This window comes from Nicotiana sylvestris, chromosome 9, assembly GCF_000393655.2.
Source record: "Nicotiana sylvestris chromosome 9, ASM39365v2, whole genome shotgun sequence".
Lineage (NCBI taxonomy): Eukaryota > Viridiplantae > Streptophyta > Magnoliopsida > Solanales > Solanaceae > Nicotiana > Nicotiana sylvestris.
The window spans coordinates 131,755,857-131,827,945 of NC_091065.1; the positions used below are offsets into that span (position 1 = coordinate 131,755,857).

General features: G+C 40.5%; 2 protein-coding genes and 1 long non-coding RNA gene across 4 annotated transcripts; 2 read left to right on the forward strand and 1 right to left on the reverse strand.

The window, feature by feature from the left end:
* Window positions 1-17,064: 17,064 nt before the first annotated feature.
* LOC104246302 (sodium/pyruvate cotransporter BASS2, chloroplastic) lies at window positions 17,065-39,377 on the forward strand. Its single transcript, XM_009802099.2, has 13 exons — window positions 17,065-17,578; window positions 17,718-17,832; window positions 17,907-18,030; window positions 18,159-18,200; window positions 18,281-18,394; window positions 18,476-18,538; window positions 34,616-34,743; window positions 36,973-37,054; window positions 37,361-37,412; window positions 37,549-37,646; window positions 37,752-37,910; window positions 38,775-38,864; window positions 38,981-39,377. Exons 1-13 carry the CDS (start codon window positions 17,488-17,490, stop codon window positions 39,056-39,058), a joined length of 1,236 nt encoding a protein of 411 aa, XP_009800401.1. The 5' UTR covers window positions 17,065-17,487; the 3' UTR covers window positions 39,059-39,377.
* LOC138876975 (uncharacterized mitochondrial protein AtMg00820-like) lies at window positions 18,546-34,607 on the forward strand. The gene is made up of 2 exons (XM_070156282.1): window positions 18,546-32,049; window positions 32,239-34,607. Exons 1-2 carry the CDS (start codon window positions 31,779-31,781, stop codon window positions 32,517-32,519), a joined length of 552 nt encoding a protein of 183 aa, XP_070012383.1. The 5' UTR covers window positions 18,546-31,778; the 3' UTR covers window positions 32,520-34,607.
* Window positions 38,569-41,684, reverse strand: LOC104246303 (uncharacterized). 2 transcript variants are annotated; one of them, XR_715933.2, is made up of 3 exons: window positions 41,474-41,684; window positions 41,220-41,294; window positions 38,569-38,653 (listed from the first exon to the last, which is right to left on the reverse strand). It is a non-coding gene; the product is annotated as an uncharacterized lncRNA (long non-coding RNA). The 2 variants fall into 2 exon arrangements; XR_715932.2 differs by lacking the exon at window positions 38,569-38,653 and adding an exon at window positions 40,503-40,898.
* Between the last annotated feature and the right edge of the window lie 30,405 nt (window positions 41,685-72,089).

A 72,089-nucleotide genomic window follows, 5' to 3' on the forward strand; every position in this document is an offset into this window, starting at 1 on the left:
TGCGTCTGAGGATTTGACGGAAATGGAACAACCACCGTGGGAGATATTGTACTCGAATTGACCATCGGTCCAGTCCAGTTTACCATGGAGTTCCAGGTATTAGATGTCGCGGTATCTTATAACCTTCTGTTGGGACGACCATGGATCCACGCAGCCAAAGCAGTGCCTTCCACCTTGCACCAAATGGTCAAGTTCGAGTGGGATAGACAAGAGGTCGTACTGCATGGCGAGGACATTGCGTGCACCATGGGTGGCGCCATTGTGCCTTTCATAGAGACCAATGGTGACAAGGGTCCCTGGGTTTACCAGATTTTCGATGCGATATCGGCAAACAAGGTTTCTGAGGGTGAGATCATTCAGCACCCTAAGGTAGCTTCCGCAATGGTCATGATGGTTTCAGAAATGTTGGGTAATGGGTTTGTGCCGGGAAAAGGCCTGGGGGCTGAGCTTCAGGGGATTGTCCAACCTGTCTCCCTGCCCAAGAATTTTGAAACCTTCGGGTTGGGGTTCAAACCAACTGCGGCAGATGTAAAGCGAGCGCAGAAAATGAAGAAGAAAGTCTGGTTTCTTCCCAAACCTGTGCCACGTCTCTCAAGATCTTTTGTGAGAGCAAGCGCCAAGAGGTCACCGGTCCCAAAGATTCTCGGACCATCGATTGGGATGGACGGGGACTTGAATCAGAGTTTCGAGAGGCTATTCATTGATGTCAATATGGTAGAAGTCGGAGAGAGTTCCAGCGGAGCGGACATACAGTTTGTAGGGCCTGAGGCCAAAACCAACAATTGGACGGTTACTCCTCTTCCTATCCGGGGGGAGTCCTGGTAGTGGGCTTTGATTTTTGCTTTTTTGTTTCGGATTATTCCAGCGTGTAATCCAATTCTTATTTTGTGTTGTAAAAGTGTGAACCCTGTTATCCCGCAATTTCAATAAAATTCTTTTCTTTTGTCTCGTTTTAATTTTGTTTTGTTCTTTTTCTTTCTGAACAGTTCTCTTTTTACTAGTTCTAATGACATGGCATGCACAGCGGATCTTCGACCTAGTCTAATAAATCAATCTGACTCCGACTTAAGGATACAAGAGGACGAGTATGACGATGAGTCTGAATATGACGGGGATGAAGCCTTCGAAGAAATAAACCGAGAACTGTGCCAGTTTGAAGAGAAACCCAAGCCTAATCTGAATGACACGGAGGCTGTGAATCTAGGAGACGCGGATAATGTCAGGGAAACCAAAATTAGCATCCACATTGAGCCAAACGTCAGGGAAGAATTGATCAAAACCCTCGTGTAATTCAAAGATATTTTTGCATGGTCATATGATGATATGCCGGGATTAAGCACCAATCTAGTGGTTCACAAATTGCCCACTGACCCGGCATACCCTCCGGTCAAGCAAAAGCTAAGGAAATTTAAAACAGAGATGAGTGTAAAGATCAAAGAAGAGGTAATTAAGCAGCTGCAGGCGAAGGTCATTCGGGTCACTCGATATCCCGAGTAGTTGGCCAATGTGGTACCAGTGCCGAAGAAGGACAGGAAAATCAGGGTGTGCGTCGACTACCGCAATCTCAACAAAGCAAGTCCTAAGGATAACTTTCCGTTGCCCAACATCCATATCCTGATCGATAATTGCGCTGGGCGCGAGATCGGATCCTTTGTGGACTGCTATGCAGGATATCATCAGATCTTAATGGACGAAGAAGATGCGGAAAAGACAGCTTTCATTACACTATGGGGAACTTACTGCTACCGGGTCATGCCATTCGGACTGAAGAATGCTGGGGCAACGTACATGCGAGCAATGACTACTGTGTTTCACGATATGATACACAAAGAAATTGAGGTGTACGTAGATGATGTGATAATAAAGTCTCGGCAACAGGGAGACCATGTAGCAGACCTAAGGAGATTTTTTCAAAGACTCTGAAGGTATGATATCAAGCTCAACCCGGCCAAATGCGCCTTTGGGGTTCCATCAGGAAAGCTGTTAGGATTCATCGTCAGTCGACGGGGTATTGAATTAGATCCATCCAAGATCAAATCCATCCAAGACTTACCACCGCCAAAGAACAAAACAGAGGTGATGAGTTTGTTGGGGAGACTCAATTACATCAGCAGGTTCATCGCTCAACTCACGGCGACTTGTGAACCCATATTTCGGCTGCTAAAGAAAGACGCTGCGGTAGACTGGACGGCGGAGTGTCAAGAGGCTTTCGACCAAATTAAAAAGTATCTGTCCAATCCACCTATGTTGATTCGACCTGAGCCAGGGAGGCCATTAATTCTTTATCTGACGGTCCTGGAGAATTTGTTTGGTTGCGTACTGGGGCAACACGATGTCACAGGAAGGAAGGAGTAGGCCATTTATTATCTTAGCAAGAAGTTCACAGTGTATGAGGTCAAGTACACTCAACTCGAGAGGACATGTTGCGCCCTAACTTGGGTGGCTCAGAAGTTGAAGCACTACTTGTCCTCGTATACTACTTATCTCATCTCCCGTTTGGACCCTTTAAAGTACATTTTCCAGAAACCCATGCCTACAAGGAGGTTAGCAAAATGGCAAATCTTGCTCACAGAGTTTGATATCGTCTACGTAACAAGGACGGCCATGAAAGCCCAAGCACTGGCCGACCACTTGGCTGAGAATCCCGTTGATGAAGAATACGAGCCATTGAGGACATATTTCACAGACGAGGAAGTAATGTACACAGGCGAGCTGGAATTACCCGAGGAACCAAGCTGGAAGCTTTTCTTTGATGGAGTCGCAAACGCGAAAGGGGTTGGAATAGGATCAGTACTCATTTCTGAAACAGGACGTCACTATCATGTTACAGCTCAACTACGCTTCTATTGCACCAATAATATGGCCGAGTACGAAGCCTGCATTTTGGGTCTACGATTAGCTGCGGACATGAATGTCCAGGACGTTCTGGTCTTGGGAGACTCGGACCTCTTGGTACATCAGATTCAGGGTGAGTGGGAAACATGGGATTTGAAACTCATACCATATCGACAATGCTTGCAAGATCTGAGCAAGCGATTTCGATTAGTGGAATTCAGACACATCCCGAGAGTTCATAACAAGGTTGCTGATGATTGGCCACCTTAGCATCAATGTTGCACCATCCCGACAAAATGTATGTTGACCCGTTACACATTCAGGTTCGTGATCAGCATGCTTATTGCAACGCGGTAGAAGAGGAAGTAGATGGCGAGCCTTGGTTTCATGATATAAAGGAGTACCTCAAAATGGGGATATATCCGGAACAAGCCACTGGAGACCAAAAAAGAGCCCTTCGGCGTTTGTCGAATGGTTTCTTCCTCAGTGGAGGAGTGTTGTACAGAAGAACCTCGGACTTGGGATTGTTAAGATATATAGACGCCGGTCAAGCCACGACGGTTATGGCAGAGGTGCATGCTGGAGTTTGCGGGCCACATATGAGCGGATATGTGTTGGCAAAGAAGATCCTTCGAGCAGGGTACTATTGGCTCACTATGGAACATGACTGTATCACTTTCGTGAGGAAATGCCATCAGTGTCAGATGCATGGAGATCTGATTCATTCTCCGCCAACAGAGTTGCATACGATGTCAGCACCCTGGCCATTTGTCGCATGGGGCATGGATGTCATTGGGCCTATCGAGCATGCAGCGGCCAACGACCACAGGTTCATTCTGGTGACCATCGACTACTTCACCAAATGGGTTGAGGCTAAAACCTTCAAGTCGGTAACTAAAAAGGCAGTGGTCGATTTTGTTCACTCCCATATCATCTGCAGATTTGGGGTCCCGAAAGTGATCATCACGGATAATTGTGCAAATCGTAACAGCAACCTGATGAGTGAGGTATGCCAATAATTCAAGATTACACACCGCAATTCCACCCCATATCGTCCCAAGGCGAATGCACCGGTCGAAGCAGCCAATAAGAACATCAAGAAGATACTACGGAAGATGGTGGAAGGATCTAGACAATGGCACAAGAAATTACCCTTCGCTTTGTTGGGTTATCGCACTACAGTTTGGACTTCCATAGGTGCAACTCCTTATTTGTTGGTATACGGAACCGAGGCAGTAATACCAGCGGAGGTCGAAATTCCGTCCCTCCGGATTGTCGCTGAAGCCGAGATTGATGATGATGAATGGGTCAAAGCTCGACTAGAACAGTTGAGCTTGATAGACGAAAAAAGATTGGCAGCAGTGTGTCATGGTCAGCTGTATCAGAAAAGAATGGCAAGAGCATACAATAAGAAGGTGCGCCCCAGAAAATTTGAAGTAGGGCAGCAAGTATTGAAACGGATCCTCCCGCATCAGGTCGAAGCAAAAGGCAAGTTCGCCCCAAATTGGCAAGGGCCTTACATCGTGACCAGAGTGTTGTCCCACGGTGCTTTGTGTCTAACAGATATCGAGGGAAGGTGTGTCGACATGGCTATCAATTCTGATGCAGTCAAAAGATATTATGCATTATTTCTTTGATTATGGTAGGTATTAGTTTGGTCGTGTGTATTTGGTACTTATTGGATAATGAAATGACGGAGGCAATTCTTTCTTCTATCCAAACACTTTTAACCTTTGCTTCCCCCTTTTTGAGCCTTAAATTATTCTTTCATACCCCTCTTTTGGAATCACTAATATGAAAAAAAAACAAAAGAACAAAAGCGGTAGGAACTACGTTTGACCTGATTCCTCAAGGAGGATACGTAGGCGCCTCACGGATCGGTCATAGTGTGCATAATGCGCATAGCTCAACATAGTGTAAATAATAAAATTCCCCAAGCAAGAGAACTGGGGCAGGAGTTCTGTTTTTGAATCTCCGAAAAGGGTTTGATTCCAAGAGTTGTAACATTTCACTCGTCAAAGTTACGTTTTTGACACACAAAACTGACATCGATATCCCAAAAGACCTCCCGATCAGTATCCAAGAAGAGCCAAGTTAGGTCAATGGGAGCCGAGAATAATACGCTGACCCCCAGCAAAGAAGGGGATCATAAATGAGAAATGAATTGATAGCCAGAAAGAATCTCCAAAAGAAAGAGTCATATCAGCGGCACCCCAATTCCCCGTTGAAGGGCAAAATGAGAGAGTCTTATAGGTGAAAACCTTCGCAGGCACCATAAGGCGACGAAAGATAAGAGAGATAAAATGAGAGAGTCTTATCGGTGAAAACCTTCACAGGCACCGTAAGGCGGCGGGAGCTGAGAGAAAAGAGAGAGTCTTATTAGTGAAAACCCCTCGAAGGGCACTGTAAGGTGACAAGACATATTGGCAAAAGGATCCGCGTTTGCGAAGAGGTGGGTACCTATTCATCCCCAGCAAGTAAGACCGCCGGGTAGGTTGATTGATACAAATAGACTGGGTCGGGAATCCATGGCGCACGCCATGATCACAAGGACCAGTCATACCGTCCAGATAAGTTCTTTCCTTTTCTTCTGTCCCCCCAGCATTTGTTCAGAAAGATTTTTCTCTCCTTTCTATCTTTTTCATTTCTTTCCATAAATTTGTTTGAAAAGGATTTTTCAGAGTTTACTACCAGGGGCCAAAATGGTACAAAGCAAAATGCGAAGGGCACAGGCCAAAGCCAGGGCAACAGGACGGAAGGCATTCGTTGCAAAACCAAATGACAAACTAGCTTAGAAAGATAAGGGGAACATGAAGGAAACGACGGTTGAAGGACCTGTGGACCAAGTTCCAAAAGATCCCCCAGCATGAACGACCATAACTCATGGACCAAGGTCCAAGGTGGTCAAACACCACGAAAGGGGAAAAGGAAGAAAAGGAAATCAACCCACAGCAAAATAACCCTAACCATCCCGTCCTCAACAACGTTATCCCCAGGTGATAACATGTTACGTCCTGCAGGGCTGTGAGAAAATAAACAAGGGAGTAGTTTTGAAGTTGAAAGAGAAGCCCACATCATGTTGTGAAACAAAAGAGCGGGGAAGGGATAAATGGAAAACCATCCCCAGCAGAAATTCATCCCCAGCACACATATCATCCCCAGCAAGCAACTTTATCCCTCAACCAGTTTTTGGGAGCGCAGAGCAAGGAAAAGGGAAAGGAACAATCATACCCCAGCAGGAGCGACACGATCACTCACCATGTTAAAACTAACAAGATTCTCTTTGATTTTCTATAGGAAAATAAAGGCCGATGATGGCGGAAAAACACGCCATAAGAAAGGTCACCAAAACCGGGGCGGAAAATTTCTGCCATTGTTCAAATTTTCTCGAAAGAACGAGGAAACAAATTCATATACAATACATTCATGTTCTAGGTCGCCCACCGGTATAATGCGGGAATACATTCATGTTCTAGGTCGCCTACCAGTATAATGCGGGAATACATTCATGTTCTAGGTCGCCCACCAGTATAATGCGGGAATACATTCATGTTCTAGGTCGCCTACCAGTATAATGCGGGAATACATTTCTATCTTTTCATTTCTGTTCTAGGTCGCCCACCAGTATAATGCGGGAATACATTTCTATCTTTTCATTTCTGTTCTAGGTCGCCCACCAGTATAATGCGGGAATATATTTCTGTCTTTTCATTTTGTTCTAGGTCGCCCACCAGTATAATGTGGGAATACATTCATGTTCTAGGTCGCCCACCAGTATAATGCATGAATTCATCCATGTTCTAGGTCGTCTACCAGTATAATACGGGAATACATTTCTGTCTTTTCATTTCTGTTCTAGGTCGCCCACCAGTATAATACGGGAATACATTCATGTTCTAGGTCGCCCACCAGTATAATGCGGGAATTCATCCATGTTCTAGGTCGCCCACCAGTATAATGCGGGAATACATTTCTGTCTTTTCATTTCTGTTCTAGGTCGCCCACCAGTATAATGCGGGAATACATTTCTGTCTTTTCATTTCTGTTCTAGGTCGCCCACCAGTATAATGCGGGAATACATTTCTGTCTTTTCATTTCTGTTCTAGGTCGCCCACCAGTATAATGCGGGAATACATTTCTGTCTTTTCATTTCTGTTCTAGGTCGCCCACCAGTATAATGCGGGAATACATTTCTGTCTTTTCATTTCTGTTCTAGGTCGCCCACCAGTATAATGCGGGAATACATTTCTGTCTTTTCATTTCTGTTCTAGGTCGCCCACCAGTATAATGCGGGAATACATTTCTGTCTTTTCATTTCTGTTCTAGGTCGCCCACCAGTATAATGCGGGAATACATTTCTGTCTTTTCATTTCTGTTCTAGGTCGCCCACCAGTATAATGCGGGAATACATTTCTGTCTTTTCATTTCTGTTCTAGGTCGCCCACCAGTATAATGCGGGAATACATTTCTGTCTTTTCATTTCTGTTCTAGGTCGCCCACCAGTATAATGCGGGAATACATTTCTGTCTTTTCATTTCTGTTCTAGGTCGCCCACCAGTATAATGCGGGAATACATTTCTGTCTTTTCATTTCTGTTCTAGGTCGCCCACCAGTATAATGCGGGAATACATTTCTGTCTTTTCATTTCTGTTCTAGGTCGCCCACCAGTATAATGCGGGAATACATTTCTGTCTTTTCATTTCTGAATTCACGGAAGAAAAGCACCGGAGGAGGCACAAGCCGACAAGAAAGCAAGGCAACAAGAACAAGTTAAAGATAGATGAAATCTTATGATCTGTAGTGTAGCCTAGCTTCTTGTTTTCTTTTAAGCACGGTGTAACAAGGAGATCGGTAAGCAGTGGCAATAGCATGCAACAGCAGCAACATTGCAGTCCCACGGTAGTCCCAGCTACCAAAATTTCCCGAACTACATTAACCTGATTCCCTTTTAGCCAGGGATATGTAGGAAACCTTTGAGGCAAGGGTTCGGTTAAATATTTTTCCAAAAATGCTTCACACGGAGTACTCCAACGGGCAAAAATCGCTCGTACCCGCTCACTTTATCTTTGCACGAAAACTCTCTATGTTTTCGGACAAAGAGGGGCAGCTGTGAGCACATGATTTTTGATTCACGGAAACTACTCCAAAAGAAATCGAAAATAAAGCAAGTTACTTTCGGGTACAATTTTGAGAATTTGGGTGACATTTTGATAATTGTTCTGTCCATAGATGATCACTTTACTGTAGTTGAAAACACAAAAATACATGGGGGCATGATTTTAGGAATTAATGGCACATTTAGGAAATAATTAACCATAATTTGGTTAAAAGAAAATCACAAAAATATGCATGTGTGTTTCTTGTCATTGTGTGATTTTATTTAATGATAAATTGTGTGGTAATTATTATGGGTGTCAAATAATATGTACGTAATTTTATTGTTGATTCTACAATTTTTTTTAGGATTTTTGTTTAATTTTGGTAATCCTAAATGGGTAAAATATCAAGGAAACCTGGTTTGGGCCAGGTGGAACCAAACTTTCAGGCCCAAACCAACCACATTGATCCAGTCCAAACCCAGGCTGCCCAGGCATGGCCCCAAACGACGCCGTATCAGCGTCCCCATCTTGAGCCATTGATTCGATTCAAATGAACGGTCCCGATCAGGCCACTCATTAAACCTCAACGACGCTGTTTCAGGCATGTTGATCTGAGCCGTCCAACCCCATTGATCCAACGGATCCAAGCCCTCCCCTAGACCCGTTAACCTGACCCGATCCATTCCCACACCCGGTCTCACCCACCACTACGCCCAAACGACGTTGTCCCCCTTCTGTGAATAGATACTGGCCATCAATCTCACCTGATCCAACGGCCAGGATCTAAACCCCTAATTCGTATATAAGCCTAACCCTTTTACCCCGCCCCCTATCCAAGCACCCCACCCTGTTCCTTCGTCTCTCTCAGAAAAGATCCCAAACACCCCCGAAACCCTAGTAGCTACCCTGGTTCCCTTTCAACGTAAACCCGGTGGCAAGGACGCCGGTGATTACCATAGCTACACCACTGGACCTACAAGCCACACTAAACACAAATCCTTGGTCACTTAACTTCGAATCACCTCCAGGGTGCTCGAATCTTCGATCAAAGATTCGAGCCAAAACCCTAAGTCACTTGACGAGTCCCAAATTCACCCCAGTCACTCCCTTGACATCCCTTATATCCTAATCAACTTTGGTTTCGTTCGAATCTAGGTAGAACTCTTCGAACCACAAATCTAAGCTCAAGAACCCTAAAAATCAAATCCATGGGGGTCCGCCCAAATCAATAGCAGGTTGGGGTCTAATAGACCTTAATCGAGGTGTTCTCAGTCGAGAACACTTCGATTAAAGTCCGTTCGACCTCAAAAAGGGTCGAGTCCAGTTCGAGCATGGGTCATTTTGTTTTTAAGTTTCAGAGGTAAATTTCCCTTTCTTTCCTTCTGTTTGTGTGCTATTTGTGTTTGTTTACATGCTAGTTTAATTTGTTTGATTTTTCTGTCATTTTTCCTTTAATTCTGTTCCGTCCTCATAAGACCTTTCATTTGGTCGATTGTTATTTTGTTTGTGTTTGAATACGTTTTGTGATATACATGCTCGAGTTAATTAATGTCGTCAGTCATATAGATTCCCGATGTCGTGCAAAATTGTTGAAGGAAGTTAATGCCCCGTTCATGTCATTTGTTTGATCGACTGATTATTCTACGTCATGATTAGTATAGTCGATTAGATAAACGTCGTCTATTAGCTTTATAGGATTGAATGTTCAAATATTCTGAGTCGTATAGCTTCATAGGATGGATTGAGTCATTGTCGTTCATTGGATGTTTGACATTGTGTGAAAATGGTTTGTAACTGCAATGCAAATAATTAGAACTCAGTCTAGGGCAGCTTTGGATTTGAACTTTCAGAAGTTCAAAATGTCCTACTGTTGCAGTAGGATAATACAGTAATAATCAAGGTTTAACAGGGGTAATTTGGGGGTTTGAAAAGAGCAGAAATGACTAGTTTAAGTGAGCTGACGATAGGGTACTGAAACAGGATTTAAACTAATGTAATAGTGGGGAACCAAACTTGGTAGCATGGGGGTGATTAAATATTAAAGGCTGCCCATACCTTTGGGCAGAAAACACATGCTAGGGGGCTGTCAAGAGGATGGGCATTGGGGAGTTTTGATTAGTTTAAAGGAGTTATGGACAGAGTTGAAGACAAAAGGAATCAAGGCAGCCTGGGGGCCTGCGATTTCTGCCTATAAATAGGTTTATTTAGAACAAAAAGGGGCTGGTCTTCGAATTTGGAGAGGTCAGTTTAGTATGGAGAGCATAGGTTGGTTTTTCTAATCCTAAGATAACAAAGAGAGATTGAAAGAAGAGAAATCTGCTTTACTTTTACTGTTTGAAATCAATATTCACACTATTACTGTTGCATTGAGAGTTGTGGAAATTTGCTGAAAGTCTGTTGGCCCCTCTTCTGTTGCAAACTCAAGTTTGATCATATTGTGGTGGTTTATATTACTGTTGGGGTATTTGGGTTGTATTCCGGGATTTTCTGGTGCATTTGGTGTTGCTGCGTGGCATTTTCTGAAGCTACTGTTGGGTTTTAATCTACTGTTGGGTTATTTTTGGCTGCTCCTGTGTTGCTGAATTTGCTGTTGTGCCATTGCTGCTTGCTGCTGATATTCTTTTCTTCTTCTGGATCTTGTTGTCTAAATCCAGGTACACATACTAAGCTGATGTAATTCCATGTTGAAGTTGACATTTGAAGCATGAATATACACATGAAGAAGTTGAAGTTATAAACTGAATTTAGTTTTCTTTACTGATTGCACTAAAGCCATTTTATGTATCACTGATATGTAGACTCCTGCCAAGGAGCTGTATAACTGGACAGTTTTCAAATACGCAGTCATTTAGTTTATGAGCTCCCTATGTAGGCCCTTAGTTAAAAGAAGGATAGGATGCTAAAGAGCACCCTGCTTATCTCAGTTTGTTTGTAAAGATGCATGTCAAACTAGAATTAGGCCAATATACTTCTAATTGTCATGACAGTCTAATTCCAGTACGCAAATGGTTTGAATTAGGATTAAAACTAGATTTTTAAGTTCTTTCATGCCAACAGATCGCTTACTTTAAAATTTGCTACAAACTGTTAAATGAAATAGTACCAGTTTATCTTTTAGCTTTGCAAATTCACGAATAGGTGTAGAAACAGTTAATTAGGCCCACATCGGAATGAAGGTGGCCCAGGTCCAGTGTAATACCATATGCATTGGACCCAGGCCCATGATTTGGCAAACGGATGACCTATATGCGTCCTCGCATTCGGATTTTATAAATTTTGTTCGGAGATAGACTATAACAATGTCAAGTATGTAATGGGATTAGGATCATTTTTCCTCTTTCATTTTAGAGACGAAAAATAGAAGAATGTAGTCGCTTTAGGATATCCTTTTAAAATAAAAATGAGCCGAGCCTCGCCAAATAAAACGCACAAGCTGCGGGGTCCTCGTTAAATGTATATATTAAAATACTTAGTTTTCGGGACGGACCGTTTAGCAAATTTCACGGCCTTCCCAAAATAATAACGTGATAGTCTCTTTAGGCGCGTGTTTAATAGTTTACTTTCTTAAGCTTGGGTGTGCATTTCATGCGACCTAGATCCAAATCCCAAAACATCAAATAAAATGCGTTCCAGATTGTGGGTGCATTTCATGCGACGCAGTCCAAAGACGTGTTTTAAGCGATGTTCACATTCTTGTAAAAAATAATAATAATAATTATGAAAGCGGTTAAAAGTTAAAACTTGCACAATGAGCCCATAATTGTATAAAATCATATAAACAAGCCGAATATGACAGTTGAGCAACCGTGCTAGAACCACGGAACTCGGGAATGCCTAACACCTTCTCCCGGGTTAACAGAGTTCCTTATCCGGATTTCTAGTACGCAGACTATAATATGGAGTCATTCTTTTCCTCGATTCGGGATTAAATTGGTGACTTGGGACACCCTAAAATCTCCCAAGTGGCGACTCTGAAATAAATAAATAAATCCCGTTTCGATTGTCCTTTAATTGGAAAAAACTCCTTGTACCCTCGAGGGGGCGGAAAAAGCAGGTGTGACATTTACTATTTGTGAAAGAATAATTTATTCACTGCTTGTTATTGAGTTATTATTATTATTTACATAACCCATGCTTATCTAGAATTTATGTATTAATATTGTTAGCCCATAATGAATATCAATGTCGACCCCTCATCACTACTTCTTCGAGGTTAGACTAGATACTTACTGGGTACATGTTGTTTATGTACTCATGCTACACTTCTACACTAACCGTGAAGGATATGAGGAAGGTACATCTGGCAGTCATACCGGCACGCACCCCTCCCGAGGCCTAGTGGTGAGTTGCTTCCTGACCGTTCTGCAGCACCTAGAGTCTCTCTTTTGTATTTATTTTCTGTCCACTTTATCTCATATAGTACTTAGAGTTTTGTATTTTCTACTAGTTGCTCATACACTTATGATACCAGGTCTTGGTACACTCACTAGTAGACTTTATGGTTTTAGAGTAATTATTTCACTACATTTGCTCACTTAGTGGCCTTTATTTTATTTTATTAATTTTTTTACTATGTATTTTCTTAACAAAATGGAATTTGGACAACTTAGCAATCTATTAAAAAAGGAAAATTTCATGCTTAATTCATTGTTGGCTTACCTAGCGGTAATGCTGGGCGCCATCACGGCCTATAGGAGAAATTGGGTCGTGACATCTACAATAAGAGCTGTGACGGTCTCGGTTTACCAGGGACCCCAATCAAACATGCGTAAGAGTTAAAAACCATCATACAAACCTACCGAAATTATTAAAATACCGATCCGAGGTTGTTTACCAAGAATATTGACCATGGTCTTAAGTTCTATAATCAAGATTTCTTTATAAAAATACATCTAAACTTTTTGGAAATCAAAACGAACCATGCAAACAAGTCATAAATAATAAATTTAATTTATTCAAGGTCTCAAAGCAAGAAACGGAAAGCTGGAACTCAAAACAACCAATCGGGTCATTACATTTTTGATTCTTCGACAATAGAGTCATAGTTTAAGACCAGCTTTGATATATTACACCCATGCTTAAATTTATCTTAGTAGAAGTGGTAGTCATTATTTTGTCCTATGATGAATTATATGCAATTGAAGGATGCCAATTAGGATAAAAATCCACCACAATGTGCTATGATTGGTTATAATATTGACAGTTTAAGGATCGGCTAACCCCCCTGTCACGCCCCAAACTTGGGAGGCGTGGATGTCACCCGATGTCATGCTGGCCCGAGCGAACCACTTTATAACTCATGATCGTTCGACCAAAACTAGAACATGCATAGGTCAAGTTGGATGAACTCATTCCTTTTGTAACTACCATGGGTCAACATGGCCATAACTCATAATGTACAACTGTAAGTGGGCAAATACTATATCAACGAACCATCGTACTTAAAATATGAATACATATAGGTCGTCAAGGCCTCTGACATTCTATATATAATGAACCTATGTCTACAAAGCCTCTAAGAGTATTTGACATCAAAACATAGTCGGGATAGGGACTCGACTTACCCATAAGTTCGTACATAACTCTGACACGATGACTTATATACTCGGCTGCCCTCCGAATGAAGTAGAGTGTTACCGATCCTTCGCTGAATGATAACCTCGTCACTATGAGGGCTCGTCAAACTGATTACCTATACCTGCTGGCACAAATGCAGCGTCCACAAGAAAAGGACGTTAGTATGAATAATGTACCGAGTATGTAAGCCATGTAAATCAGTATATAAAGGACATGAAAGAAACATGGAGTAAATGACTCAACCTGTAAGTCTGGATAACTCTGTAAATCATGAAATATTTATAATATCATGCATATGCATATGAATGTCATATAATGCATAGGTCTATGCGTACATAGCATCATCAAGCCTTTAAGGGCATCCTATCATATCATCTCGGTCACTGTGGGCAAAATCATCAATGTATCCAGCTGATCAGGTGATGGTTTATATATAATGCCATAACCTTTTTCCATATCCCATATACATATAATATACGTGTATATAATGTCATCTTGTCATGGGTCAATGTACATATATAAATGAATGCAATGCATAATGAAGTAAGTCTATAAGATCTCTCGGAAAGTAATAGGATCAATATGCTTTCGGATAAACTTTATCAACTACGTATTTTTCTGAGACACATAAAAAGAAGATATAATAATAAGACATATGGGGAATCAAGAACATAGGCACCCCTTAGTGCTTCTACGAATAGAGTCATTTGTAAAAATTCCTCGTTTGCTCGTTTCGTTTGTATCATATGGATCATGCCAAAAAGAAAGAAGGTATAGACTTAACATACCTTTAATGCTAACTTTCTACTTGTATCCATAAACAATCTCCTCCACACCTCAATCTTATATGACAAAACTAGTCTTTCTTCCACCTTATTTCACTACGAAAAAGTCTCCAATTTACTATTATCCGGAGGAAACCGATATGTGTATAACATCTATGTCGTTTTCTGCATTTGCCTCAATCATAGAACTTAGTATCCAATTTTTTGAGAAAAAATATGAGTTATCTCCTTAAAAATGGATGAGGGACGTTGGTTTTACACAATTAAATCATGGAGTACTACATATAAAAGTGAAAGTCGCATTGTTGCCTCCATTTTCCTCCATCCTAGACCTTTGTGACACTTTAAAGATAAATTTCCTCCCACTCCCCAAATATGGAATATATCATTCCTCAAATATGCATGTCTTGCTGATGAACACTAGTTCTTTTTATCACATGAATAACTAACTTTAGTAAGATAATGAATTTGGACTCCACACAATAAAATGTGGGCCTCCTACCATGAATACACCTAATAAAGCACTTTAACTCCTAAGAGGCCATCTACTAACTTATAATGCTTAGTCATTCTAGCTACTTACACGCGGATTGATGCCCACATAATAATTATCTACCAATTAATCTATTAATCTTCCACTAAAATCCAATGTTTAACCAATTAGCCACATAATAATTTCTAGGTCTTATTTTACTTAAATACTAGTATATTGTGGGCATCATACTAATTTCTAGGTAATAATTTCTAGGTCATATACCTTACTATAATATACTTTACTATAATGGTCATGTGGTATATTGTACAACACTAATGCATAAATATGGGGTATTATAGTTTGGATCGTATTTTATCCCAAAATGTCAAACTTCAACGAAACTCTTTTTTTCAAACTCGTTTACCCTATGACTTTCACGACACATACTTATCACTTGTTATAAATAGCATAAATAATTATAACCCTAAAAATAGTCTTATCCTTGAACCTATGTCAATTATCTTACGACAAATCCAACGTACAAAATTACGGGATGTAACACCCTCTCTCCTCGCCCTCAAACCAATAGTCTTGGTGGCTTTTCGCTGAAAGAAAAATGACTTTGTTAGCTATCTTTACTGAACAATTAAAATAGAACCACCCAGTTTTATTCACACACTAAACAACCGAAGAAATATTCTATATGTACACAACATGTTCTCATTTCATATATTGGCCTTGATTGATCCATCCCAAAACATATAGCTCATCGACCGGATCCAACAAGGTAAATATAAGAAATGACCGCCATTTATCCATGGGTCGAGTAGATGTTGTCGATGCATTCACCAAAGATATTCCGCTGGTTAATTTCTGTGATTAGCCGTCGGTGATCCATCCACGTATGATGCATCTAGTGTCAACCAACGTCACTATAGGGTAATGAATGACTTCAGTTTCTAAAGTATATCCAAAAAAGATTAATAAAGTTTTCACTCTTGGATGATGGGTGTCCTTGGTTGATCCATCCACAACACGAAGCCGATGGATCAGCCAAGGAAAATATAAGGAATAGCCTATACAATGCCATCGGTTTATCCACCCACAATAGAAATGGATGGATCAACAATGGCAAATATTAGGAACGAGTTCCTAAAATGGCCTTCCTTTATACGCCGACCATTCAAGATAATTACCCGACATATACATTTTATGGAACTAAAGATTCATTACTCAAATCGAAAATAAATAGATGATTTATTATTACAAAACAACTACTACAACAATAACAATAATTATATCTTAGTTCCAAGCAAGTAGAGACTTTTACAAACTATTATTATATGATAATTTTATCCCACTAGCATACCAACAGTGAACATCGACATTAAGTTTTCTTTATCATTTTCTTCTTTTTCTTCTTCTTCTTCTTCTTCTTCTTCTTCTTCTTCTTCTTCTTCTTCTTCTTCTTCTTTTCTGCCTTTCTCTCCACTTGTTGAAGTATCTTCAATACTTGAATATTTTTCTTGATATCTTTATTATGCTGCCATGACATTAGCCTATATTATGTATGACTTATGTCGGTTTCCCTTAAATTCAGTTACCTGCATTGATCATTTATCCCAAGAAGTGTATATACTAGGCTTTCTACCCTCAAAAACAATATAGAATTTGGATTTTCCCTTGCCAAGCTTCATTGTGAAAAAGGATCAAGGAGAGTGTCGGCACAAAAGAAGATTATGAATTGAGATGAAGGAAGCCGAAATCCTACTATAAAAAGCTTTTGCCGAGAGGTGTAAGGATTGGAAGACTTAAAAGGAAAAAAAAGAAGGAAAATACTACACTTTTTTAGTTGTCACCTAGACTAAGGATATAGCCTTTTTCCACGTTACTGGAAGAAATAGAATTTTTGGATGTATTTTCTTATTCACATCATACACCACGCATCACAAATGAAATTTCTAAGAATATACTGTCAGACATCTCTATAACAGTATTCTTATATAACAACACTTCTTTATAAAAGCAAAACTTTTCCGGAATCAATTTTTATGTTATGTTATAATATATGTTCTTTATAATAGCACTTGACTATAACATTCAAAAATATTCGAAACAAACAAGTGTGTTACAGAGAGATTTGACTTTACTGATAAAAAAATGTCACTTACATTTTCTCAACAAATTTTCTCAAATTTTCCCGACATTTAAGTGCGTACCTTGTTTATTTTTGTGGGCATACAACACACCTTCTACACCTTCTAGTTGTTCCCAACTTTTGACAAGATGTGAGAACAGCATGTAGGTGTCCAGCACAATTTTACTATCATGCCTGTTTAATGAAAAATTGCTGGCTGTGATTACCTTGCCGAGCAAACAAAAGATCCCAAAATGAACAAACAAACTTTGCAATTCCCTCCCCCCCCCCCCCCCGGCGATGACGGTAGACACTACCCCGTAGTCAAAATACAACCAAACATTTAGAGGGAGGGGGACCATAATTATTTACGGTCGATCTTCAAAAGAAGCAATCTGAAAATATTTGGATAATCCTGATATCGTCCTTGTGTGGTTCATTGGTTTCCACGACTTATAGAATCTGCTATCTTGGACCCCATCTCCCACTTTTCCAAAACAAAACCCCTCATGCTAATCAATATTGCTTCTACTTGAACCCTCAATCTTCCTTCATTCTGTGTTTATCTAATCAAATCAAATGGCTTCTTTGTCCAGATTTATTGTAAAAGATTGTAAATTGTACGCACTTCACAGACCAAGTTATGCTCCAAGGACTCCCACCCATTTTAGTATGTGGAATCTTACTTGTTTAGTGTTCTGTTCATTATTTAGTTGCAATTTTGCTACTGTTGAGTATTGATACGACTGTTGATTTTGGCATTAACTTGAAACTTTCTTTTATTAATTATATTGAATGTCCATTTTAAGGTATAAGAAGTGGACATGAGACTGGAAGATGTAATTTGTTCATTCAAAATAAGCACCAAATTTCAGATGTTGCTTTCCCAGTTCAATCCTCATTTATTGGAATCACTTCACTGCGGTTAGTGCTTGAATCAAAGCTCCTTGTTTATTCTTTTGTTCATTTGGAGTTCCAAAAGCTTTTTGGTCCATTAGGAATTCAAAAATATCTTGCAAGGCAGCAACAAATGTGTCTGGAGACTTACCAAGCAGCTCTTCCAGTGGAATGAGCCAATATGAAAAAATAATTGAGACTTTGACCACTCTTTTTCCTCTCTGGGTATATTCTTTTTTCTCCATTTTAAAGTAAATATTTATATTTTTTTAATATATCATTTTTGTTAGCAGCCTTTTCATAGTACAGACCGTTTTTTGAAATTGTGCAGCTACTCTACTCAATGTTTGCAGGTTATATTAGGTACAATCCTTGGCATCTATAAACCTGCCACGGTAAATTTAATTGTTTTTCTTTACAATTCCATTTATGATAAATGAATAATTTCAACTGATAGGACATGAGAATCTTACAGGTCACTTGGTTGGAAACAGACCTGTTCACTCTTGGTTTGGGATTTCTAATGCTTTCGATGGGCTTGACACTAACATTTGAGGACTTCCGACGATGTTTAAGGAACCCGTGGACTGTAAATAACAACTTGTTCATGCTCCCTACTATTTCTTTCTTATTAAGTACCAGCAGACACCAATGGTTGCTTGCTTTGCAGGTTGGTGTTGGATTTCTGGCTCAGTACTTCATCAAACCACTTTTAGGCTTTGCAATAGCAATGGTATGTCTTCTCTTACTTCAATGGGTTACTCATTTTGTCTACGGATGATTTAAATCAAGTTGAAGTCGTAATAAAATTTGTATAATACACCTTATATCAAAAAAATAAAAAAAGGATAATACATCACTATTGAATGTTGTTTCCAAAATGTGTATATACTTATGTTCTGACTTGGTGAGACTCATACTCTTTGACCCGAACAAAACCACTTTAGGGCAGTGAATGAAGATCAACTCCATTACACTGGAATTATCTTATGTGAGCCAATAGAAGGCATAAAAAAGCCCGAATAGTCTACGTTAGAAATATTTACTACCTTATTATTCTTCGTGGCCTCGATATTAACATGTAAGTTAGTTAAACATAAGGGAAACTTCATCAATAATATATGTACCTCAACAGACTCAATAGAGAAGCATAAGAAAGTTTGATTAATAAATTACTCATATGAGTTGTATCTTTTTGATGACACCTAACCCAACCCGCTAGGTAAGTCAAGTAACATTCAACACAACTCATATGAGAATTGTATGCGGTAAAACCGGGTGCCCGATTTCCCCGTCATTAGGTCGCCTCGCGGACATGCTTCTCGAGGTTCGAAGCCGAGGTCGAGATCCACCCTCGGGAGCCGTCGGGTTCCGGTCCCGCGGGCAGTGCGTACTAACGGCTATAACTGGGGAGAGGGGAGTTCCCAAGGCACGATTGACAGAGCTTAATGCTATCTAGCTGTCACATCCCTCTACCTTTATGATTAATGCATTCTGTACTATGTTGGGATTTCCCCTCCTATATAAGGGGGATCCTTGGCACTTTGTAAACTCTATTGCTCCAACTATTCTACATGAAATATACAAGAACTCTTCTTTTCTCTCTAATATATTCTCCTGATACTATTGCTATTGCTTACCACTTTCATACTTGTTCTTCATTTATTGCTTGTTATTGGCCATAAAGAGCCTCCTTTAATTATATCCTAACTGTTTGCCCCTTCCCGATTATCCCCGATAGCTCGAGCCCGAGCCCAGGCATCGACCTCGAGGCCCCTCATCGGTTAGTCCGAGGCCCGGACAGCTAACCCCTTGGTTTGATTATAACTCTATTTTAGCTCGTATTTCATATTTTATCTTCACATATCTAGCATCAACTGTTTTAACAGCTAGCATAAAAATAGACCACGTATTTTTAGGGTCCCATCAACAAATTTAATTGTTATTACCATTTTCACGGTAAACAGTTTGGCGCCCACCGTGGGGCTAAAAATAATAGTGATTATTTTTTTGCTGGTTTCATTACACAACGCAAGTTGCCTTTCACACTTTTTCTTATCCAAGATCTTCGATTTCAGGACAAAATGTCTGGTTCGGCGAACAGACAATCCACCCGTTGGCGGCGTAATTAGACAATCCATAAAAACCACAAAATTAACTAACAATGAAGCCGAGTACGAGGCTATGATTGCAGGTTTAGAACTGGCCAAAAGCTTGGGAGCCGAGACCGTCGAGGCGAAATGCGATTCGCTCCTCGTAGTAAGCCAGGTGAATGGGAGCTACGAAGCTCAAAAAGACAGGATGCAGAGGTACTTGGACAAAATCCAAATCGCACTGCGTCGCTTCAAAGAATGGACCTTAGTCCATATACCTCGAGAGCAGAACAGCGAGGCCGATGCCCTCGCAAATCTAGGATCTTCAGTTGAAGAAGAGGACCTACTCCCCAGGGCTGTTGTCCAATTGTTTAAATCAATGGTCGAGAAAGGTCACACAGAGATTAATTCCACCAGTCTAACATGGGATTGGAGAAATAAGTATATTGATTATTTAAAAGACGGGAAGTTGCCCGCAGATCCAAAAGAATCGAGGGCCCTGCGAACCAAAGCAACCCCGTTCTCGCTCGACGAAAATGAGACTGTATAGGAGAACTTTCGATGGCCCCCTGGCGGTATGCCTAGGGCCAGGTGACACAGATTATGTACTCCGAGAAATTCACGAGGGTACTTGTGGAAATCATTCCGGCGCCGACTCCTTAGTCTGGAAGGTGATGAAAGCAGGCTACTATTGGGACAACATGGAAAAAGACACCAAAGAATTCGTCCGAAAGTGCGACAAATGCCAGAGATTCGCTCCCATGATTCACCAACCCGGAGGGCAACTACACTTCATTTTACCACCATGGCCGTTCATGAAATGGGGAATGGACATCGTTGGCCCTTTGCCGACGGCACCAGGTAAAGCTAGATTCATTTTATTTGTGACTGACTACTTTTCGAAATGGGTGGAAGCGCAGACCTTCGAAAAAATAAGAGAAAAAAAAGTTATCAATTTCATATGGGATCACATCATATGCCGATTCGGAATCCCATCCGAAATAATGTGCGATAACGGGAGGCAGTGCATCGGGGGCAAGGTAACACAGTTCCTTGAAGATCACAAAATCAAGAGAATCCTGTCGACGCCTTACCATCCATGTGCAAATGGCCAGGCCGAATCCACAAATAAAACCATAATTCAGAACCTAAAAAAAAACTGGAGAGCGCCAAGGGAAAATGGAGAGAAACGCTACCCGAGGTGCTATGGGCATATCTAACAACTTCAAAATCAAGCACCGGGGAAACACCTTTCTCTCTAGCATATGGCGCTGAGGCTTTGATACCAGTGGAAGTCGGGGAGCCGAGCGCCAGATTCCAGCACACTAATGAGGGCTCGAACAACGAGGCCATGACAACAGCCCTCGAACTACTGGATGAAAAACGAGAAGCCTCGCTGATCCAGATGGCCGCCCAGAAGCAGAGGATCGAAAGATATTATAACAGGAGAACAAATCTCCGGTATTTTGGGATCGGGGACTTAGTCCTAAGGAAGGTCACTCTCAACACCCGAAACCCTAATAAAGGGAAGCTGGGCCAGAACTGAGAAGGACCATACCGTGTCCTCGGAATAGCCGACAAGGGATCTTATAAGCTCGGCACCATGGAGGGCGAACAACTTCCGAGCAATTGGAATATATCGATGCTAAAACGGTATTACTGCTAGGGCATCCGATCGAAAAATTCCGTAAATACCCTCGAGCAAGCGTTGCATTCTTTTCCTTCGACCATATTTTGTCCCAAAGAGGGTTTTAACGGCAAGGTTTTTAACGAGGCAACACCTACATCCTATCTAAGAGGAATACAACAAGCGTTCGAGGCTTCCTTTGCAATCAACCCCGAACCCCTGGAAAGGTCACCCACTCGGAAGAACCGAGGAGCGCCAAACAGGATTCAAATAGGAAAATGATGTACCGGGCCAAACGGTCGAATGAACCGTGCTCGTATGAGTCGGATCCACGACAACAAAACGACATGTACTTGTGCCAAGCAATCAGAGAATGTCTTTTGCCAAAGCACCTCATACTCCAAAGAAAACTCAACGTTTTCTCAACAAAGATTCCTCCACCAAAAGTGCCCCAAGTACTTGGAGATTGGCGTCAATAACTCGGCACCTGCATGACCTCAAGGTCGGAATCTCCGAAATCGTAAGCCCTCGATGAGGCAATTCCGAGCTCACGAGTAACGGCTCCCGAGCCAAAGCAAACTCGATGGCTCGGAGACTGTCACCAATCGCCATTCGTTAAAAAAAACCCGAGGCCGTAAGACCCCAAGCGGGCAAACTCGGTCTAAAAAAAAACTCGTACCGAGTATCAACAACTACACCTGTAAGACCTTAGCGGCGTGGAAAAACCTGTAAGACCTCAACGACATGAAAAAACTGTAAGACCTCAACAATATGAAAAAACTGGAAGACCTCAACGACATGAAAAAGTTGTAAGACCTCTACGACATGAAAAAACTGTAAGACTTCCGCGACATGAAAATACTGTAAGACCTCAAGCAAGACATGAATCATACTTGTGCCAAGTATCAACAAAACTGTAACACCTCAAAAGGCATGGAAATTTTGTAAGACCTTACTACAGGCATAAACTAAATCTCGAAGTTTAGGCTACATGTTGCATTTGTAAGACTCCCGAAAGGGCATACCCTCGATGTAGACGCCTAAACTACTACACTCGGGATCAAAACATGGCTCCGGCCAAACACAAATGACTACAATCATACGACTGTACCAGCCGAATTAACGCGACTTGGGAACGCTCAACCGTCGCTACAAAATAATAGGCCATTACTTCAAATCTATTTCGAAAAGAACCGGTTAAATAGGCTACCCTCGACAGGCAAAAGAGCTTCGACCATGTCAGCTCCAAATCACAAGGCTTTGAGCTACTCAGCCTACGAGCCAAACCTTCCAAGGTGCTCAAACATCGCCGCAAACGACTTGAAATCGAGGTTCTTCCCGAACCGACGACGGGTCAAGCAAAATCATTTCAAAAAAGTCCTTAACGAGAGGAAAACAAAGCCTACATATGCCTAAGGGCAAAACGTAAGAGCTATTGTCGCCAACCTAATGAGCCCTAGGGCCACACACACCAAAAGGTCGCAACGACCAAAAGCGTAAGAGCCACTGTCGCCAGCTTAAAGTTTGAAAGCTTGAGGGTCAAAATGAGCTCGAGTCGTAACTCGATTCGGAGACGAGACCCAAAATAATTAACTATACACGCCTAAGGGCAAAGCGTAAGAGCTGTTGTCGCCAGCCACGCAAATACAAACTTGAAGGCCAATTGTGCTCGAGTCGAAATTCGACTCGGAGACTGAACCCAAAATAGTTAAAATACAAATGCCCAAGAGCAAAGTGCAAGAGCCATTGTCGCCCGCCCATGCAAATACAGAAGCTTGAGGGTTGAATGAGCTCGAGTCGAAGCCCGACTCGGAGACTAAACCCAAAACAGTTAAGAGAAGCATAAGAGCTCTAACGCCAGCTAATACTAAAGGTCGCATCGACCAGGCACGTAAAAGCCCCCGAGCCTGCCTAACGAGCCCCAGGGTCGTATCACGAATCTAAAGATTCTTGCCAACTCTAAAAACAAGAGCACCCGGCCGAATTCCGGACAAAAAGGGGAGGGGAAGAAGCAAAGCCACAGGATTTACTTTATACATATGCCAGTATGAAAGTACTATATACAAACAGGAAAATCAACAGGATCCTAATCCATTGTCGAGCCTACATTCTCAATGGCTCCCTAAGGGTTGCACCCTCTCCGGGGATCCACCCTCATTTTTAGCATCATCCGAGCTGCCATCCGGCACACCTCCAACAGTCTGCTTTCGAAGATTCGGCCAAGCACGATTCACAGCTCGAGGTAAATTCGGGCTAGCCTCCTCTGACGCCCTCTCAACGCGAGCATTTGCGACAATAGCTTCCTCCCCGTGCAAGGATACAAACGCCTCGGCTTCGGCTTTGATCTGAGATAGTGCAGCCACTAGCTTGGAATGGAAACCTCTATACTTGTCACTCTCCTCCTTCGCATCTTGGAGCTGACGCTCGACTAAGGTTACCTTCCCCTGGAGGGTGTCCCTCTCTGAAGTCATTTCCCTTATATAACGACTGAGCTTGGAAATTTCAGCATCTCTATCCCGAAGCTCCTCTGTCAGCAGGGCGTTTTCCTTCTCAAACTGCACAAATCAGGCCCGAGATGTTAAAAGCAATAGAATCTCGCAATGATTCAGATAATAGTAAACGGGGGATGAGTAACCTGCTCGGTAAGATAGGCTTTCTCACGCTCGTGACGGTTCACCTTATCCTGGTACTGGGTGAAAGCTTGGCTGTAAAGCGCTTTAGCCTGAAGCAACAAAAAAGGACAAGTTAGAAAAACAAAGATCGGAGCAGCCCAGAGCGGCGGACGGGGTTAGCAAAAATTACCCGCCCGCAAAGTCTGCCCATCTCGCCAAAAACAAATGAAGCATCAACCTCGGGACTTCCCTCGAGAACGGTCGGCGATCTTTCAAGCGCATCTCCGCCTTTGACTGGTGCCCCTGCATCAGAAGGCTCTTCACGCGGGGCATCTTGCACTCCATGAGGCGGTAATCAGGCTCCGGTTCGGAAGCCCCCGTCCCACGGCCCAAGGATCGGCCGAGTCTATACACTCCTCAGGGCCGTTGGGAAGTTACTTTCCTCCTCTCCTTCAACTCGAAGGTTTCCCGCCGTCTCCAGGGTCAGAGCTGCTGGGTCGACCTTGGGTCCTTCCGCCTTAACCCTCTTGAACTCCGGCGGCCCGACCAACGGACCCCCCTGCCTTCCCTTCTTCTCGCCAGGCAATAGGGCGTCCCCATCAACGGGTGATGCCTCCTTCGTCAAAAGGACTTCCCCCAGACCTACACAAATGCAGAAGTTGAACACAAAGAATGAACAACGCTACTAGTAGCGATTTGCATCAAAAGATGCGGATGCAGCAAGGTTCGGAGCTTACCATGATCTTTGGCTTCCTACCGGGCTCGGGATAAATCTCGCCACACTCGTTCGGCATACGGGCAAATCGAGTATAAGCGGCTGACCCAATCCTGGAGGTCCGAAACCGCATCGGGGTAGGTTGCTACGGCTAAAAAAATGTGAGAAATAGAGTTAGATGCTTGGAGAAATATTGTCAAGGAGAAGCGAAGGAAGATCCGACAACACGTTTACTTACGCTCAGCGTTCCACCGCTCAGGGAACGATATCTTTTCTCCCAGGATCAGGTCAAAAGTCCTCACTCGGACGAATCGACTTGCCCATCCCTCGTTCCCGAGCTCCTCGGTGCAGGCAAAAGGGGACCTCGGGGCTTGACAGCGGAGTTTGATTAGGCCCCCGCAGAGGAGACGGGGACTATACATCCTGATCAGATGGTTGAGGGGAAGGGCATCTCCTCTATCATGTTTGTGTAATGCCTGATCATATAAACAACGCGCCAGAACGAAGGATGAATTTGACCAAGGGTTACCTGATAACGTCGACAGAAGTCGAGAATTACGGGGTTGATCGGGGGCGAGGATGGCCCCAAGGTGAATGGATAGGTATACACACTCAGAAAGCCGGCTTTATGAGTCGTAATATCTTCTTCCCGAGCAGGAATCTCCACAAGCACGGTATCCCCCAACAGCAGTCAGCCCTAACTCTCCCGACGTCTCTTACTGAGCTGATATATAGAGTCACGGGCTCGCGACGCTCTAGCTTCGAGTAAGGTCTCTCGACCTTGAAATCGGAGGTCATCGCAAAAGATCCTGGGATGCATTCCTCAACACGAGGAGGTGTGGCCACTTCACCTTGAGAAAGAAGCGAAGAGGATGAGCCCGCAACCTCCTGGGAAGCAGAGGTGGAAGTTTTCGCCATCCCTAGAAGATTCTGGAGGAAGAAAAAGAGTTGCGTTCCTGAGAGAGAACGAGAGCAAAGGAAGAACGAACCTTTTCAGGGATTTGGGCACGCAATGGGTTATAGAAAAGAAGAAGGGGAGTATTTATAAAAGCACCGTGCGTGCATTGAAGGAGGCCAAGAGGCAGCCAACTGCCATAGTCAATGCGGGGACCTGCAGGAGCAGCATGCGTATCGTATCTTGGCATCTTGTGGCCATTGCCGACTGCAAGAATATCGAAGGAGGAAGAAATTCAAGGTCGTTTCTTATCATTTTCACTCTAAGAAACGCGGAGACTATCTGTATGCGGTAAAACCGGGGGCCCGATTTCCCCGTCATTAGGTCGCCTCGCGGACATGCTTCTCGGGGTTCAAAGCCGAGGTCGAGATCCACCCTCAGGAGCCGTCGGGTTCCGGTCCCGGGGGCAGTGCGTACTAACGGCTATAGCAGGGGAAAGGGGAGTTCCAAGGCACGCAGCTGATATTGACAATGCCTAATGCTATCTAGCTGTTCCATCCCTCTACCTTTATGATTAATGCATTCTGTACTATGTTGGGATTTTCTCTCCTATATAAGAGGGATCCTTGGCACTTTGTAAACTCTGTTGCTCCAACTATTCTACATGAAATATACAAGAACTCTTCTTTTCTCTCTAATATATTCTCCTAATACTATTGCTATTGCTTACCACTTTCATACTTGTTCTTCATTTATTGCTTGTTATTGGCCATAAAGAGCCTCCTTTAATTATATCCTAACTGTTTGCCCCTTCCCGATTATCCCCGATAGCTCGAGCCCGAGCCCAGGCATCGACCTCGAGGCCCCTCATCGGTTAGTCCGAGGCCCGGACAGCTAACCCCTTGGTTTGATTATAACTCTATTTTAGCTCGTATTTCATATTTTATCTTCACATATCTAGCATCAACTGCTTTAACAACTAGCATAAAAGTAGATCACGTATTTTTAGGGTCCCATCAACAAATTTAATTGTTATTACCATTTTCACGGTAAACAAGAATAATTAAGAGTAAATGAGTAAAATGACTAAATTTTCTTTACAAACTCCCAAGAATTGGTAGTACAAGTGATGAGCTTGTAAGACTTAGAATTTACAAAGTTGGTATGAAATAAATACATCATCTTTGAAATACGCATAAACAGAATTTCAAACACTAAAGCTACCAAGGACAAGTGGCAGCTAGCACCGGAACGCAGGTACATCTTCAATGCCAGCTCCCGCCATACACAACAACATCAGCTATAAGATCTGCACTCAAGGTGCAGAAGCGTAGTATGAGTACAACCGACCTCATGTACTCAATAAGTAACAAACCTAACCTCAGGTTGAAAGCAGTGACGAGCTCGGAATAAAAGGTCAGAGTCCAACATCAATAGCCAATGACAATTCATAATAACATAAAATACACAACAATAGTGAATGACTTAAGAGATGCTATGCTCGATTTATTTACAGTTACGGAAATGTAAACATGCTTTTCAAGTATAACAGTTAAAGTTCAAATCTTTCACTAAAATCAATTAAACATGAGTTTATCGAAAGAACTGTGTTTTTCCCAATTACAACATCAGATAAGCCCTTTTTGTTTACCAATTATCATGCGGAAAATACTTCTCTATGCCTACATGGCAAGTATACATGTCAAGAAATCAGCTTTCATAGTGGAATCATTAAGTACATACAATCTTAGCACACTCTAGGTGCTCGGCTCAAATGCCCCAAACAATATCACCGTGGATCCATCAAAATAATCACACTTAGCACTGTACGGGTGCCTGGCATAACTGCCCATCATCGAGCACCACGTGTATGTGACATTGTGCCTGCCCCACTGCTGGCATGTCAGATTCCGGAGGGGCGGATCCTACCCAAGCGCTAATCATAATCATATAGCCCAATAGTGAGGCCTGGTGCATGCGTCGCCCCAAAATAATAACATTTAGCCCAATATGGGTCTGGCATATGTGTCACCTCATAATCAATATCAAATCGACTCCATGGCCCAAACTTAGTCATTTACCGTTCAAGTCTCAGATAAACATATCTCACGATACTTTTTTTATCAGTGTTACACATAGGAGGCATCTAACATGTGAGGAATCAAATAAGAAGTACTGAGACAGAGATATCATACACGGATATAGCATCATGACTGAGAACATGTAAACAAATAAGGCAAATAGCTTAGAAACGTTTGGAATAGCCGTATCAAGACTCAAACAAATAGCACATCGCCTAGACAAAATGTCTAACATGAATCACAGTTCAAAGAACCGAACAAGTAGAGAAACCACAGGTATAATAAGGTATGATAGCAAAACAATTCCGGCAATAGTCTAAATGCCACCTTAAATTAGGAACACACCGGTGCACGTACACATGCTCGTCACCTAGTGCATATGTCAGCCCAATAGTTTTCATATAACATAGTTTCTAGGGTTAAATACCCTCAAATCCAAGTTTAGATATGTTACCTCAAACATGCCAAATCTAATACCGAGCAAGCCAAACAACACTTTGGAAACGCCTTCCCACTCAAATCAACCTTCAAACGACTCAAAACTAGCCAAAAACAACTCAAAAATGTCAAATAAGCTATAAAAAACAAACCTCAAGTGATAAAAGGTCGAATCTTTAGTCAAATACTCAAAGTCAACCAAAAAGTCAAACTCGGGCCTGCACCTCGGAACTCGACAGAACTCGCAAATTCCGACAACCCATTCGAATACGAGTTCAACCATACTAATTTCATTCAAATCTGACTCTGAATCGATGTTGAAAACTTAGTAATTCACTTTAGAAAAGTTTAGACAAAAACCCCCAATTTCTCTTTCAAATTAATAAGCGAAATGCCAAAATCGAAGATAGAATCATGGAATGTAATCAAAACCGTGTTAAAAATACTTACCCCAATCCATGTGGTGAAAATCGCCTCCAAAATTGTCCAAATCTGAGCTCGATAACTCAAAATATAATAAAATGACCAAAACCTTCGAAATAAAGTACTTATAGATCTGCCCCAGATATACTCTTCGCGAACACGGAAGAAACATCGCGTTCACGATGAACAAAAATGCATTGCCGCAAAATGGCTTACGCGTTCGTGACACTTCCTATGCGAACGCGATGCCCACAGACACCACACAACGCTAACGCAACTCGCGTCTCGAGGATGCGAAGAAGGGTTCTCCAGCTCTCAGCTTACCAGTGCGAACATGACTTCGGAAACGCGTACGCGAAGCTCAAGTTGCACAGTCTGTAGGCATCTTAACACTTGCGAATGTGAAGAGATAAAACATTCCAACCTAAATTCCTCTATGCGATCGCGAGCCTAGCTCCGCGATCGCGATGCTCTGCAGATACACCGGCAATCAACAACACAAAATCCACCCGAAATGGTCCGAACCACCCCGAAACTCACCCGAGCCACGTGAGGCCCTGTCCAAACATGCCAACAAGTTCCAAAACATAACACAGACCTACTCAGAGTCTCAAATTACACATAACAACATCAAAACCACGAATCACACCTCAAATCAAGCTCAATGAACTTTCGGACTTTAAACTTCCAAAACTCGTGCCGAACCATATCAAATCAACCCGGAGTGACCTTAAATTTTGCACACAAGTTCCAAATGACATAATGAACCTATTCCAACCCCCGAAACAACAATCCGAACTCGATATCATCAAAGTCAACTCCTGGTCAAACCTATGAACTTTCCAAACCTTCAAATTGCCAATTTTCGCCAATTATACTCAAAACCTTCTAGAAACATCCAAATGCAAATCCGGGCATACGCCCAAGTCCAAAGTCACCATCCGGACCTAACAGAATCATCAAAACTCCGATCCGGGGTCAAATACACAAAAATCAAACTTGATTAATTCTTCTAACTTAATGCTTCTAAGATGAGAATCATTCTTCCAAATCAATCCCGAATCACCCGAAAACCAAAATCGACGATACTCACAAGTTATATTACACCATATGAAGCTACTCATGACCTCAAACCACCGAACTGGATGCAAATGCTAAAAACGAGCGGTCGGGTCGTTACATTTTATCCTTTGAAGAATGGCCATATCTGCTTCATTTTTTTATTTTTCAATTCATGATTCTAAAGTATTTTAGTCCTCTCTTATTTTTGCTATCATTGTTTACTTTAGCTGAGAGGAGCCTTGGAATAATGGTAAAGTTATCTTTGTGTGACTTATTGTTGATTAACATGATTCAAGGAGACTTGATTTAGGAGTGTTGATTAGCATAATTTCAGGAGATTTGATTATATTTAGGAGATCTGATCTGATTTGATTTGATTTGATAGCTGGATTAATTGTATAGATTTATTTTATTTCCTTAATTAGCATTAGGAGCTTTGTATAAATTCCTTGCTCATGGGACGTAAATATACACAGAAATACAAGAAGCCTTTTCTTCTTCTTAAAATCTACATGTTATCAGAGCCATTGCTGCTTTTTTTAGGTGATTTATCTCCCTCGCAGCACTAGGGTTCCTTTTTTATCAAAGAGGTCGAGTTTTCTCTCTCTTGTTGGTTGTACGCAACACAAAATCCTTCTGATTTTCTTCTGATTAGGCTGAAGTATGGAGACATTCAAGGAGACGGTTTCTAGAGAAATTTTATCTTCGGATGAAATTTAGCTTCTCCATCGCCTCCTAACCAAACTCGACTCCGCTAACGTTGCCATATCCAATCATGTGTAATCAGGTACTGCCTTTGCTGATAACCTTAATTCTTGGATTGTCGATTCTGGTGCAAATAAACACATGACAGGCTCTTTTAAAGGCATTCCTAACTATTCTTCGTCTCCCAAAGGAGATAATGTTAAAATAGCCAATGGTTCTTTAACATCTATCTTTGGAACAGGTTCTGTCATTTGTACTCCTAATATTAAACTATCATCCGTGCTCTATGTCCCTGAGTTCCCTATCAATCTTTTATCTGTTAGTGCCATCACCAAAGCTCTAAACTGTAAAATCGAGTTCTTTCCCGATTATTATATTTTTCAGGATCGTCAAACAGGGAAAAGGATTGGCAGTGATAGATTGCGCGATGACTTGTATATATTAGATGGGATTCAAAACTCGGGTCAAGCCTTTTTTAGGGAAAGTAAGGATGTCAACCAAGAAAAATACAACGGCATAGACGGTTAGGACACCCATCATTCTTTGTTTTGAAGAAGTTATATCCCGATTTGTTTTCAAGGACTCGATTTAAATCTTTGTTCTGTGATGCGTGTGAATATGCCTAGCATATTAGAAACTCTTATCCTATGAGTGATAATAGAAGCATAACTCCGTTTATGACTATTCATTCTGATGTATGGGGTCCTACCCAAACTGTTTCTTTGTCTGGTAGTCGATGGTTTGTTACTTTTATTGATTGCTGCACTAGGGTGACTTGGGTATATTTGTTAAAAGCCAAAAGTGAAGTTTTCTCTTGTTTTCAGTCATTTCATAAGATGATTTGTACTCAGTTTGATGCCAAAATAAAAATCTTGAGAACTGACAATGGCAGCTAATACATGGATAAAAAATTTGGTTCTTATTTGGAGTCCAACGGGATAGTCCATCAGACTAGTTGTCCTTACACTAGTGCACATAATGGGGTCGCTGAAAGAAGAAATAGGCATCTGTTAGAAGTAGCAACATCTCTTATGTTCACCATGCATCTACCGAAACCTTACTGGGGATGTTATTCTAGCGGCTGCCTATCTTATCAACAGAATGCCACTTAAACCCCTCAATTTTTATAGTCCCTGGAAACTTTAAAGGGTAAGAATGAATATACTGTTCCTCCAAAGGTGTTTGGGTGTGTTTGCTTTGTCCACAATAGAAATTCTGGGAAACTTGATCCTAGAGCTATAAAGTGTGTTTTTATTGGGTATTCTCCCACACAGAAAGGTTACAAATGTTATCATCCTCCCTCTAGGAGATCTTTTGTTAGCATGAATGTTACCTTTCGAGAATCTGAGCCCTATTTTAGTATTACCTCATCACCTCTTCAGGGGGAGAGCAGTAAGGAGGAAGAGGTGATTCTACCTAGTTCCATTACTGGACCTCTTGATGACATTGTCACAGGGGAAAGTGAAATTGGAGAAAGAATTCAGGGAGAGACTATTAGGCGTTTGGATAAGCCTGATTTGAAGACTTACTCAAGGATTAATAGAGCAGAAGAAGCCATCATGCAATCTACCGAAGCTGAACCTTCTTCTACTGGTGAGTTATCTACATTTCCTAATGAGTTAGATGAACCTATTGCTCTCAGAAAAGGAGTCAGATCTTGCACCACCAAACACCCTTTATTTAATTTTGTCTTTTATAATTCTTTGTCTCCCCCCATAGAGCCTTTGCCTTGTCTATTTCTTCTTGTGTCTATTCCCCAGAATTAGAGGGAAGCTTTTGCAGATCCTAAATGGAAGCAAGCTATGATTGAAGAAATGAAGGCCTTGTCAAAAAATGAGACATGGGAACTTGTCACTTCACCACCAAACAAGAAGTTAGTTGGCTGCAAATGGGCCTTTACTGTAAAGCACAAAGCTGATGTCTCAATTGAAAGATTCAAAGCAAGATTGGCGGCTAAGGAATTCACTCAGACTTATGGAGTGGATTATCAAGAGACATTTGCCCTTGTTGCTAAGATGAACACTATTAGAATTCTTTTATCTTGTGCAGCTAATCTTGATTGAGACTTGCAACGGTTTGATGTGAAGAATGTATTTCTTCACGGAGACTTAGAAAAAGAGGTGTATATGGAGATTCCTCCTGGATTGATACTGCACAGAGTCAAGGAAAGGTATGCAGATTGAAGAAAGCCTTATACGGACTGAAGCAATCCCCCAGAGCTTGATTTGACAGATTCAGCAAAGCAATGATCTCCTTCGGTTACCAACAAAGCAATGTTGATCACACCCTTTTCATAAGACATCAAACGGGTAAACTCACTATTCTCTTAGTTTATGTTGATGACGTAGTAATGTCAGGAGATGACAAAGAGGAGATGTCTCGATTGAAGAAGTTGTTGGCACATGGATTTGAGATAAAAAATCTAGGAAAATTGTAGTACTTCTTGGGAATTGAGGTTGCTAGATCTAAAAGAGGAATCTTTATTTCTCAAAGGAAGTATATTCTGGATCTTTTGAAAGAAACTGGTATGACAGGTTGCAGACCCGCAGAATCGCCCATTGAAAGCAATCACAAGTTACAAAGCGGAGTTGGAGAATCAGTTGATAAGGAGAGATATCAGAGGCTGGTTGGAAGACTCATTTATCTCTCCCACACTAGACCAGACGTAGCCTATTCAGTTAGCCTGGTGAGTCAGTTCATGCATGATCCCCGAGATCCTCATATGTAAGTTGTCTTTCACATTTTGCGGTATTTGAAATCTGCTCCAAGGAAAGGTCTACTTTTCTCCAAACATGATCACCTCCAAATAGAAGCCTTTACAGGCGCGGATTGGGCTGGATCTCTAGAAGACAAAAGATAAGCATCCGATTACTGTACGCTCGTAGGGAGAAACTTGGTTACTTGGAGAAGCAAGAAGAAAAATGTAGTTGCTAGATCAAGTGCGGAGGCAGAATATAGAGCTATGGCCCAGGGTGTTTGCGAACTGCTTTGGCTACAAAAGCTACTACAGGAATTGAGACTGTATGAAAAGGAAAACTTTCCTTGTATTGTGACAATAAAGCTGCCATCAATATAGCTTATAATCCAGTCCAGCATGACCGAACAAAGCATGTGGAAATTGATCGACACTTCATCAAAGAAAAAGTTACAACTGGTGTCTTGAGTTTGTTTCATGTGCCATCGAAAAAACAACTAGCTGATGTGTTTACCAAAGGTCTCAACAAGTGAACTTTCCATACTTTGAGTTGCAAGTTGGGCATGTGCGACATCTTTGCACCAACTTGAGGGGGAGTGTAGATTAGCATGATTCGAGGAGATTTGATTTAGGAGTGTCGATTATCATGATTTCAGGAGATTTGATTATATTTAGGAGATCTGATTTTATTCTGATTTTATTTGATTTGATTTAATAGCTGGATTGATTGTATAAATTTATTTTATTTCCTTAATTAGAATTAGGAGCTTTGTATAAATTCCCTTGCTCATGGGATGTAAATATACACAGAAATACAAGAAGCCTTTTCTTCTTCTCAAAATCTACACTTATAGGTCACAAGTTTGAGCTGTGGAAGCAGTCACTAATGCTTGTATTAGTGTAGGCTGTCTACATCATACACCTTGAGATGCGGCCATTTCCTGGACCTTCGTGAACACAGATGCCTTGTGCACCAGGATTGTTTGCTTTATCCCTATTTGAAGGGGAGCCTTGGCGAAATGGTAAAGTTGTCTTATTGTGTGACCTATAGGTCACGGGTTTGAGCCGTGGAATCCGACCTGATGCTTGCATTAGGTTAGGCTGCCTAGGTCCTTCCCCGAGCTCTGCGTAAACGCGGGATGCTTTGTGCGCCGGGCTGCCCTGTTTGCTTTATCCCTTTTTTTGAATTTTCTGTTAAAGCTAGTTCTATTAGGATCACACTACGTTCTACTATCTATAATTTGATACTGCTTCTGTTGCCGGAGAGAAATTATTTAACCTCTAGAACCATTTTTTGATATCTGTATTTAAGTTTAACCTTACTAGTTGAGCATGTTGATGCTGTTATTCTCTCTGGTTGTGTTTTTTGTTCCTTGGCAAGACTTACTCTTGGTGCTGCTTTCTAAGATTACTTTTGTCAGCTAATACTAATTGTTTTCTTCCTCCAATTGGTATGATTTGTAGGTTCTAAAGTTGTCTGCCCCACTTGCAACTGGTCTTATCTTGGTGTCATGCTGTCCTGGAGGTCAGGCGTCAAATGTGGCAACATATATCTCAAAGGGGAATGTAGCACTTTCTGTTCTTATGACTACGTAAGCAGAGATTGTGAATGTAGATTTAATGTAGTCCCTGGGAAGTTTTTATTGTCAATAAGATTTGCTATGATCATGCAAGCTATTTTTTTTATAGATGTTAGCGGCTCTCAATGCCCAATATAGAAACTAAAGTATGACTAACTTATAATGCAGTAGAAGCCACCATAGAGGTCGAAGTTAGGCAAGTTCAAGACTGCAATTTTCTGTGCTTAGTAAAATTCATGGCTACTAAGTTAGATGCTAAACCCAGGTTACCAAGTTAGATGCTAAACCCTCACCAAATTGGAAATTTATCCTGTATTGCAAATGAACTTGCCTAAGAAAAAGTTGTAGTGGGCAACTACTTTGCTTTAAGATATTTCAAGTTGGGATAGTCAATACAGTTCCTGAGGTCTTTAAGAAAGCAGTGCACCTACACTTTGACTAAAAAAGGCAGCCCGGTACACAAAGCATCCCCCCGTTCACACAGGGTTCGGGGAAGGGCCGCACCCCAAGGGGTATGATGTAGATAACTTACCTTATTGCAAGTATTAGTGGCTGCTTCCACTGCTTAAATCTGTGACCTATAGGTCACACGAAGATAACTTTGCCGTTGCTCCAAAGGTTCCCTTTTGCACCTACACTTTGACTATTTTTTAAATTCATTTAAAATGAAATATTTATATAATGATGATCCACCTTTTTGCTTTGTATCCAAGTGTTGAGCCCATTTAAACCTAATATTGACTTAATTTGGTTTTTAAAAAAGACAAGGGACATGTTAAAACTAAGTTGATCTGAAATTTTGTTTGCCAATGCAATCTACATTATATCAAATTGTTGCTTTTGAGTGGTTTCTCCTCCCTATTGATAGGAGGCCATTAAACCAGGTTAAAATTTCTTTAAACTTAAGACAAAGATTATCTAGCTTACAACCATTATAATTAATTGAGAAATGACTCAAAATTCCTATGTTCCTGTAAAGTTCTTCGATTATTTCATAAAGTAGTTATTCATTGTGCGCTCCTGAATAGTTGCATGTCTTGTGACATTGGAGATACATGTTGAGGTGCTCTGTTGCTAAGTTGCTCGGATTCTTTACTTTCGTTGTCGCACCCATATCGACACAACGTGGGTGTGGGTGTAAGTGTGAGTGTTGGATTCGCACTGGATCTAAGTCAATCGATTTTGGATGATTTTATCAAGATGGATGGAGAAATTTGGGACAGATATTAAGATTTTTGAAATCAAAACAAAAGGTAGGGTGAAATTGAAGAAAATGGAATTACTTTCTATATAGAAATTTATATGTCAGTCCTTTTCTTTTATCTCCTTCTCGGATTCTCCTCTTGATTAATATTTCTCCTCCTCGAAATAACTTGTTAGTCTTCCACATAATGTCTCATAACTTAGACATATTTTATAATTCTATTTTAAGATACTTTAGCCGAATCCCTGCACCCGTATTCATACGTGGATTCGTACCCCCGAATCTTAAAATTTAGATAATGAAGGATCCGACCTTTAGATCCTCGTTCGGACACCCGCACCAGAGTTCGAGCAACATATCTCTGTTGTGCACATTGTGGCCATAAATGCTCATGAGGGTGAGGGCGTGTTTGTGGTATCTGGCAAATGCCTGAGCTGATTGTTAGCCGATCAATGAACTTAGTGTTTTTTTCTGAACATTTTTCGTTGCTGTAGAGGATAGAGATCTGCAATGCATGATTAGCAGGACAATGATTGCAGCAAGGTGGTAGTTCCACCCATGGAGATGTAGCCCTTTAGAGTTTTTTTTTGTAATCAATAAATCAAAAAATTAAACTAAGGGTTGCATTTCCAGAAAACTACTGCCTTACTACAATGGTTGTCTTGGTACTATTAATAGAGAGTGCAATGGATAAAAACGAGAACTTGTTACTATGCTGACAGTGGTCTCCTTTGTTTGGTCTAGGATGATTTCTAGCAGATGAAAATTCATTACGGGAAAATGAATGACTGCATGTGAACTTTCAATTGCTTACTTTAGCTTCCTTGGTAATGATGCCATAGTTTTTTAAGCCTGTAGAAAGTGATGGCTGTTAAGGAGAAAACAGACCTATGCTATTGCTCAGTGCAAAATTAGGTTCACCTAAACAAGAAATTTGTCATTGGCATATAAAAAAATTGTGGACAACTAATAAGCTAATGACCAGAAACTTTCTTAGAGAAGTTGGTGGAGTAAGTGTTTCTATGGCATCATTGCAGGTGTTCAACTATTGGAGCTATTGTGATGACACCGCTGCTTACTAAGCTTCTTGCTGGTCAGCTTGTCCCAGTTGATGCTGCTGTAAGTTGACCTGTGCTGATGTGTTCAATATTTGTTGATGTATGCAAATCAGTGACATTTATCAAAGTTTATCCCCTAAATGCATGAATACAATGGAGAATTTCTGAAATATGCCTTGCACAAGCACCAAAACATTTTCTGGACTCGTCACCAGGCTAATTTGGAGCCTAACAGCGTCAAAGTATGGCTGTTTAAAGTTAGATAAGCTGATAGCTCTCTTAAACTTAGGCAATTACATTCTAAGTTTTTGGGGTTTGCTCAGATAAAGACTTTCTTCCAATCAATCATCTTCCATTCACTTTACAGGGTCTTGCTATAAGCACCTTTCAGGTTGTGCTAGTGCCAACAATTATTGGAGGTAACTGGATATTTTAATACTTTCCATCTTTTTTAACAGTCTAACACAATGGAAATATGTATTTATGCTGAGCTTGCTTTCCTAGAGTTTCAAATAAGATATGCCTATATTAATTCAAGTTTACTTTGTTTTGCAGTTCTATCAAATGAGTTCTTTCCTAAATTTACCTCAAAAATCATCACCATTACACCTTTAATTGGAGTTATTTTAACCACTCTTCTTTGTGCAAGCCCGGTAAGCTTGCATAATTTACTGGCTAGTTTTAGTTGAAGGCATAGTAATGTTCCTTTTCTCTCGCAGATACTATGCTAACCCAGTTTCTATATTTTTTTTCTGAAGATCGGGCAAGTGGCAGATGTGCTGAAAACTCAGGGTGCACAGTTACTCCTCCCAGTGGCAGCCTTGCACGCTGCAGCATTTTTTCTGGGCTACTGGCTTTCAAAATTTTCATTTGGTGAATCAACTTCCAGAACCATTTCCATAGAATGTGGAATGCAGGTAGTTATCTTCTGTACTTCTCAGCATAGCGATGAACTAATCTCTGTAGCGACTCTAATACCTTATACCTGTCTTGTCTTTCCTTTTCTTTTGCTTCATATAAGTCCAGATATACTTTCCGTACTATCTTCAATTCCTCTGGTTGAGCTCCATACATCAGCATATTAAGAAGCATATCTGATGGGTGTCCGATAGTGAAAATGACAAGTCATGCAAAATGCTAATATTTAGTATTTCACTATTTCCAGAGGTGGAAAATTGTCTTGTTTTTTGTCCCATTGAAGCATCATTAATCTGTGGTAGTTAGCAATATAAGATTCTGCTGCTGCTACTTCTTACGCACTCGCTTTCCTTCCCGGGGGGGGGGGGACTTTGTGACCCACCATAGGGGTCGTGATGACACCTATTCTCTAAAACTTGGTAAGCCGATCTCTTACAACAGTTAAATCTATAAAGACATGGTATAACGAAACAAGATTTAGTATATATGCGAAAATAAAAGTGATACAAGCCAACACGACGATAATCACAACATATTCCCTGAACTAGGTAGTACAGAGTCATGAGCTCTAACTGAATACATAAAAATATCTCAAAATATAATACTGTTCGTATAGAGAATTGGCAGTATAAATGTAAGGAAAGGACTCCAAGGGACTGCGACGATCAAAGCAGTTCTACCTTGAATCCTCACGATCAATGAAGCTCTCATTGCCTGGGTCCGCTACCTCCAACACCTGGATCTGTACAAAAAATGTGCAGAAGTATAGTATGATTACAATTAACGGAAGTCATTTTGGTGAACCCTAGAGAAATCAAACTAGAGTGAGAAATATGTAACTCTTTTCTTATTTATGTGCTCAGAGTTCTGCACTCGGATTTTTGCTTGCCCAGAAGCATTTCACGAACCCTCTTGTTGCTGTACCTTCTGCTGTTAGCGTGGTCTGCATGGCGGTAGGACCCTGTGCCCATATATTTTCCTTATACATATTTATACCCTACATTTCTTGTCTAATGTACTCCTATTGTAATTCTTTTGGATGTTCTCTCATCATTACCATGTTTCACAGCTTGGTGGAAGTGCTCTAGCTGTGTACTGGAGGAACCAGCCAATTCCTGTTGATGACAAGGATGATTTTAAGGAGTAGGACCTCCGCTGTATCCTTGTTAGTTTGTTAGATAAAGTTAAAAGCTCAATCATGTCTATTATGCAAAGGCATGGGTGGGTAGCTTGCATTTCTTGGCTGAAGCTGTAGCGGAAGCTAAATTTTGGACCTTGGAAAGTTCTCCAATTTAATATGTTAGAAGCATAGCACTAGAGAGCCTTCCAAAATATTTTAAATATGTATTGGGCTACCCATGGCATTGTAAGCAAAATTTAGAAGAATGTTAAACTAGGAAATTTCAAGTAGGACTCTTGGTTTACTGCATCTATTTATTGGAATAGATAAGATTATGTTGGATGAAGGACACGAGCTTGAATTAAAAATGTTGAGCAAGGGGGTAAAGTGTAGTTATACTGTTATGGCTTGTTTGGCCAAGTTTTTGGGAGGCTATAAGTGTTTTTTCCTTTAAAAAAGGCTATTTTAAAAAGTTGGAGGTATTTGGTCAAGCTTTTAAGAGAGAGAAAAAAGTGCTTTTTAGGAGAAGCAAATTGTTTTTTAGAAGCTGAAAAAAGCAGCTTATCCTCGGAAGCAAAAAATTGTTTTTACCTCTTCGCGAATTTACCTTTGGCAAAAACTTTTGAAATACCTAAATAATCCTTCTTACTTTACTCTAATGTTTATGCTATTCTAATTGCAATCCTTGGGAACTCTCCTCGTGGATAAATATTTCTTCTTATCTTTAGAGTAAATTTTTAGTATATAGTGATTTTTTGGGGTGAATTTATTTTATATTTCATGTTTTGATATATTTAAATTATCTTGAATGAGTAAAAGCACTTTTCAACTTTATTTTCATACTAGTGAAATTACTTCGCGCTTCGTGCGATCATGAAGAAATCATAAGTTTACGAAATAATTGAGACAAAAATTTAGTCGAGATATCGACAAAATCCTTATGTGTATGCATACAAAATTAATTTTATATTGTGATTAAACCATAGATTTATATATTTTTCCAAATAAATTTAACATTCTTCATTTTATCAATTTCACATAAACATAATGAGCATATGCAACCACATTATAAGTATATAACATAAACTGGATTCGATAAAAATTTAAGATGATAGTGCTCGTCATGATCCATTTTCAAAATTGGCCATCCTATGTTTGATCTTCCGAAAGGCCCTATATGTTTGTAATTTGTTCTAGAAAAAAGTTTCGAAAAACCTTAATATTTTTTATTAGAGTACTTTCTAAAAAAACATGATACTAAATCCTTGAATAAAATCTAAACTTTTTATACGATTATTAGTTATTTAAAAGTAATACAAGTTAAGCTACTACAACAAACAAAATCTCTTGTAATTCCACTTATAATTCAGAAGCAAAAAGTATTTAGAACAATTCACATCTTTGAATAGAAGGAGTCATAGTTTTGTTGACAATTCATCATTTCAATGTCTCTGTTAATAATATATTACCGCATGAAAAATCAAAGAACTTCGCAAGACATGAGTTCTTGTGCATGTTGGATTATATGTACCTATATATATCTGAATCTTGTCTGAGAATTCAATTAATTAACTGAAAAAAGTCTTTGCTGATCATTACTTATCTCGTGCGTGAATATGCAGAGGAAAGAATGTAAGAAGTAAAAAATCACTATTGGAATGTCTATTGCAGTATATGATGTCTTGGCAAGTAGACATCTTTCTGTCTATTTCAATTTCCTAGAAGCTTGTTGATCCCTTTGGAATTGGTTCAAAATCAAAATGCGTTGAGCCAAAATTCAATCAATGGAGGAAAAAATGACGATATTATGGACTCAAACGGATCCATCCACGGCTTAAATATTTGCTCGAGCTCTCAGAAAATATCACTGCAAATATTGGAGTGCTGCTACATGTTAGATAACTTTAAAGAATATAAAATGCTTGTCGAGTTCTGAACTGTCAGTGCAATTGTGCAAATATGAACTGCATATACAGTTACCGATTTAGTAACTCTACACAATAAGATATTATGTTTTTCCTTTTCTTTCGCACAGAAGAACCCAATATGCGCCCTGTTTAAGAGTTAAGTAATCCACATGAATATTTTGTTGTATATATATATATATACACACTTTTGTATGCACAAATCACCCTAACAATTGTAATGTTTGCACAAGAAGGATGAAAAGGAGAAAATAGTGTCATACCTTTCATCTTGATTAGTTGATCTATCTTCTCTCTTCATACATGTGGTGCCCACGGTACATTACTTTCCATGCGATCTGCAGTAAGAAATTCAAGTAGGCAAACACAAGGAAACTTCATCTATTAAAAAAGAACTGATTATAAGAGTAAATACAATTCATAAACCATATCAACAATATAAAAAAAATAGAAGTCAACAATATCTTGAAACAAATGCAATGAAAAATCAAATGTTTGGTAAAAATTAGAGACCAACCAGAAGCAGCGCAAGCCAATTACGTGTCATGTTCCAAGTCTTCTGAGGATCGGAGCGAATATGCAAACAAATAAAGATAGTATAGGAGTAATAGTGAAGTGATGGGGAGGATTTTTCTAGAGGGGAAACGCAAAGGAAAAGAAGGAAAAAATAGAGTAATTTCAGGGGAGGAGGTAAATAATGGAGTACTACTTAATAATGAGAAGTTTTAAAGAAGCAGGAAAACAGAGGGATATTAGGATGCTTTTGAAAGAGTGCTTTATCTTTTCATTTATATTTAGTAAAGAGATGCAATTAAACATTAATTATTTGGATGAATTGAAAACGTGAAGGTTCTAATTTGGAACAGGTGATGTTCTGTGATTTTTGAAACGGTGCTTTTCCTGTTTCATTCTTTATTAAAGAGACATAAATTAAACCTTAATTATTTGGATTTAGTAATTGAGTATTGTGTTAAAATGAGAGAAGAAATTCAAAAAATTGAGAAATTAGATAAATACATTTCCAACTCTATGGGAGGTGCCACATCACTCCTCTAAGTCCCTCAATTATATTTATAAATAGATATAGATTTTACTTAACAAAAATAAAAAACTTAATTATAATCTTTCATAATAAATATTTTAAATTATTTATCTACTTAAATACTTGATTATTTAAGCAAAATTTTTCATATCCTTGGTCGTAATTGACACTCAAAAGCGACTTTTGATAATTTTGGCCAAACATAAATAGCCACTCGAAGGTGCTTTTTAATTGATTAGCCAAACATAAATTGCTTCTCTCATACATGCATGAAATGCAACACCACCGGCAAAAGAGGCGTTTGTACCAAATAATATACCGAATATGTAAGGCATGATAAGAACACAAGTAAAGACAACAATGTAAAGGAGAGTCTAGAAGGATCAATATTTAACTCTAGATTGCCACTAAGGGCCATGATACACTTTTCAATTTTATTTTCATATTTTACTTAATAAAAATGAAAAACTTAATTATAATCTTTCATAATAAATATTTTAAATCATTTATCTACTTAAATACTATTGATTATTTAAGCAAAATTTTTCATATCCTTAGTCGTAATTGACACAAAAAAGCGACTTTTGATAATTTCGACCAAACATAAATAGCCGCTCGAAAGTGCTTTTAATGGATTAGCCAAACACAAATTGTTTCTCTCCTACATGCATGAAATGCAACACCACCGGCAAAAGAGATATTAGTGTGTAAGGCATGATAAGAACATAGGTAAAAACAACAATGTAAAGCAGAGTCGAGAAGGATCAACATTTAACTCTGGATTGCCACTAAGGGCCATGATATGCATAGATATACCATATACGCTTATTTAATGCCAACAAGAGGCATATACCATACATACGCGCATAAAGCGCCATTGGACCCCTGTGGTCGTGGTCGTCGTGGTCGTCGTCATAATAATAATAATAATAATAATAATAATAATAACCAACTGATCAGTGGTGCTATGTACATACATACGCATATATAATGCCATCGAGATATATTCATATGTATATATGCATGAAGACCATTAAGATACATTATGAGCATGTCAGAGTGACATGAAGTCGTTATACCTCCGACTATCCTTATGTGGCTAACATGAAATTATAGTTTCCATCATCAACCAACAAGAACCAGACATAAAGTACTTATGAAATATAGACATGAAAAATGAGCATTTTAATTTTTATTACTAAGAATAGAGCCATTATTGGAAGGAACGTGTTGGCCCAAGTAAAGGTGAAGTTTTGAAGATTGACAAAGGAACTCAGACATGGACCAAGTCCATCTTGTGAAGCACAATTGTGATCAACCCAAACATGTGAGATGCACGTGCAGAAGATAAACCTGACTTATCAGAAGTAATATCTCCTAATCATGATCGAAAAGGTTGCATATTGGATAAGGAGAAAGACTCCTTACACAAAGAGAACACGGTTTAGGAAAATGATAGAGTTAGATTATGAGATCAACTAGAACTCTTCCACCATGGAAGAGTAGCATATGTATCCTAGTAAATCTCTAATTGCTAACTCCTTAAATATAAGTGTTGTTCTCTTTTATAGGTAATGCACATAAGCAGAAGTTAAACGTGAATTGAGAGCGAAATAGCAAGGCAATTTATGTGTGATTCAAGCGTGCAATCCTGAAGCTACTTGAACCAGATAGAAGAACTAGTTCCAAGTGTCTATCTTTTATTCTAGTTCAATTGTAGTGGGTGATTTTACATTGTACCTTTCAGCTTATTTAGAAGCAATTGTATTAGGTATGTAGAGTTTTCAAGTTAGAGTTAACTTGAAGTTGTCGCAACTGTTGAGGCTGTGTGCCACAACGGGATTAGAGTTAATCCTAGGTTTACAAAAGAGTTTTTGTAAATACAGATTTTGGCTTAGTGATTTTAGTGAAGAGTTTGGGAAAATCCTGTAGGAAGGTAGGTCGTGGTTTTTTCATCTTTTGAGCCAGGTGTTTTCCACGTAAAATCTCTGTGTTCTTTATTTTCTATATTTATTATTTCGCAACAGTAGTAGTTGGAACACATACAAGAACCAGGTCCTTCTATAATCAAGTTAAGCAAAAATTGAGTACCACATAAATCACCCCCCTCTTGTGTGGTATTGAAGTATAAAACATCAATTGATATCAGAGCGAGTTATCCTTGAAAAGGCTAACACCTTAGGAACAAATCAAGATGATTGCAGCACCTGGAAACTGGGAAGGACAATCTACTGCTAGGCCTCCACTCTTTAATGGCCAGTACTATTCCCGGTGGAAGAACAAGATGAGAGACCACATCATAGAAGAAGACTATGGACTCCGGGACCTTGTTACTGATGGTCCTCTGGCTACTACAAAGAAGAATGCTGAAGGAGTGGACGTGCCAAAGATGAGAGCTGACTGTACTGCTGATGATTTGAAGAAATGGGAAAAGAATGCCAAGGCCAAGAAATGACTTATGTGTGGACCAAGTCCAGACGAGTACAACAGAATTCAAAGTTGTATCACTGCTAAGGAGATCTGAGACACTCTACAAGTGGCCCATGAAGGAACTCCTCAAGTAAAGAGATCAAGAGGAACACTGTTATATTCTCAATATGAGAATTTCACCATGAAGGAAGGAGAAATCATCCAAGAGATGTACACAAGGTTTACAACACTAACAAATGAACTTAAGTCTCTTGGAAGAATTATCCTTGAAGAAGACAAGGTTGAGAAAATCTTGATAAGGGTCTTGCTAGTAACTTGGGAAAGCAAAATCACGGCTATTCAGGAATCAAAGAACATTGCTACTCTCAAGTTGGATGAGCTTATTGGAAATCTCACTGCCTATGAACTGAGAAGGCAAACCATGAAGATGGATGCACCCAAGAAGGAAAGAAGCCTGGCTCTCAAAATAGCTAAAAGTGTAGACTTAGAGGATGATGAAATGGCTATGATCACAAGGGATATCAAGAAGTACCTAATAAGAGGAAATGGTTCTTCAAGAGGTGCAACCTTCAACAAACCAAGGGCTCCTGAAAAACAGATCAACGAGGGCTGCTACAAATGTGGTAAGACTGACCATATGATCAATAATTGTCCTCAGTGGGAAATTAAATGGAAAAAGGAAAGGGCTGAACGAATAAACCGGAAGAAGGAACAGATTCAACCCAAGAAGAACAAAGGATTAACGAAGGCTATGGTTGCTGCTTGGGGAGAAAGCTCAGATGAGGATTCAGAAGATGAAACTGGAGATGAACAAACACTTATGACCATTGGAGAATCAGACGATGAACAAGAGGTAAGTGTGATTCATTTCAAAGACAAGATTAAATTTTTGTCTAAAGAAAGGCTATCTGAATTAATGTTAGACTTCATTGATGAGTCTGAGGTCTTAAACAATGAGAAGGAACAACTGTCTAGGAAATGTGTGATCCTAAAAGCCAATTGCAAAAATCTAGAACATAGGTCTAGTGAAAGTGATAGTAAAAATACTGAGTTAAAGAACCAGGTTCTTGAACTTGACACCACTGTCTTAGAACATAGGTCTGAAAATTTAAAATTGAAATTAGGAACAGGTAAGAAGAAAGCTGGTCACACACATCTCACCTTAGAAGAAAATCTAGGAAAAATGAAGGATGAGTTGTACAAGAAAGATGAGCAGATAAGAGTCCTAAAAGAAGATCTAGGCAAGGTGAAACATGAACTAGACAGAACTTGCAAATGAAATAAGTCCTCCGATGCACTATCCTGGCTACAAGAGCACCATAGTAGCAATAAGAGAGGACTTGGCTATGGGACCCCAACACCTAAGTGGGATCCCAAAAGCAAGTACATCACACTTCCTGAGAACAAAATCTGCACACACTATGGCAAGACTGGTCATTACAAAAGTGAATGTAATGCAAAAGAAAAGGCCAGTCAAAAGAACAAAACCTTTGTTCAAGTGAAAAATAGGCTTCCTGGATAGGCTAAAAAGAATTTAATTCACCTCTTTGCCTATATAAAGGGACCCAAACTAGTTTGAGTTCCCAAGATTAACCCTTGATTTTGTTTTGTAGGTCGAAGTGAAGGGAAGTAGCCAAATATGGTACATGGATAGTAGCTGCTCAAAGCATATGACTGGAAGTAAGAACCAGTTCCTTTCACTTGAGGACCTAAAAGGAGATAATTTCTCCTTGTAAATGGGAAGAAAGATGAAATCATTGGGGTTGGAAAGGTAGGTAAGACAGACTCACATTCCATTGAGAATGTCTACTTGATAGATGGCTTGAAATATAGCCTAATCAGTGTATCACAACTGTATGACAGAGGTAACCTGGTAGCATTCACCTCTACCAAATGCTTTGTGATTAATCTTACCACTGACAAGATTGTTTTGCAGGGAAAAAGAGTTAACAATATTTACATTGTAGATTTGTCCACTCTTTCAGAAAATGAACTCACTTGCTTGAGTGTGTTGGACAATGATCCCTGTGGCACAAAAGACTTGGTCATGCAAGTCTAAATCAACTCAACAAATTAGTCTCCAAGGACCTGGTGATAGGGTTACCTAACATCAAGTTCAAGGAAGATAAAGTTTGTGAGGCTTGTGCAAGGGGGAAGCAGGTAAGATCCTCTTTTAAAAGCAAGAAAGTGGTAAGCACGACCAGGACGATGGAATTGGTTCATATAGATCTCTATGGTCCAATGAGAATATTGAGCAGATGTGGTAAGAAATATATGATGGTACTTGTTGATGATTACTCTAGGTTTACTTGGGTATTGTTTTTAACATCTAAGGGTGAAGCATTTGACATGTTTACTTCCTTTGTTAGAAAAACTCAGAAACAACTAGGTAATCAACTTGCATCAATTCGGTCTGATCATGGAACTAAATGCTAAGTTTACTGAATTTTGTGATGAGCATGGTATAGATCATAATTTCTCTGCCCCTAGGACTCCTCAACAAAATGGAGTAGTTGAAAGAAAGAATAGGACTCTTGCAGATATGGCTAGGACTATGCTTCTTTCTTGTAAACTGCCCCATGGCTTTTCGACAGACGCTGTAAATACTGCATGTTACATCATTAATAGGTGCATCACTAGACTTCTTGTAGAGAAGACTCCTTATGAGTTACTTAAATGGAGAAAACCAAATATATCCCATCTTAGGGCATTTGGATGCAAGTGCTTTGTACACAATAATGGAAAGGACTCCCTAGGTGAGTTTGATCCCAGAAGTGATGAGGGAGTATTCTTGGGATATTCTTTACATAGCAAAACTTATAAGGTGTACAACAAAAGAACTTTGTGTGTAGAAGAAAGTGTACATGTAGTTTTAGATGAAACTAACATTCTTTCTGAGAGACAGGAACATGAAGATGAAGCTATTGGGCTGGTAAAAGAGTTGAGTGAAGTCACAGCTCAAGCTGAGACTGCACCAAAAGAAGGAACAGGTGATGGAACAAGTTCTTCTATCTAGAGCAACCTGACAAGGGGAACTGAACAAAGAAGAACTGAAACTAATCCCCAAATGGAACATATCCATGAGCCTGTTCCTCAGCGACAGAACATGGGAGAAACATCAAACAGAAACCAGTTGGTTGTGAAACCTTATAAATATCAAAGTTCTCATCCCATTGAGAACATAATTGCTGATCCAACCTCTGGAGTTAAAACTAGATCACAATTAAAGAATCTGTGTGCTTTTGATGCTTTCTTATCTCTTATTGAACCTAAAAATATTGCTGAGGCTTTTCAGGATGCAAATTGGGTAAATGCAATGCAAGATGAACTCAATCAGTTTGAAAGAAGTCAAGTTTGGCATCTGGTTCCAAGACCCAAGGACAGATCAGTAATTGGCACTAAATAGGTTTTCAGAAACAAGCTTGATAAAGATGGAACTGTTACAAAGAACAAGGCAAGGTTGGTAGTTCAAGGTTACAGCCAGAAGGAAGGCATAGACTATGATGAAACCTTTGCTCCAGTTGCAAGATTGGAAGCAATAAGACTGCTCATAGCCTTTACAACACGCATGGAATTTGCTCTTCATCAGATGGATGTCGAAAGTGCCTTCCTAAATGGATACCTAAAGGAAGAAGTGTTTGTCAAACAACCTCCAAGGTTTGAGATCAAGGAGTGTCCGGAACATGTATACAAATTAGACAAGGCTCTCTATGGACTCAAGCAAACTCTTAGAGCATGATATGAACGACTGTCCAAATTCCTGCTTGAACATGGCTACAAGAGAGGTAAAATTGACAATACTCTATTCTTGAGGGAAAAAGGTAAGGACCTTCTTGTAGTACAAATATATGTTGATGACATAATTCTTGGGGCAACCACTGACAAAACTGAGTAGGGAATTTGCCAAATTAATGGGGAGTGAGTTTGAAATGAGTATGATGGGTGAACTTAACTTTTTCTTAGGCTTACAGATCAAACAAAACCCAAATGGAACCATGATCCATCAGCAGAAATATGCAAAAAGGTTGATTAAGAAGTTTAAAATGGATGAATCAAAAGAGGTATGTTTTCCATACTCTGCACAATTAGAAATATAAATATTTAAATTATGAGCAGAGTCCTACCTATGTTCAAAAACATCAGAAAATCCTATCCGTTTATTTTTTGAACCACTCCCGTCTCTACTAGAGTTCTCACTACATAAAATGGCTAAAATCTAGGGAAGCTTAACTGTTCATTCAACCTGAAATTTTAGGTTGATTAGACCTCTAATTGACTGCTAAAAGCTACCGTTAGTTATTAAATAGGCTTTTTTCTTTAATTAAACCGTTATCACCTTCTGCCACCCTCATTATTCCAAACCGTCAAAAATCTATTTTACTCTCAATTGTTCTCTCTTCCAAATGCCTAACTCACAAACTCTCTCAAGAAATCAGTTACAATGTCGAACCCTCAAGATAATCCAGGCACTCCTCCACCACCCTCTCCTTCTGGTTCCTCTACACCTTTTCCACCCAGCAGAACCCCTCAACCTAGGAGAAGGCGAGTAAAAATGTTTGCTCGTAAAATGATGGTAACTGGTGCTCTTTCAAAGAAATTGAACGAGAAATTGAAGTCAAGCCAAGCCCAAGATTCTGAGAACTCAGACGATTTGTTCAAATCTGTGAGTGAGGGGGAATGAACTGGGTCTTCTGACTCTGAGAAGGCTCAAAATTCCCCTTCTGAGGTACGTTCTACTTTGGCTAAAAATTTAGAAAATAAGTTTGTTTTGGTTGGGTCTGTCAGGAATGTGGAATTGCCTGAATTGGGAAGGAGAGGAGGTAAAAATAAAAATAAAAAAGAAAAAGAAAGAGAGAGAGAGAGGGTGTATGTAGTGATGTGAGGGCAAAAGGGAAAGGAGTAGCTGGTTCTTCACCCACTTTTGAATTGATGGTACCAGCTATCTGTGGGGTTGAACTGTGGAAGAAAGTGGTAAGAAGTCAGGGGGAAGTTTTGGTTTAGGGGAGGATGCTAAAGGGTTGGTTAATCTAAGTTCACAGGCATATGAACTTGGTTCATCTATTGAGGAGACCCTAGCAGATGTTTTGAAGAAAGTAGGTGCTAGTTATGATCCAAAGAAAAGGAGAACTCCACACCAAAAGCCCCCAGCACTACAAAACCTTTCAAGAAAAGAAAGGTTTCTTCCCCAACAACTACTGAAATTCCCTTGCCAAAGGGAAGAGCCACAAGAAATAGGGTGAAACAGAGTGAGAGTGAATTACAAAAGGCTTTGGCTGAAAGCAAGAAGAAAAGGATGGATAAAGGAAAAGGTAAGGTTGTAGAGTCCTCTGAAGATGTTGATGTTTAGGAGATGGAACAGGTCCATCAGGAGGAATATACAACAATGAAGGTTTCGACCCCCAAGCCCAAAAAGACCAAGACTTCTTCCAAGAAGTCTTCAACTGTGTCTAAGGCTGCTGAACCTTCATTGGCCAAGAGGACAAGGTCTGTAGTGAAAAACAAACACGTTAGAATTGCTGAAGATGAGGAATGGAGTGGTGAAGAAGAGAGTGAGTCTGATGGTGAACAAGACAAGCTGGCCAAGTTTGGTAAAAGAAAATTTTTAAAGGGAAGATTGCTGAAAGACTTGGTGGAACCAGGAATGGTTCGTTTGGTTGATGCCCTAACTGTTCAGGGCTGGTCCTTCAGATGGATGGAAGGTTAGGTAGGAATGAAATCATTGAATTCATGGCCAACGTAGAGGTCAAAGATGGCAGAGTCACCAACCAAGTGAAAGGAGTTCAAGTGACCTTCGATGCAGAAAAGCTGGGAGAGATTCTTGACATCCCTACTGAGGGATATGATGAGTACACTAGGCAAAGATGGCCAAGTCTGGATTCCCTTCCTCCTGCCCTTGAAATCACTAGAAGATTCTGTGATGTTGAAGAAGTGAATGAGGCCAAGTTTGTGCACAAGAGTGAAATGAAGCCACAATACAAAGTCCTCTTTGAGTTTGTCAACAAGTGCTTACTGCCCAGGCAGGAAAGAAGGCACATTGCTAACTGTATGGACTTAGTCCTGATGGTGTGCCTTGAAAGTGGAAGGCAAATCAACTGGCCTGCATTCATCATCAAGCTACTGGACAGGGTTATCAATGGCTCCAAGGCCCATGCCACCCCTTATGCATCCAAGAAGACACCTATCAATAGTAAAGTCAGGGCTCTAGTTCAGGAAATTGGAGCCAAGGATGATGAGATAACTAGGCTGAAGGCTCGCTTAGTAGAGGTTGAATCTGAGAGGGATGCTCTCAAAACTAAGCTTACCAAGGAAAATAAGAAGAATGATGAGATTCTTCACAATATGCTGAATCTTCTCCAAGCCCAAAACAAACCCTCTAGCTCCCCCAAGCCTTAGGAATTCTATCCTTCATCTCCTGAACCTCTCTAGTACCACCAGTGACCCAGATTAGGGATTTCTCTTTCTTTTTTGCTCATGTTTTGAATATTTTTGCTTTCTATTTGTGGATTGTGGTAGCAACATATCTTCTATCAATGATATCTACTATTTTTGCTCTTGTTGACTGTTAATATTTCCTTGATAGTTTAAATATGTTTGCCTGATTACTGATGATTGATCCATGGTTGCAGTTGTAGTTGCCCCACTGGACATGAGTAATTATTAAATTTTGGGAATCACACTTTGTTTATGCAACTTTTCGATGAAAACCAAAAGGGGGAAGAGATATTGTGCTTTACATATTTTGAATAAGTGACGTTTATAACCTAATTAACCTGGTCCTTGATGATAAGTGAATTTTTCTAACTTTGTATTGATGAATAAGCTGAGTTCTGACAGGGCCTAAGTGAGTGAAAAACATAGAGTTTGTCATTATCAAAAAGGGGGAATTTGTTGGTCCAAGTAAAGGTGAAGTTTTAAAGACCGACAAAGGATCTCAAGCATGGACCAGATCCATCTTGTGAAGCATAGTTGTGATCAACCCAAACATGTGAGATGCACGTAAAGGAGATAAACCTAACTTATCAGAAGTAATATCTCCTGATCATGATCGAAAAGGTTGCATATTGGATAAGGAGAAAGACTCCTTACACAAAGTGTGATGACCCAAAAGGACATCACTTGTTTTAAAATAATTTTTGTGTTTTGAGGCCTTAAAAACCTCTTTTGGCATCACCTCGATTTGCATGCATAGTCCGGGCGCATATCCGAAAAGTTATTATGTGAAAATCTGTGAAAAATAATGAATTTTGACTGTAAAATAGATTTAAGTTGACTTCAGTCAACATTTTGGGTAAACGGACCCGGACCCTTAGGGGGACGATCCCGGAGGTTCCGTAGGAAAACATGGGACTTGGGCATATGCGCTTAATCGAATTCCGAGGTCCTTAGCCCGAGAAATGAATTTTTAAAGAAAATTGTTTTTTGAGATTATTTATGAGTTTTGGAAATGAATTGTGATTAAAGCTTAATGGTATCGGGCCCGTATTTTGGTTCCGTCACCCGGCACAGGTCTTATATGTGATTTAAGATAAGTCTGTGAAATTTGGTAAGAAACGGACTTGAAACGACATGAATCAGATCGTTTTTGAGAAAATTGGAAATTTGAAGTCCTTAAGAAAATTTCATGATTTTGATGTTAAATTCATAGTTTTTGATGTTATTTTAGTGATTTTAATACACGAGCAAGTCTGTATGGTGTTTTTAGGTTTGTGTGCATGTTTGGTTTGGAGCCCTGAGGGCTCGGGTGAGTTTTGGATAAGCCACGGGGTGAATTTTGGACTTGGTGAATTGCAGGTTTTTAGCTGGTGTGATCAGGCCTGCAGGCTTCACATTTGCGAAGCCTAGCTCGCAAATGCGAGTTCGCAAATGCGAAGGCTGAGTCGCAAATGCGAAACAACCCAGGCCAGGTCTTCCTCGCAAATGCGAGATTTCCTTCGCAAATGCGATACACCCCTTTTGGGCCTGTTATCGCAAATGCAATCCTTTGTTCGCATTTCCCAAATCGCAAATGCGAGGAACCCTTTGTAAATGGGAACATAGCAGAGGTCGGGGTTCGTAATCTCAAACGCTGGTTGCAATTCCCATATCTGCAACCTGCAATTTTATAACTTAGCCGAAAAACTTTCATTTTTCTCACTCTTTCAAAACCAAAACACTCTTGGACGATTTTTCAAAGGCAACTCTTCTTCCAAATTGATTGTAAGTCAATTTTAACTCATTTCTTTCAATCATTAACATCTTTTCACATGATTTCAACTTAAAATCAATGATTTTCATGGGGGAAATTTGGTGTTTTTGGTATAACCTAGGTTTTTTAAAAATTGGGGATTTGGACCTCGATTTGAGGTCCGATTTCAAAACAAATTATATATTTGGTTTCGTGGGGGAGTGGGTAATTGGGGTTTGGTTCAAACCTTGGGTTTTGACCATGTGGGCCCGGGGGCGATTTTTGACTTTTGGGTAAAACTTTAGAAAACTGATTTTCATGCATTAGAATTGATTCCTTTAGTATTTATTGATGTAGTTAAGTAAATTATGACTAGATTCAAGCGAATTGGTGGTAGAATCAAGAGGTAAAGCGATAGTAGAGACTTGAATTGTGTTCGTGGCATCGAGGTAAGTGTTTGGTCTAACCTTAGCTTGAGGGATTAGGAGTTGAGTCCTATTTGCTATGTGGTATTTGTCGAGTACGACGTATAGTCATGGTGACGAGTATCTGTACATTGGTGTCAAGCATGCCTGTGAGTCTTACATTGTGATTATTATGACGTCGTTGTATTATTTATGCTTTGCTGATGATTTCTATTGTGGTAAAGTTTGTAGAAGCACTGTGACATTTGAACATTGAGGAGCGTTAGCTCAAGTGGTACAATGAAATGTGAAAGTATAAGTGGAAATTGAACCTTTTAGAGCATTTGCTCAAGTTGTGAAGTGAGTTGAGAAGTAAAAGTGAAAAAAAGAAGAGAATCGTTATATTATCTTTCTTGCCAGGAATTTGTTGTTTCTTTAATGTTATCTCCCTAGCCGGGATGTTGATGCTTCTTTTGATGTTATTCCCTTGCCGGGACGTGATTATTGAACTATTGTTCCCTTGCCGAGATTCTTATTATAAGTTCATTTATTCCCTTGCCCTATTATTTGTGATTGTTGTTTGGGTGAGGAAGAGTGTTAAAGCACGAAGGGTGATGTCGTGTTGTACGATGTACCATTCCGTACCGATTATATTGATTATTTGGTGAGGACGAGAGTAAAAGCACGAAGGATAATGCCGTGCACATTTTCATTACTTGATTGCTTTGGTGAGGACGAGAGTAAAAGCACGAAAGGTGATGCCGTGTACTTATTGATTTCTGGTTCTTTGTTGATATCTGAGATGTATTGTTTCTTTCAATTACCTGTTGTCTTTCTATTCTGAATTGATATCTCCCCCGTAGCATGCTACCCTTCACACATTTGACTATTTATTATTGTTCTTCCTTTCCACTATATAAGTAGAATTGCACAGGTTGTTTGGTAGTCTGGTCCTAGCCTCGTCACTAATTCACCGAGGTTAGGCTAGGCACTTACCAGCAGATGGGGTCGGTTGTGCTTATACTACACTCTACTCTATGTGCAGATCCCGAAGCATCAGCATTTGGACTATAGATTGGGTGGCTACCTTCAGTCCACGCAGAGATCCAAGGTAGACTTGCAGGTGTCCGCAGGCCCTGGCGTCTCCCTCTATACCTTTATTCCTGTTTCATTTCCTTAATTCAGAAACAATGTATTGTTTATTTTAAGACTTTGTATGTAGTATTCTTAGATCGTCTGTGGTACTGTGACACTAGTTCTGGGTGGTCGAGGTTCAAACAATTGTATTAGACATGTACATTCAGATAATTTACTACATTTCTTCTGCTTATTGAAATTTTCCGCTGTCTACACGCTTTGGCTTTATAATTGTCAAAGAGTATAAGATGGATAAAGAAGTAATTTGTTCAAATAATATGCTTGCCTAGCTCACATTAGTAGGCGCCATCACGACTCCGAGGATAGGAAATCCGGGTCATGACAAGTTGGTATCAGAGCTCTAGGTTACATGGCTCTCACAGTTCACAAACAAGCTTAGTAGAGTCTTAGGGATCGGTACAGAGACGTCTGTATTTATCCCCTAGAGGCTACATGGTTAGGAAAAGTTTCACTTCCATTCTTCTCTGTCATGCAATTTTGTTCTCTCACTGCTAAATTGAAACCTCTACTCTTGTCCTTTTATGAATGGCGAAGTCACATATTGCTTCTTCAGCCGAACAACAACACAGATCAGTGATAGATTAACTAAGTCTTCGGAGGCTTTGCGGAGGTTGGATAGGTTTCACCCAACTCTTTACTACTACTTTCAGTAGTGCATCTTCTGAGGATCCCCAGAATTATCAGGACAGTTGTCATGAGGTTCTCCGGAACATGGGTATATTGGAGACCAATGGGGTCGATTTTGCTACTTTTCGCTTGTTTGGATCCGCCAAGACTTGGTGGAGAGATTATTGCTTGGCTAGACCAGCCAGATCACCAGCTTTTACTTGGGATCAGTTTACTCAGTTATTTCTAGAAAAAGTTTCTCCCTATTACTCAAAGAGAGATCTATCGGAGGCAGTTTGAGCGTCTCCAGCAGGGATCTATGACTGTTACTCAGTATGAGACCATATTCATCGACTTGGCCCATCATGCTCTTATCATACTTCCCACCGAAAGAGAGAGGGTGAGGAGGTACATTGAGGGACTTATCCAGTCTATTCGACTTCAGATGGCTAAAGAGACTAGGAGTGAGATTTCTTTCCAGGAGGCGGCCAATGTGGCCAGGAGAGTTGAGATGGTTCTATCGTAGGGAGGTGGTCAGGGGTCTGACAAGAGGTCTTGTTATTCAGGCCAATTCAGTGGTACCTCATATGGAGGCAGAGATTCGTATGGTAGAGGCTATCCTCCTAGGCCTTTTCAGTCAGCTAGAGGTGGGGGTAGAGGTGCTAGAGGTGGAGGTAGAGGTATTAGAGGTAGAGCTCAGGCTGCTAGAGGTGGAGGCTAGCCAGCAGCAGGCCATCCCAAAGATGTAGTTCAGGATAGTGGGGCCCAGCCCCGATGTTATGCTCTTCTAGCTAGGCCCGAGGCTGAGGCTTCCGATGCAGTTATCACAGGTACTGTTCTGGTTTGTGGCAGAGATGCTTCAGTTTTATTTGATCCAGGGTCTACATACTCCTATATGTCATCTTATTTTACACCGTATCTGGTCATTCCTAGTGATTCTTTGAGTGCTCATGTTTATGTGTCTACCCCGGTGGGGTGATTCTATTGTGGTATATTGAGTCCATCGTTCATGTGTAGTTATGATTGGGGGTCTTGATACTCGTGTAGATTTGCTTCTTCTGGACATGGTTGATTTCGATGTCATATTAGGGATAGGATGGTTATCACCTTGCCATGCTATCTTGGATTGTCATGCTAAGACTGTGACCTAAGCCTTGCCGGGTTTACCTCGTTTGGAGTGGAGAGGGACTCCTAGTCATTCTACTCGTCGTGTTATCTCATATATGAAGGCTCGACGTATGGTCGAGAAGAGGTGTTTGGCCTATTTGGCCTATGTCCGTGATTCTAGTGCTGAGGTTCCTTCTATTGATTCTATGTCCGTTGTTCATGAGTTTCCTGAGGTATTCCCTTCAAATTTGCCGGGTATGCCACCCGACAAAGATATTGACTTTTGCATTGATTTGGCTCTGGGCACCCAGCCCATTTCTATCCCGCCGTACCGTATGGTCCCGCCTGAGTTGAAAGAGTTGAAGGAGCAGTTGCAAGACTTGCTTGAAAAGGGTTTCATTTGACCTAGTGTTTCGCCTTGGGGTGAGCCGGTGTTGTTTGTTAAGAAGAAGGACGGATCGATGAGAATGTTTATTGATTATTGGTAGTTGAACAAGGTTGCAATCAAGAATAAGTACCCATTGTCGAGAATTGATGATTTGTTTGATCAGCTTCAGGGTGCCAAGGTATTTTCGAAGATTGACTTGAGATCTGGCTACCATCAGTTGAGGGTTAGGGCATCCGATTTCCCTAAGATAGCTTTCCACACTCGGTACGGGCATTATGAGTTCTTGGTAATGTCATTCGGGTTGACAAATGCCCCAGCAGCTTTTATGGATTTGATGAACCGAGTGTTCAAGCCTTACTTGGATTCGTTTGTGATAGTCTTCATTGATGATATTTTTATCTATTCTCGTAGCCGGGAGGAGCATAAGCAGCATCTTAAAGTGGTCCTTCAGACTTTGAGGGATAGTCAGTTGTATGTTAAGTTTTTGAAGTGTGAGTTTTGATTGAGTTCAGTTGCATTCCTGGGTCATGTTGTATCAGCAGAGGGTATTCAGGTTGATTCAAAGAAGATTGAGGCAGTCAAGAATTGGCCTAGACCAATATCAGCTACAGAGATCCGGAGTTTCTTGGGATTGGCAGGCTATTATCGTCAGTTTATGGATAGGTTTTTGTCTATTGCAGCCCCGATGACTAGGTTGAACCAGAAGGGTGCCTAGTTCAGATGGTCAGATGAGTGTGAGGTGAGCTTTTAGAAACTCAAGACAGCTTTGACTACGACACCGATGTTGGTTTTGCCCACAGGTTCAGGACCTTATACAGTTTATTGTGATGCATCTCGTATTGGACTTGGTACGGTGTTGATACAGGATGGAAAGGTCATTGCCTATGCTTCACGACAATTGAAGATTCATGAAAAGAACTATCCGGTTCATAATTTGGAGTTAGCAGCCATCGTTCATACGTTAAAGATTTGGAGGCATTATCTGTATGGCGTAGCATGTGAGGTGTTCATGGACCACAAGAGTCTGCAGTATTGGTTCAAGCAGAAGGAGATAAATTTGAGGCAGAGAAGGTGGTTGGAGCTATTAAAGGATTATAATATCACCATCTTATATCATCCGGGAAAGGACAATGTGGTGGCCGATGCTTTGAGTAAAAAGTCAGCCAGTATGGGTAGTCTTGCTTATATTTTGGTCGGTGAGAGACCGCTTGCCTTGGATGTTCAGGCTTTGGCCAATCAGTTCGTGAGTTTGGATATTTTTGAGCCCAGTCGTGTGTTATCTTGCACGGTCGCTCGTTTCTCTTTATTGGAGTGTATCCGTGATCGGCAGTATGATGATCCCCATTTGTGTGTCCTTAGAGACACGGTGCAGCACGGAGGTGCCAAGTAGGTTACCTTAGGTGATGATAGAGTTTTGAGATTGCAGGGTCGAATTTGTGTGCCTAATATAGACAAACTCCGAGAGTTGATTTTAGAGGAGGCCCATAGTTCCCGATACTCGATTCATCTGGGCGCCGCTAAGATGTATTAGGATTTGCGGTAGCATTATTGGTAGCAGAGAATGAAGAAGGACATTGTTGCATATATGGCTCGGTGTTTGAACTGTCAGCAGGTTAAGTACCAGCATCAGAGACCTGGTGGTTTGTTTCAGAAGATTAAGATTCCTGAGTGGAAGTGGGAGCGTATCACTATGGACTTCATTGTTGGACTCCCATGGACTCAGAGGAAGTTCGATGCAGTGTGGGTTATTGTTGATAGGCTGACCAAGTCAGCATATTTCATTCTTGTGGCAGTCTCCTACTCTTCCGAGAGGTTAGCTGAGATCTATATCCAGGAGATTGTTTGTCTTCATGGTGTGCCCGAGTCTATCATTTTGGATCGAGGTACGCAGTTTACCTCCCATTTCTGGAGAGAAGTTTAGCGAGAGTTGGGCACACAGTTGAGTTGCGCACATCGTTTCATCCTCAAACGGACGGGCAGTCCGAACGGACTATTCAGATTTTGGAGGATATGCTCCGAGCTTGTGTCATTAACTTTGGAGGCTTGTGGGATCAGTTTTTGCCTTTAGCAGAGTTTGACTACAACAACAACTATCAGTCGAGTATCCAGATGGCTCCGTATAAGGCTTTTGTATGGTGGACGGTATCGGTCGCTGGTTGGATGGTTTGAGCCGGGGAGGCTCGATTGTTGGGTACAGATCTAGTTCAGGATGCCTTGGACAAGGTCAGGATTATTCAGGATAGGCTTCATACAGCTCAGTCCAGGCAAAAGAGTTATGCCGACTACAAGGTTCGTGATTTGGCATTCATGGTCGATGAGCGAGTATTGCTTCGAGTGTCGCCTATGAAGGGTGTGATGAGATTTGGGAAGAAGGGCAAGCTTAGCCCTAGGTTCATTGGCCTGTTTGAGATTCTTGATCGAGTGGGAGAGGTGGCTTACAGACTTGCGTTGCCGCCGAGCTTATCAGCCGTGCATCCAGTGTTTCATGTGGCCATGTTTCATAAATATCACGACAATCCATCCCACGTGTTAGATTTCAGCATTGTCTAGTTGGACAAGGACTTGTCTTATGAGGAGGAGCTGGTAGCTATTCTAGACCGGCAGGTTCATCAGTTGAGATCGAAGAGTTTTCCTTTTGTTCGTGTTCAGTGGAGAGGTCAGCCTGCTGAGGCATCAACCTGGGATTCCGAGTCTGATATGCGGAGCTGTTATCCCCATCTTTTCCCCGACTCAGGTACTTCCTTCTTATGTTCGTTCGAGGACAAATGGTTATTTTAGAGGTGGAGAATGTGCTAAAAGGTCATCACTTGTTTTAAAATGAATTTCACATTCTAAGGCCTTAAAAACATCTTTCGACTTTACCTCGATTTGTGTGTTCAATCCGGGCACGTATCTGAAAAGTCATTATGTGAAAATCTGTGAAAGATAATGAATTTTGATTGTAAAATATATTTAAGTTGACTTCGGTCAACATTTTGGGTAAATAGACCCGGACCCGTGATTGGACGGTCCCAGAGGGTCCGTAGAAAAATATGGGACTTGGGTATATGCCCGGAATTGAATTCCGAGGTCCCAAGCCCGAAAAATAAATATTTAAAGAAAATTATTTTTTGAAAATTTTTATGAGTTTTGGAAACGAATTGTGATTAAAACTTAATGGTATCGGGCCCGTATTTTGGTTCTGGTGCCCGGTTCAGGTCTTATATGTGATTTAAGGTAAGTCTGTAAAATTTGGTGAGAAACGGACTTGAAACGATGTGAATCAGATCATTTTTGAGAAAATTGGAAATTTGAAGTCCTTAAGAAAATTTCATGATTTTGATGCAAAATTCATAGTTGTTGACGTTATTTTAGTGATTTGAATACACGAGCGAGTTTGTATAGTGTTTTTAGGTTGGTGTGCACGTTTGGCTTGGAGCCCCGAGGGCTCGGGTGAGTTTTGGATAGGCCACTGGGTGGATTTTGGACTTGGTGAATTGCAAATTTTTAGCCGGTGTGATCAGGCCTACAGGCTTCGCATTGGCTCGCAACTGCGAGTTCGAAAATGCGAAGGCTGAGTCGCAAATGCAAAACAGCCCAGGCGAGCTCTTCCTCGCAAATGCGAGATTTCCTTCGCAAACGCGATACGCCCCTTTTGGGCCTGTTATCGCAAATGCGATCCTTTTTTCGCATTTCCCAACTTGCAAATGCGAACATAGCAGAGTTCGGACCCTGGTCGCAATTGCAAACCCTGGTCCCAATTCCCATATCTGCAACCTGCAATTTTATAACTTAGCCGAAAATCTTTCATTTTTCTCACTCTTTCAAAACCAAAACACTCTTGGGCGATTTTTCAAAGACAAGTCTTCTTCCAAATTGATTGTAAGTCAATGTTAACTCGTTTCCTTCAATCATTAACATCTTTTCACATTATTTCAACTTAAAATCAATGATTTTCATAGGGAAAATTGAGTGTTTTTGGTAGAACCTAGGTTTTTCAAAAATTGGGGATTTGGACCTCGATTTGAGGTCCGATTTCAAAACAAATTATATATTTGGGTTAGTGGGGGAATGGGTAATCAGGGTTTGGTTCGAACCTCGGGTTTTGACCATGTGGGCCCGGAGCAATTTTTGACTTTTTGGGTAAAACTTTAGAAAACTCATTTTCATGCATTAGAATTGACTCCTTTAGCATTTATTGATGTAATTAAGTAACTTGTGACTGGATACGAGCGAATTGGTGGTGGAATCAAGAGGCAAAGCGACAATAGAGACTTGAATTGTGTTCGTGGCATTGAGGTAAGTGTTTGGTCTAACCTTAGCTTGAGGGAGTAGGAGTTGAGTCCTATTTGCTATGTGGTATTTGTCGAGTACGACGTATAGGCATGGTGACGAGTATCTATACGTTGGTGTCACCCATGAGTCTTACATTATGATTATTATGACGTCGTTGTATTATTCATGCTTTGATGATGATTTCTATTGTTGGGCAAAGTTTGTGGAAGTATTATGACATTTGAATATTGAGGAGCGTTGTTCAAATGTCATAATACCAAGTATTATGACATTTGAATTATTCCTTTGCCGGGACTTGATTGTTGAACTATTCTTCCCTTGCGGGGATTCTTATTGTAAGTTCATTTATTCCCTTGCCCTATTATTTGTGATTGTTGTTTAGGTGAGGAAGAGTGTTAAAGCACGAAAGGTGATGCCGTGTATGATTTGTGAGGAAAGAGTGTAAAGCATGAGGGGTGATGCCGTGCCGCACGATGTACCATTCCGTGCCGATTATATTGATTATTTGGTGAAGACGAGAGTAAAAGCACGAAGGATGATGTCGTACACATTTTCACTACTTGATTGCTTTGGTGAGGACGAGAGGAAAAGCACGAAGGGTGATACCGTGCACATTTTCATTACTTGATTGGTTTGGTGAGGACGAGAGTAAAAGCACGAAGGGTGGTGCCGTGCACTTATTGATTTCTGGTTCTTTGTTGATATCCGAGATGTATTGTTTCTTTCAATTACCTGTTGTCTTTCTATTCTGAATTGATATCTCCCTCGCAGCATGCTACCCCTCCCATATTTGACTGTTTATTTATGTTCTTCCTTTCCGCTGTATATAGTAGAATTGTACAGGTTGTTTGTTATTCTAGTCCTAGCCTCGTCACTACTTCGCCGAGGTTAGGCTAGGCACTTACCAGCACATGGGGTCGGTTGTGCTGATACTACACTCTACACTATGTGCAGATCCCGAAGCAGCAACATTTGGACCGTAGATTGGGTGGCTGCCTTTAGTCCACACAGAAATCCAAGGTAGACCTGCAGGCATCCGCAGGCCCTAGTGTCTCCCTCTATCCCTTTATTTTAGAAACAGTGTATTATTTATTTTCAGTCTTTGTATGTAGTATTCTTAGATCGTCTGTGGTACCAGTTATGGGTGGTCGGGGTTCAAACAGTTGTATTAGACATATATATTCAGATAATTTACTGCATTTCTTCCGCTTATTGAAATTTTCTACTGTCTACACGCTTTGGCTTTATAATTATTAAAGAGTATAAACTGGATAAAGAAGTAATTTGTTCAAATAATTGACTTGCCTAGCTCACATTAGTAGGTGCCATCATGACCCTGTGGGTGGAAAATCCCGGTCGTGACAGAAAGAGAGCACGGTTTAGGAAAAGGATAGAGTTAGAGTATGCGATCAACTAGAACTCTTCCACCATGGAAGAGTAGCATCTCTATCCTAGTAAATCTCTAATTGATAACTCCTTAAATATCAATGTAGTTCTCTTTTACAGGTATTGCACATAAGCAGAAGTAAAACGTGAATTGAGAGCAAAATAGCAAGGTAATTTTGCAAGCAATTTATGTGTGATTCAATCGTGCAATTCTGAAGCTACTTGAATTAGATAGAAGAAACAATTCCAAGTGTCTATATTTTATTCTAGTTCAATTGTAGTAGGTGATTTTACATTATACCTTTCAGCTTATTTAGAAGCAATTGTATTAGGTACGTAGAGTTTTCAAGTTAGAATTAACTTGAAGTTGTCGCAACAGTTGAGGCTGTGTGCCACAACATGATTAGAGTTAATCCTAGGTTTACAAAAGAGTTTTTGTAAATGCAGTTTTTGGCTCAGTGATTTTAGTGGAGAGTTTGGGAAAATCCTACTGGAAGGTAGGTCGTGGGTTTTTCACCTTTTGAGCTAGGTATTTTTCATGTAAAGTCTCTGTGTTCTTTATTTTCTGTATTTATTATTCCGCAATAGTGTTAGTTGGAACACATAGAAGAACCAGGCCCTTCTATAATCAAGTTAAGCGAAAATTGGGTACTACACAAATCACCCTCCTCTTGTGTGGTATTGAAGTATAAAATATCAGAACGTTCGACTGTGTTTCATTCAACTTAATCATGCCAAAAGAGGAATGTTAGCTTTAACATACCTTGCGAAATAATCTGCCCAACAACCACGATAAGCTATTTTCGTCACACCTTAATCTATAACAATGAAAACACCGCTATTGTCACACTACAAATAGTACTACTATCGTATTTCGAACTATAAACTTTTTTTATAAAACACTTAGCAGCATCTCCCATGTTTCTTTTACATTCCTCAACTTCATAATAGTCACAATAACAAACCAAACAACCAACTACTCTATAATAAGCTTGCAACCCAAAACAATGATACAACAAGCGACAAGATCGATTTACGACTAATAAAGCTATATCATCAAGCCCTTTATTCATTCAAATACATGTAAACAACAACAACAACACATTCATATTATCCCATCAACTTACAGCCATAAAATGCCACAAGAACATTCTAAAAAAAGTTCAACAAGCAACAACAACACAGCTACGATTTGCGCCTGTTATTTCACAGGTTTACAACTGTACAAGCTAGCTACGAATTATACAAGCTCAAATACATGTAGAAGGAACATGTTATTACCTTAAATCGCAAAAAAAAACTCCAAATCTGAGGTTACTTCACTTTGAAGAATTTTCCAAATCGACCACAAGAAGAAGAACAACAATCTCACAAGCACCACGAGATTCCCGATGTTAGATTCATGTTGTCTGCCTTGGTTTTTGCTCTTGGATCATAAAAGAACTTTTAGAGAGGGTTTCTAAGTGATTAGGATCTGGAACAAATGATAAATGGGATTAAAAGGATAAGCCGCCGAATATATACATTTTTAGAAATCTGCACCGCCTTATATGGGTCCCAAAGGGGCTGCTTGCACAATCTAGCGAAAACATATATATCTCTACGCTGACATCGTATCGACAAACAGTTTAATGCATTGGAAACTAGACTCATAGAACTTCAATTTGGTGTGTGTATAACCCCATAACTCAAAGTATATTTGGATAAAACCTTAATGATATCAGACCAAAAATTTAGTAAACTTATGAACGTATCTTGCGATAACCTTTGACAACTTTTATTTTACAACTTACTTGACTTTAATACTTATCATATGAATATTATAAGATTCAAATAAATCATCACAAGACCTCTCACATGTTAACAACTCTTAGTATTATCCCAGTATTGTTATAATATCGGCTCGTACCTCCAATGTACAATTCGTAAGTTACTTCATAAGTCGAGAAATTTCACTAAAACTTATTCTTTTTGATTCAATTAATTTCTACCCTATACAAACATATGCTCAATTAAACATGATATAAAAACTTATAATCCTCATATATACTCTTACCTTTTGAGCTCATGTCGACTAGCTTATGACGCAACTTAACGTATGAAAATACGAGATGTAACAGACCAAGTCCATGTACTTCATACCGGTGTTGACTTCATGTAATTTGGATAAGTTAGCTCAAATTTACATAAGATAGGTAGTTAGTTAGCATGGTGTGTCCATTTCTATCATTTTAGACTGTGGCACTCAATTCACATCATGCTTTTAGTGAGCTATTTAGCAGGAGTTGGGTACACGGATTGAGCTTAGCACAATATTTCACATGCAGATAGCTGGTCTGTCCGAGCAGACTATTCAGATTCTGGAGAACATATTGCGAGCTTGTCTGATTTATTTTAGAGGCTATTGGGATCCATTCTTACCTTTTGGCAGAATAACAATCATCAGTCCAACATTCAAATGGCCCTATAAAGGCTTTGTATGGTAGACGATGTAGTTCTCCTATTGGTTGGTTTGATCCTGGTGAGGCTAGGTTGTTGGGCACGAATTTGGTATGTGATGCTTTGGAGAAGGTGAAGTTAATTCAAAAATGACTTCAGACAGCTCAGAGCAGGTAGAAGAGTTATGTGGAAAAAGAAGGTTCATGATGTGGCATTCATAGAGGGTAAAAAGGTACTTTGAAAAGTTTCATCCACGAAGGGTGTGATGAGATTTGGGAAGAAGGGAAAGTTGAGCCTAAGGTTCTTTGGCCCATTTGTGGTGTTGGAGAAAGTTGGTAAGGTTACTTATAGGCTTGCCTTGCCTCCTAGCCTATCGGTGGTACATTCAGTATTTCATATTTCTATACTTCAGAGGTATAATGAAGATAAGTTGCATGGTTTGGACTTCAACACTGTGCATCTAGATGAGAATTTGGCCAATGAAGATGATCCACTAGCTATTTTGGATAGCCAGGTCAGAAGTAGCGCCTTGGATTACTTCGATGAAGGTGCTTTGGAAAGGACAACTGAGTGAAGAAGCTACTTGGGAGACCGAGTCAGATATGCAGTGAATATATCCATGTCTTTCAGGAGTTCAGGTACATTTCTAAACCTGTTCGAGGATGAACGTTTACTTAAGATGTAGAGAATGCAATTATTTGAATGGTCATTTTGAGTTCTAGAATCTCGATTACCATATTTGAGACTTCCTGTAAGTTGCTTTGATCATTTATAGCTTGTGGGGATGGGGGATTTAGTTTTTGAGAGGCTCAGGAGTGATTTGGAACACTTAGTTCCTAAGCGGAGGCTTAATGTTGGAAAAGTTTACCAAAGTCAAAATATTGGGTAAGCGACCCCGGATTAGTGTTTTGAAGGTTTTCATAGGTTTATATGATGATTTGGGACATGTACGTATATTTGGTTTGGGCCACGAGTGGCCTGGGGTTGATTCAATGCTTCTAGTTGAAAGATGGAGTTTGAACTTAAAGAGAATTTGAGATTCTTGATTTTGATGTTGTTATTGGTGGTTTAAGCCTTTGGAAAAGTTTGAATTGAGTTACAGACTTGTTAGAATGATTGGATAGGGCCCCGAGGGGCTCAGGTACATTTCGAGGTAGTTTTGGATCATTTTGAGCTAAGTGGATTGGTGGTTTTTCTATTGTAAATGGTGCTCTTCACGATCGTGTGGTATGTGCAACAATCCTGTAGAAGATTTGGCAGGGGTGGTCTTATTCGTAGCGATCGCGTGGCTAGGCTCGCGATCGCATAGCGTTGGCTGGCGAAAAATCATGATCGTGTAGGCTAGTTCACGATCCCATAGGAGGATTCTGGGGACTGAGGCTTGTTTCCTTCACGATTGCATAGGGACGCTTACGAACGCGTAGGTGTCTACTTATTCTTAGCGATCGCATGGCTAGGCTCGTGATAATAGAGTGCTGGCTGGCGAAGCATCATGATTGTGTGGGCTAGTTCACGATCCCATAGGAGGATTCTTGGGAGCGAGGTTTGTTTCCTTCACGATCGCACAGGGAGACTCACGAATGCGTAGGTGTCTGCTGGTGGCTCCTCGTGATCGCGAACGTAATTCACATTTTGGTTGCATTTGTATTTTATGTCCAAATTTTTGGGATATAGCTCATTTTTACCACTATTGAGTTTTGGAGAGCGAGATGGGGAGATTTTGAAGAGGTATTTCACTCGAACCGTGAGGGTAAATAATTTTTGCTTGGATTTGACCATATATCTTAATTCCCCATGAATTTCGACACGTAAAAAATGGAATTTAAGTGTGAAATTTGAAATTTTTGTCTACAACTTAAGAGAATGTATCTTGAGGTTTTGAACACCGATTCGAAATCAAATTTGGAAATAAATCACATATTTGGATTTATGGGTTTATGAGTCAATGAGATCCAGTCTAAGACTCGGGTTTTGGCCGTGTGGGTCAGGGTTGACTTTTGTTGACTTTTTGAGCATTAATTAATGATTGAGCTTTATTGTTTAGAATTGGTTTCTATGACTTTATTTGACCTCATTAAGTATTGTTTGTCCATATTCGGAGCGTTTGGAGGCCACAGATAGAGGGAAGGGCTTATTGGGCGGTTGATTCTTTTTCTGGAAGAGGTATGTATGTTACAACCCATATCCACACGCGTTAGTTCATGACATATATTAGTTAATATAACTACAAGAAGGAATTACCTTTGAGATGATAAGAAGTTAATCCTATTGGTGTTAAGTGATACAAGGGTGTATAAGGGTGATTAACAAATATTAGAAGTTAAACGAATCAAGGATGTTGTAACTCGTATTTTCAGGTAAACCTAGAGGTTCTTAATACTCTCAAGAGGTCATGTATTAAGGTATTTGAATCATATAACGTATCATAAGTCTTGAAGTCAAACGAGTTATGAAACAAAAGTCGACAAACGTTGTCGCAACTTAGGTTCATAATTTTACTTAAACATTAGGTCAAATATTTCTAAGCTTTTCTCACAATTTACAAGGAATTATGGGATGATATACCCACCAAATTAAATATCTATGAGTCTAGTTTTCAACGCATTAAACTATTTGTCAATACGATCTCGAAGTATAGAGATATTCCTATTTTTGCAAGTCTGTGCAGATTGGTAGGTGACAAGTAGGTGCATCACCTACTTGCCAAAATGAGAGGACAAAAGTAAAAGTCCCAAAGTCGTCCAAGAGAGGAATTTTAAGGGATTATAAACTCAGTTATTTCACCCTTATTTCAGACCTTCAAAACCAAATTAAACCCTTGCAACTCCTCCCCAAAAATCCCACACAAACCCTAATCGATTTTCCCTCTCTTTCAAGTTCTAATTGAAGATAAAACCCAGAGTTTGAAGAACCAAGGGAAGGGCTGAGTTATCCAACAAGTAAGGTAAGTTACTGCCCTCTTTCATACATTTTTTCTGCTGTGAATTCATGGTAATTCGTTCTATACATGTAAGAACTCACGGGATGGTGAACGAAAGCCGTGAGTTCGAATTATTCACTTGTAGCGGACTGTTTTGTGGATTGTTTTGTGTTGCTGTTGGGCTGCATGGTTTACAACTGTTTTGTGGAGTTTTGGAGGTGGAGAAATACCATATATATGTAGGGTTGTGGGCTGATAGTTCTTTGTAACATTTTCGGGTCGTTTGACACGACTACGGTGGTCGTCGTATGTATGAAGTGATTAGGTTGTGCGTGGACTATTTTGGGAAGCTCAATATGATTATTATTGATGTTGTTTGGGCTGTTTGGTGATTATTTTGAATTGTGTGAAGTCATATATATAGGGGAGGTGCTGTCCATTTCATCGTAAAATAGGTTGTGGTTGATACATAATAGTTATGACGCTTAAATGATAATGATAGTATCGTTTATCTTATTGTAGATTAAGGAGTTGTGACAATTGCATAGCTTGAGATTGGGGCAGTATATACAAGGTATGTGAGGCTATCCCTTTCCTTCTTTTGCACGACTCTGATTGTACATAATGTAATGAACGAGCTTCGAAAGATACTATTAGAAGCTAGCAGTACTTACATTGTTTTCCCTCTTATGGAACGATTGATGTTAATGCTGCTTCTCTTATTCTTATGTTATCAATGTTGTTGGTACTTCGTGATTCTTATAAGGTTCATAGTGAAGAGTTAGTCCTAATAATGTGTACAGAGGACACCGACCTTATGTAACTCCGAAAGGTTTAGAATGTGATTCCATGAGTCGAGCATGCATTATATATATGTATCTATTTTACTCTATCGAGCCGCACTATAGTCGGCCGGGTACATCACCTATTGTGAAACCACTGATCAGTTGGGTTTTACCGAGCTCCACGTGGTCGGGTACGATACTACCGAGCCTTATGATGGCCGGGTACGTTTTTTTTACCGAGCATATTACGGCCGGGTACGATATGATGATGATGATGCCCACAGAGGCGTATTATTTAAATGTTTATGTATTTATATATATGTATCATGCATTTCATGTCAGTAGCCCTCAGAGGTACTCAGATGTTACAGGTTGTATATTCTCTATCCCTGCTTACATTACTGTCCGTATTTATGGTTCCCTGCCTTATATACTCAATACTTTATTCGTACTGGCGTCCTTTGTTTGTGGACGCTGCATGTCGTGTTGCAGGCCCTGATAGACAGGTAGGTGCAGCTCATCCACCATAGTAGGTTGTCCAGTTCAGCAGTGATTGGCGAGATCCCTTCTCCAGACTTGCCATGGTCTTGGTATGCATTTTTGTTATAGATATTATGGGTATGTCGGGGCCCTGTTCCGGCTATGTTGTAGCACTTATGTTCATTTAGAGGCTCATAGACAGGTGTCGACTCATGTATAGTTTGGTATGACTTATCGGCTAGTTTTTGTTGTATAGTCTTTCATGGTAGCGTGGTAGCTCGTACCTTATATGTAGTTTCTTGATTGTCTGGTCATACCATGTTATGTATGTTCATGCCATCATATTTTTTTGTTGGTTGTCCATGATCCATGTCTACCATTTATATTGATCTCGTCAACCCTAAAAGATAATAAAGAAGGTTAAATAAAATGTGCGTTGGTGCTCGACAAGTATGGTCAGGTTCTAGTCATGGCCCTCCAGTTTGTGTCGTGACAAACTTGGTATCAGAGCAAGTGTGTCTTAGGGGTTGTCTATGAGCCATGTCTAGTAGAGTCTTGATTATGGATGTGTAGCGTGCCATATTTATAATTAGGAGGCTACATGACATCTAGGGTTGTTACCTTCTTCATGAATCTAGATCGTGCGTAGAGTTGAGTCGTAACTGTTCGTCTCTAATATTCACCTTGTTTTCTTTCAGTGATGCCTTCGACTAGGAAGCAAACGATTAGTAGACGGCTTGATACAGCAACGGGAGAGGGTACCAGTCAGGTGCCCCAAGCCAGAGTAAGACAAAGTGAGGCTCAGAGTGAGATGCCCTCTCATACCTCATCTACTCCGTCTCCTCCAGAGGATATTAGGAGGCACCCAGCACCTCCAGTTTCCTGTCTGGAACTATAGACCAGGATATGCGGAGTGCTTTGTAGTTGTTATCTAGCTTGGTAGCTGCTCAGGCTCAGAGGCAGAATACAGGTGCTGCTGATAAACCAGTTAGTATGAGAGTTCGTGATTTTATTAATTTAGACCTCCAGTGTTTACCGGATCAGACCCCAAGGAGGACCCGTAGAATTTTATTGACCAGGTTCATCGTACACTACGGGTTATGCATGCTAGCGATATAGAGGTAGTAGAGTTGGCTTCTTATCAGTTACAGGATTTAGCGGTTTTCTGGTATGATAGTTGGGAGAGATCCAGGGGTCCGAATGCTCCTCCAGCTGTGTGGAAGGAATTTTCTGAGGCCTTTCTTCGTCACTGCTTGCCAGTTGGGATACGACGAGCTAGAGCTGATAAGTTCTTGAACTTTCGACAAGGTAATATGAGTGTGCGAGAGTATAGTATGCAGTTTGATTCTTTGGCAAGGTATGCTCCCCATATGGTGGCCGAGATGAGTGATAGGGTGCATCTGTTCGTGAACGGGTTGGGACCACATCTGATAAATGAGTCTAAGACAACCTCCTTGGTGGATGGCATAGATATTTCCCGTATTCAGGCTTATGCCCAGACCCTAGAGGATTGTAAGCGCCAGCAGAGGGCTGATAGGGAGAAGGATAGGGGCCAACATAAGAGGGCGAGATTTGCAGGGTATTCTGATGACTTCAGAGGCAGCGTCAGGCCTCAGTCTTTGAGGAGTTCGGCGCCACCTGTAGCTAGTGCTCCTCCATAGTTTCATAGGCCTCGATATGATCGATTTACCTATTCTGGTCCAGGTTAGAGTTCGCGGGCATCAGGCTCGCAACATCACAAGGATACTAGTTAGACGAGACCCCCAACACCACGTTGTGATCAGTGCGACAAGGCCCACTCTGGACTGTGTCGTCGAGGTTCTGATGCGTGTTATTCTTGCGGACAACCTAGCCATATGATACGGGATTGTCCTAATAGAGGAGTTGATGGTATGGCTCAGCCGACTGGATCTGTGTCAGGTTCTTCCTCATCAGTTTGACCTCCAGCACGGGGTTTTAAACAGTCGACAGGTCGTGGTAGATGTAGAGGTGCAGTGTAGAGTTCGGGTAGTGCTCAAAATCGAACCTATGCTCTAGTAGGTCGACAGGATCTCGACTCATCTCCAGATGTTGTTACAGGTATATTGTCTGTGTTTTCTTATGATGTATACATACTGATTGATCCGGGATCTACATTATCATATGTTACACCCTTTGTGGCTAATAAGTTTGGCATTGAACCTGAATTGATAAGTAAACCCCTTGCGGTATCTACTCCGATAGGAGATTCTGTGATTGCTAGAAGGGTATATAGAGGTTGCACTGTGATGATTTGTAGTCGTCAAACCTCGGCAAATTTATTTGAGTTAGAAATGGTTGATTTTGATGTGATAATGGGAATGGACTGGTTGGCCTCATGCTATGCAAATGTTGACTGTCGTACGAAGATGGTTAGGTTTCAATTTCCCGGTGAACCCGTCATTGAATGGAAAGGGAACATTGATACACCGAAAGGTAGGTTTATTTCCTATCTTAAGGCAATGAAAATGATCTCAAAAGGTTACATTTATCATCTCGTTCGTGTTAGGGATGCGGAGGCGAAGCTTCCTACTCTACAATCAATCCCCGTGGTCAACGAATTTCCAGATGTTTTCCCAGATGAACTCCCAGGCCTTCCTCCTGAAAGGGAGATTGAGTTTAGCATTGATGTGTTGCCTGACACTCAACCGATCTCTATCCCTCCATACAGAATGGCCCCGGCAGAGTTGCGAGAGTTGAAGGTGCAGTTGAAGGACTTGCTGGATAAGGGCTTTATTAGGCCTAGCACTTCACCTTGGGGTGCACCAGTCCTATTCGTGCGGAAGAAAGACGGGTCGTTACGGATGTGTATCGACTATCGACAGTTGAATAAGTCTACTATAAAGAACAAGTATCCACTTCCAAGAATTGATGACCTGTTTGACCAACTCCAGGGTGCCAAGTATTTCTCTAAGATTGATTTACGTTCAGGGTATCATCAGGTGAGGGTTAGGGAGAAGGATATTCCAAAGACGGCCTTCCGGACAAGATATGGGCACTTTGAGTTCTTGGTGATGTCGTTCGGGCTAACAAATGCCCCAGCAGCTTTTATGGATCTCATGAATACTATATTCAGGCCCTATCTTGATGTGTTCGTGATTGTATTCATTGATGACATTCTAGTGTATTCTCGTTCGGAGGCGGAACATGCGGGCCACTTGCGGATAGTATTACAGACGCTTCAGGATCGTAAGTTATATGCTAAGCTCTCCAAATGTGAATTCTGGCTGAACTCAGTAGCATTCCTTGGCCATGTGATATCTGATGAGGGTATTAGTGTCGACACTCAGAAGATCGATGCAGTAAAGAATTGGCCGAGACCTACAACACCATCAGAAGTCCGCAGCTTCCTAGGGCTAGCAGGATATTATAGGCGGTTTGTAGAAGGATTTTCCTCTATATCATCACCATTGACTAAGTTAACACAAAAAGCTACCAAATTCCAGTGGTCTGACACTTGTGAACGTAGTTTTCAGGAGCTGAAGAATCGATTGACATCTGCACCAGTGCTCACTCTTCCTGAAGGAACAG

Bases quoted from the DNA above. Each gene is read 5' to 3' on its own strand.
- LOC104246302 (XM_009802099.2), top strand. From the start codon at position 17,488: ATGGCTTCTTTGTCCAGATTTATTGTAAAAGATTGTAAATTGTACGCA. The intron at 18,031-18,158 runs GTATATTCTTTT...CAATGTTTGCAG, and splicing joins CCACTCTTTTTCCTCTCTGG to GTTATATTAGGTACAATCCT. The intron at 37,413-37,548 runs GTAACTGGATAT...TTTGTTTTGCAG, and splicing joins AGTGCCAACAATTATTGGAG to TTCTATCAAATGAGTTCTTT.
- LOC138876975 (XM_070156282.1), top strand. From the start codon at position 31,779: ATGAATGTTACCTTTCGAGAATCTGAGCCCTATTTTAGTATTACCTCA. The intron at 32,050-32,238 runs GTGAGTTATCTA...AAGCTTTTGCAG, and splicing joins AGCTGAACCTTCTTCTACTG to ATCCTAAATGGAAGCAAGCT.